Raw genomic sequence first — 72089 nt, 5'->3', positions numbered from 1 at the left:
TGCTGAAGGTGATAAACGAGAAATGTTATTTTGCATCCCTCACACAAGTAACTTGTGATCATAACTGATGTCTTCTGATGATGAAGCATACTTCCTCCAGGGCAACCTCAGATCACCCATAATTCAGATGTGTAACACAGGAGAGTGAGTGAGTGAGTGAGTGAGTGAGTGAGTGAGTGAGAAAGTTGCGTTTTACGCCTCACTCAGCAATATTACAGCTATATAGCGGCGGTCTGTAAACAATCGAGTCTGGACCAGACAATTCAGTGATCAGCAGCATCGATCTGCGAGATGGGAAAACGAAGATATGTGTCAACCAAGTCTGACAAACAGAAATTCCAATCAGATTGTCCTGCTGAAGTGACTTGGATACCCTTTCCGATGTAAAATCAACGCTGTCAATTCGAGAATAGGCGTCATTCAGTTCATCTGCAAAAAGATAGCTCATCGTTCCATTATCATTAAGGACATATCCAATCATCAACATTGCTGATAGAACAATAGTAGTACCAAGAACAAACGAATGCATCATTCCCACCATTGACATTTGATATTATTGTTGCGTGTCTGGAAATGAACAATCTTAGAAAATGCGTCCATTTCGGGAACAAAAGTCACGAAGAAGGTTAACTCGAAACTAAAAGTTAGCTTCTTTTGCATTGATCCTATAAATCAAAATTTTGCATATATCTATTTTACCTTGGTAATTTGAAAATTTCAAAAGAGTCATTTATCTGGTACGAAAATATTCATGATAACTAACAATGGCGGGATGAAAGAATATGTACTTGGTGAGGGAAGCGATCGCTATAACACCAAGTTGAGTGAACAGATGAAATAAAGAAACATCCTTTTGTCCTAAAAGTTTATTAAATGACAACTAAAACTCTCGTGAAAGCGAGTGAAAATTAACTGTGAGCCCCCTCTTTTTCAAAAGTGTTAACCCCACCAGTCTCAAAAAGCTGTACCCGCTGCTGACAAACGCTCGGTGTCCGTGTCGTTTTTTGTATATTGTTGTTGCTATGAAACAGAAAACGAATTACAGTTTGAATATGTAACATGTGGCCCACGGTCATCACATCCGGTTTAGCTGTCAAAACAAATCCCAGCGGACAATAAAATGACTGGATCACTGAAATTCATGATACAGGATGTAGAATATTCAGAATATTAGATGTTTTAACAACATTTCAAAATTTAAGGAATTAGACGCATATTGTAAACTTTCACTATTTTCTTGAAAGGCTCATGTACAGTGTGAAGACCCGGATGCTACCGTTGGTCTTCCAGCTTAACAGTGCAGATTGATGACTCCTCTGTGGCGGCCAGTGCTTCTACAGCTGCACGGATGCATGAGATTAGGTGGAATTTGGAACATGTTTTGCATTTTATTGCATCATGTACATTCTCCATGGACCAGACAAAGAGATATAGCACTGTAGATCACAATTACTGTAAGGAATGAGCCCACGGAGGCTGGATTGACATTTCCTAGTTTGCACAGCTTCAGGAAAGCTACATGGGTCGGTTGGTCTTATCTGGCAGCAGGATGTTTTTAAAAAGCTGCCATTTAGGGAATTATCAACTATGAAAAAGCATTTATCGTTATTTCTGTATCACCACTGGCCACGCTAAGCAGTGAAGTATCGCTATATATCACAGTTTTGTATTCTTTCCGAAAACATCTTATTCATTGTGAAAAACGGAGAGACGATTAATTATGTTCTGTCATTGTGCTGCATGAAAAAGAACCCTAATGGTGAAACTTTCAAAGGACAACACATATTTTCGACTCTTGCTTTACATCCGGACAACCAACAACAATACGTTATAGTAACTGTCTTTGATAGCTGCTAAATACTACTGTATTTTGTATTTATTTTGTTGGCCTTGATCTTTTAAGAATTTAATGTAATCTGATTATTTGTTATGTAGATATACATAGTCAAAGAAGAGACGGATGGATGATTATAAAATTTCAAACATTCTTCAAAATTAGTGTCTGATTCATGTAATTATAACAATGCCGGTTTGTGGACATGGGAAGAATGCACAACGCAAAAAAGCATCTTTGGAAAGTTAATACGCGCTTACTAAAGAAGGCGTCAACTTGCATCAAGACACGGAGAAAACGTTCTTTGCAATATTTGAGGAATTGTGAGCAGGGACTTTGCCTATATAGGGGGGAGGCGGGGTAGCGTAGTGGTTAAAGCGTTGGTTCGTCACGCCGAAGAACCGGGTTCGACTTCCTACATGGATACGATGTTCCTCGGCTTGATGCAGTTGGAATAAGGCTAAAGTCGGCGTAAAACCAAACTCAGTCAGTCAACCTATATATGGCTGTTTAGAATTCAGACTGTCAGTAGCATTTTCTCAACAAAATATGAAAATTGATGTGCCCCGAGTCGTTACTGTAAGCATTGCCTTGGAACGTCTGGAGGCTTGGGAGCCTCAATCTGCCGTTGCACGTCGCCTCAATGTTCACCAGAGTACCATCAACCGTTTATGGGTCAGATATCAACATCCTTGTAGACATCGGATTACCACTGAAGCGCCGGTTACATCCAGGTACGTCATCTGCCGAATGGTATTGTCACCGCACCTGCAACCGCAAGTGCAATGGGTGGTTGGAGGAAAGTGTCGGCGTAAACCATTTGTAACCATTTCCGAGAAGCTGGCTTTCGATCAAGATGACAGTAAACTGGCCCTGTGCTGTGACAACTACAAAAACGTCGACGGGTCCAGCGGTACAATGACGTTCAGTCGTAATGATTGTGTGGATGGAGGTCACGTCTCGTTCGTATTCCAGTAAGACATCCGCCTCACGCCAACAGCGAGACATGCTCATTCACAATGGACTAAGATATTTTGGAACTGTAGATCACAATTACTAAGACAGTGGCGAGTTAAGATAAAATGCAATCGATCGCGAATTAGAAGTTTGTTTAGACAAATTGGGACCTGATACCAACATGGATAACTATTTTTAGGTTCTTTCCAATAACATTAAATACTTCGATATTTTGGCAGCGTATCTGTTGTGTTTATGACTAATATAGTCGTAGTATTATTTCAATAAATCTGTTTGCCTTTGATTCCCGAAGCAGTATCGATCTCTCAGCATGCTCACAAGTAACTGTGGTCATTTGTGTTAAGATATATGGAAATACAAATATAACAACATTTACACGGAACTCGCAAAACGAAACATATTCCCATACATTCCCACCATTAAGCGTTGTGAGAAGCACATTTCCGTCTTCCTGTACAAAAACAACAAAGACTTTCAAATGGAAGAGGAGAACCTGACATGACATCGATAGGAATACATTGTGTGTTTTCGACCTAAGAATGAAAACAGATCACTGTGTCCTGTCTGGAGAAAAAACCCTAAACACCTCATTTGATTGAAACTTGCGTTTATGGCTTAGTCCATCACTAGCAGAGAGCCAATGTTATCAGCTACCCATGATGAAATAGCGACGTGAAAGACATTCATGCTGTTAAATGATTATTACGGAAGCTTACTCTCATATATGTGTCATTTTAGAGTGCCTCATTCATCACTTCTAAGTTTAGTGCTCCATCGGGTGACTGATATCTTCTGTAGGATTCGATCACTCCACAGACTAAAGTGCTAGTGATGTAACTGACATTGCAAGGGGGTTTTGAGTGTTGTTCATTAGTTATAATTCCATGTACGCAGCTATCCAACTTAGCAGTGTCAGGATTCCGACTGGTCATGAGTGATACACGCCCACGACAAGTTTCCCACCTATTGTTTGTGTTTAACATCGTTAAGAGCGGCGTGAAACCACAAAAAATAAAAAAAAATTGAGGAGACACAATTATCGTTTGGTCTAAATGTTCCATACAGAGTGGCATCTCTTGTGCCCTATCATCCAGTCAAGCTCATAAGTTTTTTTTAGCACTATATACTTTGAATTTATCAAAGTCTCAGCCTCCATCGCATCGGGCTTTTCTACCTCATCAAGGCGGAACGCACTGTATGGACGTTACATGTCAACGCCAGGGTCTATATAGTTCGAACATTCTATATATCTTCGATTTGTTCCAGATTCCATTGTTACAGTTTTCTGACGAATAACATACTTTCTATTCCGCAGATGGGAAAAGCGAATCCGTTGCCAAATATCACTAATATCTGCAGTGTCATCACGGCCAAATGTTGACGTCTGTTACTCGTCATATGTCTAAACAGATTACACGGAGGAAGAAGACCAGTGTGGTAACCATTCATCTCCTCGCTCTTTATACACCACGTCGGCCAATACAGCTGTTTCATTCACCGTCGGTGATGGTGTCTTGAAGCTCCACTGATGAGATTGAGAGAGACAAGTGCTCTAAGAAACGATTATAGGCAGTTCAATGATCGTGTCACGACCCAGGGGATTTGGTCCGAAAGCGTAGGTAACGTGCGTGGGAGCAGACGACATCAAGTGTGAGTTACTGAAGTGAGGGGTAGAAATATCATAATTCGATTATCAACCTCAACGCCAAATTAGAATTATCACAACGGCTCGAACGAGGCGTGGATGAAAGAGTCAAGGAGTTGCGATTTCTTCATCGAATTTCATTTACACTAAAAAAAGTGGATCTCTATTTTGCCCTTGGGAATAGGGGCCGGCATTCGTCTTTCTAGTGCTGTCAGAAGCGGTCGGTAAACTCATCGTGATTTGATTTGTCGTCCACATACCTGTCCTTTTGTCTCATCGAGATCCTGAGATTATCATGGACGCCAAGAGTGGGTGGTTATAGTGAACTTGGACTTAGAAACAATTAAATCTAACGTTAACGTTAGGTTACGTTGTGAAACTTAATACTCTATTTAAATGTTGTTACATATGCAGGTTGTCGAGGCAACCAAGGTTTTGAACGGTTTTCATTTTAACAAGTATGGGGTTCTGGTAACCCATTTACATGCTAATCTCACTCAGCGATGTTTTAATTGAACTAAAAAAATTATGAAAATCATACAGTAAATCATTTTACTTTGATTGATGAATAGTGAACAATATAATCACATTACTGCCATATAGCCCTCTATAAACTAAATGTAGAACTTGATTGAGTCGGACATACTTAAAAAAATTGGCCAGCATATTCTCCTGTACTGTCAACTGTCGACTCGGACATAATTAAAGAGATTGGCCAGCATGTTCTCCTGTAGTCTCAACTGTCGACTTCACGAAGCTGCCTTAACAAACTCAGCATCACTCACGTGACGTCATATTACACTTACATGTGGGTAATCTCGTCCAAGTTCGAGGGATGTTCGAGGAATCAATATGCGTCCCATTCTGCTTAATGATCATTTGTAATGAGATACTTTGAGTGGAAAACAATGTCAACAACATAGTCTATTTTCAGACTGAAAGGCCTTGGAATATTTTATTAGCTGACATGTCGTGTACTAAAGTTAGATCATCAAAATGGATGAGGAACCGTAGTGGCCACGTACATTACAGCATCTGTCAGACAGCGTTGCGCCCCATATGCTGTCAGGATCAGCTATTTTCAGTTTGAATCCCTCATTTGCCTATTTTGTCACCTGATGTTTATCACGACCTAACTCTCTGAGAAAATATATAACCATCAATCGAGCTGAAAGAACATGCCAGGAGTCTAATGTTTGACATTGATGCTACTGGTGCCTTACATTCTGGCATTCTGGCACAGAATAAATTCTCATAAATTTCAGTAAAGCCAATTTCTCTCTTGGAAGGAAGGTGGGTGTCAATATAATACTACTTACGATATTATTATCACTTCAACCACAATCTCTCTTCCGAGAAAGAAATGTTATGTTACAAGTTGTGCCATGCAAAATCCATTTGTTCTCCTACAGCTAGTAAGTATTTTTGATTTGTTGAAAACAAATCTAAATAGCATTTTCTACCTTCGAAGCGAGGTAGGGATCGCGCTTTGCTACTGGCGTCCACAACGTTCGCTACGTACACACAAACATAACCCATTTAGCACGAACTGCGGGTCCGGTTGAAATCTGTGTGTGCTGGCACCATCAGCCTTCCCCTGGGAGCAATTGATGGCAACGTAACGATTCGGGATGTCTTCCTTGAAGTCGGGAAATCAGCAAAATGACGAGCTTGTTAACACACTTTTAACGTCACATCCGGTTCGCTGCAGTGCTCTGGCGACAGAGTTACGTATCCTGTTTCGTTGGCGGGCGAGAGCGAAGCAGACGACTCTTTGCCAACATTTAATCGCTCAGTATAAATTAACAACGAGGTTTTTAAGATTGAATTTGGTGTTACGGTTTAGAGTAATCATAAGTCTTTCAGATGTAATGGCTAAAAAAATACAAATGTTTATTCACTGCTTCTCCAGCTAGCGCATATTGCACTCTGGGCCGGGATGAATATGATTCTAGCCAGTTACTATGAGGTCTTAGGCAGGATATGCTCAAAATGTCTTTTGGAGAGGTACCTAGAAGATGTATGTTATTGTATGCGGATCGACATACAATACGATACAAGTCAACATAACACACGCTGTTCAAAGTTCTCACTATTGTGAAACTGAGGGGAAAATAACAATGTATCTCATGTCTGCTTATTCTAATGTATCTTATTCAACATGCAGGGGCGGTTGGGTAGCCGAGTGGTTAGACCTTTCGCCCGTCACGCTGAGGTCGATTCCCCATATAGGTACAATGTGTAAAGCCTATTCCTGGTGTCACGCCGTGATATTCTGGAATATTGCTAAAAGTGGCGTTGAACTACCTCACAACATCGAACGGGTCCGACCATTTGTTGCATTCTTACATGTTGAGAAGTGCATAATGAACTGTCGGTTTTAGCTCCGATCAGCTTAGTTTCGCGGTATATCCGTCATGCTCTATCTATTTATACAACAAATTACCCTTGTAACGAACACACAGTTGTATGAATTCGATATAACTATAGGTAACTGTAGTCTTCTGTAGTCTACTGTACTACAGTTGAGCCTTTATTCTCGAAACGTTCGTAGTCCTCAGAAGTCTTAACTTTGATCGTAGCCAATGTGTTAAGAATGGGCTTAAGAAGTTCGTAGGGCTACGAACGTTTCGAGCATAGCTAGCCTCTTTCTTAAAACAACAATAATTCTAGTTCCGTATCCTGACATGATGTTTCGGCCATTCTTTCCTTCTTCTCATGTCCCCTGTCCGCGCGAACGTTACAAAGGGCCATTTTTATTCGCCATGTGTCAGACTAAGTACAGATTTAACTGTACAGAACTTTAGGAAATACGCATGGGTCGGTTGGTCTTCTCTGGCAGCAGAAGATAGCAAATGGGAAATGAAAATGGATAAGCCATTTAGGAAATTATAAGGCATGATAAAATAATGATTTTTATTTCCATATCACTATTGGCAATGATAAATATTACGCTGAGATATTACGCTGTAGCTCAGAATTACTTGTTATCAAAACGCATGTTTTATTCTGTGGCAACAACGCCCAGAGGATTGATTAAACAATCAATGTGTTGCATCAGGAACCACCGGAGTGAAATTTTCATATGTCAATACAGTTTGTCATAATTGTATACTAGCGAAGTCCTCGATTAACTAGTGTATTATTTTATCAATGTATATGATCTCGACCATGATAGTTACAGGATGGAGTGGCTTTTTAGCACCACGTCCTTCCAACGCAAACCGATCGCGAAGCTGAGACTGGGTCAAGGGTACTTATCATCATAATGGAACTAGAACATAATGGACAAGCCGAAGACCCGGGTTCGAGTAAAGACATGTGTGTGTGTGTGTGTGTGAATCCCATTTCTGGTGTACCCTGCAGTGATATTGCTGGAATATTGCTAAAAGCGGCGTAAAATTAAACTTACTCACTAACCCACTTTAACCTGGAGATCTATTCCAGACAGATTGGCCCCGTTGGTTGGTCGAAATATACGACCCTACACGTCTATCATTGACTACAGTCCGGGCATAAAGACGGGCCACATGTCCACGCGTATTGATCCACAAATGTGTGGTCAATATTTGAGAAACACCTGCCACTTTCTTTGTTTTACGGGATCTCATTCCTATGGATTGGTTGCATTCCAATCAACTCGCCGTTTTTCGAATGGCTACTGAAACTATTTTCTGTCTCTTTAAACTATCTGTGACTGACGCATTTCAACATAAGATGAAAATCTGTGATATATGAGGACTGGTATATATGACATGGGAACTGCAATCCCGAAATGCAGGGTACTGCAAGGATACTTCAGGGTACTGCAAGGATACTTCACGGTATTGCAAGCCAGGAAGTAAATCGAGATTGCTTTCCCTTCTATTTTATTTTTATGTTTGGATGTGAATGAATCGTTTACTCAAACATTTCTGAACACTTTGCCTTTAATATTTTGATATTTTGATAGTTGTATTTGAGGTCCTGCACGTTTACTTCAGGGTACTGCAAGGATACTTCAGGGTACTGCAAGGATACTTCACGGTATTGCAAGCCAGGAAGTAAATCGAGATTGCTTTCCCTTCTATTTTATTTTTATGTTTGGATGTGAATGAATCGGTTACTCAAACATTTGTCATATAATTGCTTTTAATATTTTGATATTTTGATAGTTGTATTAGAGGCCAGACTTGGGGAATTCTATGCCTTTGTGGTGTTATCTGCAGTATGAATAGATTCAAAGACAATCGTCATGTTTACGAGTAACTTCGTGTTCATTAATATTAACAATGCAAAAATATCAACATAACACTGATGTGCCTGTTGCCTTGACAACTGTTCAATGGGTAATGGGAAGTGAAATGTATTAACACGCTTGTTAGCATTGTGACAAACACATTTCCACCTCACTGTACAAAACGGAGTATTCTTTCTTATGAATTAGTCACATGGATCTTACTGGGAAAACATTGTGTATTTTCGAGACATGTTGGAAAACAGATTACTGCGTCCTCCATAATGTAACGCTTCTGTTGAAATAACGTAGGGAACATTAATCCTTTCAAGTGATTATTGACTCAAGAGACTGACTCGTGTCGATGTGCTATGACTCAGGCATTCATCACTTTCAACGTTTCTTTCCTCTTCCGTGGTGAGCATTTGCTCCACTGGTGTTCAACTACAGTGCAAACAGATCTAACTAACATCACAAGGTGTGTACTTCCTTCGTGACCTGATGTCACTTGTTGCTTTCGTTGTTTAGACGGGCCGTGGAGTAGTGTGTTGGTTAAGTCGTCGCTTGTCCTGCCGAAGGCCCGGGTTCGATTCCCCACATGGGCACAATGAGCGAAACTCACTTCTGGTGTCCCCTCCTTGATGTTGCTGGAATATTGCTGTAAGCGGCTTAAAACTTAACTCACTCGTTGTGTCGAAAGTTTCCTTTTCGTCCTGGAGAAGATGAACATTAGTGCGATGCGTCGCAGTTCCATGAGCTACGTCCCTTAGCTATATGATGATACTGATCATAATCCCTTGTCTTTCAGCGTCTGTGACTATAGTTGTTTCATCCGATTATAAACATCTTAAATACCAACCTATGTGAAGAGACACCTGAGGTAAACCAGAAATCTATGATCACTACGATTATATATTTAGCATTGTCAGCACTATGCATGGGTTTTACTAGTAATATACTTGCAGTGTCTTTTTAAAGAATAACGCACCTCTCGTTTTCACATTGTTAAAGCGATTCTTCTACCACATATGTCTCTACAGCGTTAGGTGCACTGAGGTCTGCTACTTGTCAAATCTCTCGGAAGACTGAGCCTGAGGCAGAAGATCACAGTGGCAACCATTCATTCACCTCTCGCTCTTTACCCACCAGGTCGGTCAATACAGCTATGTCTGCTTATTCACCACCGGTTACTCTGTATTAAAGTTCCTCTGATAAGATTGAGACAAACAAGAGCTCTCAGACCAGTACACACAGTTCAAATGATCGCTTCACAGAGGACTTGGCGCGAAAACGAAGGTTGCGTAGGGAGCAGATGACATCAGTTGTGAATGAAATATCATTACTTGATTTTCTCCTTCAGCGCCACATTAGGATATCACGACGGCCCGATTGGGCAGTGGCGAAGGTTTACCCTCAAAAAGTGGATATCTGTTTTGAATGGAAGTCGGCATCACTCTTTCTATTTCTACCAGAACCAGTTGCTAAATTCATCGTGATTTGATTTGTCCTCAGGGAAACTGCCCGTCGGTTAAAGGGAATAAAGTGATCCTGCTGTATAATACTGAGCGGATATATGCAGCATCTGTGGTGAAGGAACGTCCCCCACGAACAAAGAGTCACTCTCTCTCTCTCTCTCTCTTTGGTTTATAAAGAATTGGTGGATACAAACAAAGACATTCACGTTTGGAACTGCTTTTTTGATAAAATTGGGAATATTCGTCCGTTTTTTAAATCTGAATGACATTCATCACTGCACATTTTGATAAACCAGTCTGGACCAGACAATCTACTGACTGCAACCAAAGTATATTTAGGATCATTTCATCGTGGTAAAACGGCTAGTTCAAGACAAAACATTTTGATTAGACAACCTATTTTAGACTACTCGTAATTAAAAAACCCACCTATTTTGGATGATTCAATTTATACTATTTTAAGTGGCTGAGTATTTACAACCTGTTTCAGACGACCATTTCTGACAACTAAATTAGATTGCCAGTTTTAAAGAAACCTTGTAAGCCATTTCATAGCAGGTTACCCATTTTAGTCGGCGCAGTTTCAGACAAGTCATTCATAGAGTTCATTTTAGAAAAATAATTAAATGTGGAACTAATATGTCAGGGACATAATCAATTCCACTACTTCTTCAATAGTCTCCTGTGGTGGTAACAGCCATCGGTGAAGTAAAAAGAACACTCAGAAAGGAGCATGAAGATGTGATCACGCTTTTAAACAATTAGCATTAGTCAACATTGATGTCACATTAGCGGTGAGTAGTGTTGTCCGCTTTGGGTGCTTTGAAGCAGCAACGATGACGTGTTGTTGGGAGCAGAAGCACGTTTACAATCAAGGTATGGGGGTGGTCAAAATTTTAGGTTTAGGTTGACATACTGTTAAGAGCAGCATCAAACCCCAAGACATGATAAATAAGCAGTTTTGAAGGTATTTTGTTTGGTTTAAAGTTTCAGTGCAGATTTACGTTCTTATCTTACCCGGAAATGTATTGGTTCGAATTCCTGCTCACCTTGATTTTGGTTTGTCTTCTCCATAGTCATGTGGATGGGTTTTGTCAAAGAAGAAAAATGTCACATTGCACTTTAATCACACATTTGGCAGACATAACGAGATAAAACAAGAATTTCATGCGAGACCCGGTTGTGTTAGCATGGAACATCAGGTCCTTTATTGTACATTTGCTCCGGATTTGACATATTACTGAGAGTGTTTTAAGAATGAGGTACGATGTCGGTCTCACATGGTAAAAGCGATTCTACTGCCACTAGAATCGACACCGACACCAACGTCTGCAATGTCCCCATGACCAAAGGTCAACTAGTCTACTAGTTGTCAGATCTCTGGGTGGGATTCTGAAGAAGAGGGTCATCGTGGTAGCTATTCATCCCCTTCTCGCTCTTTACCCGTCATGTCAGTCAATACAGCTGCCTGCTTATTCATCACTGGTTACGGAGTCGGATCTTCCTCTGATGAGATTGAGAGAGACAAGGACCGTCAGAAACGTACATACACTGGTCACATGATAGCTTAACTTTCTGGACAATATGGCGCGAAAACGGATCTAACGAATGTGGGGGCAGACGACATCAATTTTGAGCTGTTGGATTGGATTGGAGCGGAGTGGAGTGGAGTGGAGTGGAGTGGAGCGGCGAGGAGTGGAGTGGAGTGGAGTGGAGTGGAGTGGAGTGGAGTGCTGGATAGAAAATGAACGGCATTTAGAAAATATTGTAGGACATTATATTTTGTGCTGAGTCATGCGTTTTGTTGTGTCGTGTTGTGTTGTGTCGTGTTGTGTTGTGTCGTGTCGTGTCGTGTTGTGTTGTGTGGGCGAGCTAATCCATCATTATACTATGTTATCTACTTCAACAACAAATTAGGATATGACGTTGGGAGCGGCGAAGGTTAACGAGTGCAGGAGAGTACATTTTCATCGAATTTCATTTACTCTGAAAAGCTTGATACCTAATTTTCAGTGGGGTGGGAGTCGGCGATGACTTTGTACTGCCTTCAGAACTGGTGGATAAGTTCTTCGTGATGTTATTTGATGAATGCAACTTCCTGAGATGCAATAGAATGAGGCTGAATTATCTTGGGCGTATATTTACAGAGTCTGTGGAGAAGATTACATAACCCCAGTAAATATATTCAGTCACCGACTCCGCCGACAATGCATGAGTCCACAGGAGGCTTAGAGTGAGTGAGTTGGGTATTACGCCACATTTAACAATATACCAGCATTATCATGGCGCGGGACACTAGAAAGGGGCTTCACAAACTGTGCACATGTGGGAATCGACTGACGTCATGACAACGGACATGTGACAATTCTTGTCGTACAATGACATTCAAACATGCACAAAGTTGGAAAGACCATTTCATTGCTGGCAAGTCCTTTTAGATGTCCTTTTCCGACAATCTATCTATCTTATTTAAGACGACTTATGATAGAAGATTCTTACAACACGTAATAGGGGATAGTGACATAATTAACGATGAAGGTGCAAGATTCAGCTCTGAAACGTCGTGTAAAGAGTAAAAAGAAGTTGTTATCCATAATATCTGTCAAGCATTCATATTCGTTCAACTTCAAAATGCCCTTAACGTCATTTGACATAATTATATTCTGATACGCAGAGATACGTGTAAGTTGACCTGAAATCATTATATGAGTCATGAAGTAATTCTTTGAATGTCATTTAGAAGTGAAAATACATAAGAATGAAGATTTTTATGGATATCAACTTCTTTATGTGAGAACACAACGTTTCGGAGTTAATGCTTACTCCTTCATCAGGTGATTGAGAAAGGGGATACAGAGGTGTATTTATATGTACAGGTAAAACAATAACAAAGTAACAAGTGGAATGAGTTAACGAAAGCTGGAAGCCAGTATGAACAAGCACTGATAGGAAGCCGATAGTTATGATAACAATGATGGAAGCCAATGGTAATGCATTACAGTTGATTGGATATGTTTGCATAACACAGATACGGGGTACGGACGATGTACATGATTGGGGATAAGGATGGAAGCCAATGGTGATACATTACGCATGATAGGATGAAGTACATAGCACACGATAGGGGGTGAGCATGTTTACATGAGGGTTGATGATGTACAAACACAAGTAGGTAAGGATGTACTCGGGTAGATGGGGAGGGTAACCGTTGAGTGTGGTGAATGTCTTTCTGAGGTGGTCCAGTTCATTGTTTAGGGCATCGGGGTGGCAGAGGGCTTTGGCACGTCTGGTAAGGGTGGCGATGATAGCTTGCTTGATCTGAGGATGGTGGCAGGAGTTGTAGTGGATGTACTGGTCGGTGTGCGTCGGTTTGCGGTATACTGAGGTTCTAAGTCCATCGTCTGTGGTGTGGAGGGATACATCGAGGAAGGGCAGGTGTTGGTTGGTCTCAGTCTCCATGGTGAACTTGATTCTTGGATGTTGGTCGTTGAGGTGGTTGAGGAGCTCATTGGGGTCGTTGTCATTGGCGATGGTGGTGAAGGTGTCGTCGACTTTGCCACCCCGATGCCCTAAACAATGAACTGGACCACCTCAGAAAGACATTCACCACACTCAACGGTTACCCTCCCCAGCTCGTCACAGCCACCATCAACAAGACCCTCAAAGACCGAGAACCCCGCCGCAAACCTTCTCCATCACCCATCAGAGTAACCATACCCTACCTTGGCCCCATCAGTCATCAAATATCACGCCTCATCAAGACCAAAGCCAGCATCGATGTCACCTTCTCCAGTGGCAAGACCATCAAGACCTACCTAAAAGCCAACGGTAAAGGACCCAGCTGTGAACACCCTAACCCAAGAGGATGCATCTACCAGATCCCTTGCAACTGTGGCGACCTATACATTGGAGAAACGCTGAGACCAATCAACACCAGAATGAAGGAACATCAGACCTCAGTCAGCAAACTCGACCAGAAATCGGCCATCTCTGAACACATTCTCAAGAACCCTCATTCGATGGGAGGACACTAGGATACTATCTACCAACAACAACAACTGGCGCCAAAGGAAACTGCAAGAGGCCATCGAGATCCGGAGACAGAAACCAGCCATCAACCGCGACCAAGGAGTGTACCTACCAAGTGCCTGGGACTTATTGATAAATTAATCTCATCTATCTGTGTACATTCTATCTATGTAATTCATGTATAGCCAGTCTACCCGAGTACATCCTTACCTACTTGTGTTTGTACATCATCAACCCTCATGTAAACATGCTCACCCTCTATCGTGTGCTATGTACTTCATCCTATCATGCGTAATGTATCACCATTGGCTTCCATCCTTATCCCCAATCATGTACATCGTCCGTACCCCGTATCTGTGTTATGTAAACATATCCAATCAACTGTAATGCATTACCATTGGCTTCCATCATTGTTATCATAACTATCGGCTTCCTATCAGTGCTTGTTCATACTGGCTTCCAGCTTTCGTTAACTCATTCCACTTGTTACTTTGTTATTGTTTTACCTGTACATATAAATACACCTCTGTATCCCCTTTCTCAATCACCTGATGAAGGAGTAAGCATTAACTCCGAAACGTTGTGTTCTCACATAAAGAAGTTGATATCCATAAAAATCTTCATTCTTAAGTCATGAAGTAAATCGAATTTCTTCCATTTTTCTTGAAGAAAGGGAAAAGAAGAAAAGTACATAATAACCATATATCCTTCTGAGAACAGCTACAAGAAGAACTACAATGTCGGGGGCATAATTTAAGTCATTGATCTGCATATTCTCCTGCGCTCTCAAGATGCTAAACGAAAGCGTCACTCAGCAGTCCAGAAAACGAAGGTGTCATCGCTCGCCAATCCCGTGACGTCATATTACACTTACAGGTGGGTAATGTCGCCCAAGGCCGTGGGCTGGCATGTTCTACTAGACATGACTGCTTCTTATTCGGCTTACCGAGTCTTTGTAATGAGATATAGCCATGTCAACAACATAGTCTATTTTCAGAGGGAAAGACCTTGGAATAAAATTAATAAATCACCAAGCAGTCAAAGTTGATGAGGGACCCTCTGAATCTCTGTCATAGTTCTATACGGAGTTGTGCCCCGTTCAACATCAGGAACAGCTGTTTTGAGTTTGAATCCCGCATTTGTCAGTTTCATCGCCTGAAGTTTATCACCTAACTATCGGTGAAAATAAATAGTTATCAAGCTAGCTGACAGAACAATAGGGCTACAAAGGATTTCATTTCAGAATATCACGAATGTCAGCTGCCTTGTGTTTGACATTCGATGTTATTGGTGCGTGTAGACACAGAACAGATGGATTTTGTCAATAAATGCTCCTATCCTCGTACATTTCAGTTATGTGTTTTAAGTTTCAGTCAAACACTATCATCTTACAAGCATGAGTGAGAAAACGTCAAAATACTTTCATTAGGCAACAAATGCACATAAGAAAATCGTTCAAATTAGCCACACAAAAATGGATGATAATCTTCCAATTGAACGTTTTCCATATAAATATTACACTGAGGTTAAAAAATGTATGCTTCAAATGTGTAATGTGTAAAAAATATAGAACAAACACTCCCGCTTTTCTAACGCATATACCATTGCAAATTACTGCGATAAAGAAGATGTGAAACATCATTCTAAGGAATGTGAGTATGCGCATGAATTCATAACAATATTTCAAATCTGACAACAATAAGCATATCGTACACTTTCACCAGTTTCACACAAAGACACGTGCTACTTTAGGTCTTCCAGACTTGCTGTGTAGGTCGATGACTTCCTTTAAGATATTCACCACTGCTTCTCGATCTAACACTTACAATGCATTCCAGTGATTATGATTTTATATATCTTTTGTATATGTATATACTACTACAAAGCGAACTTACGCGTTGCATACCTACTCATCAAAAGCATGACGCATACTAGTCAACCTTTAACCCGTGAAGGACAGGGGTAGAAGAGGCCTTCAGCAACCCATGCATTGCCAAAAAAGGCGACTATGCTTGTCGTAAGAGGCGACTAACGGGGTCGGGTGGTCAGGCTCGGTGACTTGGTCGACACATGTCATCGTTTCACATTTGTGCAGATCGATGCTTATGCTGGTGCTGGAATATTGCTGAGTGTGGCGTAAAACTAAACTCACTCACTGACTTTAAACCCTCTTTGGAAAATAATTTTTCGCAGTATTCAACACTGATGTACGCTACTTTCACAAAACTACAATCCAATATGCTGACATGTCTCTTATAGTTTCCGCCATGCCTTCTTCCTGTGCATGTTTCCTGGGTTGGTGAATACACAGCTTGTGTATGACCTTGATTGGTTGATTGGTTACTAAAAGAGATGCAACCAATTTCCATCTGCCATGTGTCAGACTAAGCACAGCAGTAATACGTGTGTGTCCTTTTAAGCCCAGATTGACTTTTCCTAACGCGCAGAAATTCAGGAAATATCCATGTGTCGGTTGATCTTGTCTGGCAGCAGAAAATGGGAAAAATAAGCCATATAGGAAATTATCAAGCATGATAAAAATATTGATCATTATTTCTATATCACCACTGGCCATGATACGCTGAGAGGTAACGCTATTCATCACAATTACCCGTTATCAGAGCACTTTTCATTCTCTGCTAACAGAGCTGGATCCTCGGCTGGAGGATTAGGCACATGTTACTTATGTTGCATTAGGAATCATAAAAGGTGACACTTTCATTTGTCACCAAAATTCATATTGTTCGTCTCTTGCTTTATATCAGAACAGCCCACAACAAGAGGTCATGTACTGGCGACGGTAATGTGCCATCTTAGACTCCCCAGAGTAATATTGACATATTCTGCTTTATCACACTAATACTCCATCAATCGCCATAGCTTCATATCGGAAGTGACGTCACCGCCTCCACCACTGGTATCCTAAACATATAACTGAATAACTCTCAGTTCAATCTAAGCTGTAGTGGAGAGTGGCTCAAGTGCCATGGTAATGAAACTGAAACATAAAAGACTGAATAAATGAGGATGAGCAATCGTACGTTGAGGAGGGCACGCTGATGTTCAGTCAGCTTTGAATACAATCAGCATGTGTGTTTCTGTTTCACTGGACAATACAGATGTTTTCCAGTAGGTTTCTATGGTAACGAAGCTAACACTCAATGTCGTACCACGCAAAGAATAGGCGTTGTGGAGATGCTCGTGTCATTGACCAACAATGGTGACATCCAATGCTAGTTATGGTGGCGAATGGGTCCAGGGTGTTTATCGTTATATAACAGACATATAATACACTAGATTATCGAGGATGGCATTTGTCAGAGTACATTGTCACCATTTAAGTAATTATTGTGTTTACAATGAAAAAGAGGCGTTTCCATAACCGGACATTGTGACACATAGCGTTACTTCTCTTTTGGTCATGGCCAGAGATGATATTGAGATACCAATCACTATTTATTTTCGTTTTTGACAATTTTCTAGATGACTTATGTTTCATTTTCTGCCGTCAGATACAATCAAACAAGAAATGTATGTTTCCTGAAGTTCTGAACAGTAGGCAATGCCGATCCGGGCTCCAAGGAGACACCCCTGTCGCTAGCTGTGGTCTGTATAGCTGCATATCTCTTCTTTACCTCCAGGTCTGTGAGGAGTGAACAGTGTGCTGCATATGTAACTTTTGGCGACGGTCAAATCGCTGAAGATCAGCTTAAGATACCGCATAGTGGCGTAGTTTGAGTTTGCACCCACAAAAGGTACATGTATTACACGAAGGAAATAAAACACCAACAATTACATTAGAGACGGATAAAATCTAAAACTGTTTGTGGTAAGACGTGTTGTCTTGTGAATAAAACGGTTTTCAAGTTCTATATTTGGAAAAGGTGCGTGATTATTTACAGACTGTCATCATACTTTAAACATATGCATTCAAGAGAATGGATTCGGTACAAGTTAATCCAACGTAGTGAAACCCTTTCCTATTTACAGTGCTGCAATGCAAAAGTGAATCAAACTATATGTACAGTGGATTTAATTTGAACATATTTTTTCCATCGGGCCATGAATCAATTATGTTTGAATATATTTAAAAAGTTCCATTACAGAACACTAATCAGAAAAACTGATATTCTGTGACAAAACAAACATTTATTAACCAATCGTTCAGTCAGAAACCAAAACAGACCAACAGAATAGAATGTGATGCACCAGACTGTGCACAAACCATTTATTTAAGGCTATTGTTCTTTCATTTCTAATGCTATATAATTGAAGTATATTCCACGATAGTTAGATTGTAATATTATCAAAGATAATCCGAGCTCTCAGAGACAATGCAGAGCCACTCTTGATTATCCATTATCGACACCTGCTTTCAATTATGAACAATATTCCAAACCATTGATGCTGTTTGATCACAACCCCTTTTCTCTGGAACCCATACATGCTGGGGAAAGCATTTAGTGATGTCGTTTGGATGAACCACGTGGTCGCGAGTATGATGCGTAAGGAATATTTGTAGAGCTGGTTAGTGAGTTTTGTTTTACGCCTCATTCAACAATATTTCAGATATGTGGAGGCGGTCTTTAAATAATCGAGTCTGGAACAGACAATGTAGTGATCAACAGCATGAGCATCGAATCCGTGCAATATCTTCACGAGTCAGATTTGTTGACTTTGTAACTGCTATTCATAGTATCAACTTGATTTTCACATGTCTAAACTAATATTTTGCCGTTATTCATCCTCTCTAACCCATTCTGTTATGAAAGATGTCACGAAGTGAGGATAATGCAAGGTTACCATCCCATTTTTTTAAAAACCTTAGTCATTTAGTCACATCACAGCTGTCACCTTCTTGTGAGTTGTCAACATCAGTGATAAATGGACAGTTACACTCTTCTTGTGCTTGATGATCAAGCTTAATAATTTTAACAACATTCGACGTACACATTATTCAAAGGCCTTTCAGTCTGAAAATAGACTAATTGTATGCTATTGACATTGCCGTTTTCCTCGTAAAATAACTCATTATGAAGACCCTGTCAGCTGAACGAGAGGCAGTTTTGAACATGAAGGTAATGGAATTGGCAACTGGCGCTTTATTCGTCGAGCATGTTAACACATTTTCGTTTTCACCACTTCCGTGCTTCCGTATGATAGCCTTATGGTAAAGACCCGGGGTCCCGGGGTAGAATAGGCCTTCAGCAAACCATGCTTGCCATAAAAGGCGACTACGCTTGTTGTAAGAGGCGACAAACGGGATCATAAAATACTCAGTGAAATAAGGATAATAATCTGCCCAACTCTGTGACTGATAACACACTGCCATTTAAAAAGTGGTCAAATGCAACATATGTCAATTTACGGATTTCACTTTCTTAGTAACATAAAAGGCAACTATGCTTGTCGTAAGAGGCGACAAACGGGATCGGGTGGTCATGCTCGCTGACTTGGTTGACTCATATCATCGGTTCCGAATTGCGCAGATCGATGCTCATGCTGTTGACCACTGGATTGTCTGGTCCCGATTATTTACGATTATTTACAGACCGCCGCTACACAGCTGGAATATTGCTGAGTGCGGCATAAAAATAAACTCACTCACTCACTCACAAAATGTTCTCTCATCACGCTGACGACCGACATGCATTTTGCCTCTTGTGTACAATGTGTAAAGCCAGTTATGGGATCCCCGCCTTGATATTGAGAAAAGATTGCTAGAGCGGCGTAAAATCATGGTTACTCCCTAATCCCGCACTCTTTGTAATTTAGATGCTTGTTATTTAATCACTGCGTTACGGTTAATGATTTGCCGTGACAAAAGGTATAAGAAATCCCCCATGAACCAGCAAAATGTAACACAGACAAGTGTAAATAATAGCATGTACTGATCAAAGAGCAAGACGCAGTGATTCATAGTAGAGGTTTCTAGTACAATGCAGCTGAGTCAAATCTAAAGTAATGGGTCACAAATATAATTGCAACTCACTAAAATCCTGTTTTTCAGTGAAACAGTTACACTAAATGTTACTCAGCGAGTGATGTAGGTATGCCAAAAGAGGCAGAAAGATGTAGCTAAGCCGAATGATGACACAACTCCAAGTGAAAGTCAGTGTGTGTTTGTCATTAACCAACACACTAACCAGCCTTATATATACACAGTCATAGATTCTTGAACATACGAGCACTGTGCCACCACATCTCCACTAGCTTAGAACTTACTCGTGGTTACCAACAGTCAAAACACATACTGAAGGTAGGCAACTCTAAAGCGCTACATTGAAGGCATGTCGCTAAAATACTATTACCGTAATACGAAATATGATCCATAATAATATCACTCAAAACTCTAAACATTGTGACCCAATAATAACTATCATTTAATCAACAATAATACAAAATCACAGAAAACACTTTCTCGTAACAACTGCAACTTGTAACGTGGAGACTCTACTGAAGAAGATCAATGGTACTTCATCATCAACTGAAGAGGGGCGGTGGGGTAGCCTAGTGGTTAAAGCGTTCGCCTGTCACGCCGGGGACTCGGGTTCGATTCCCCACATGGGTACAATGTGTGAAACCCATTTTCTGGTGTCCCCCGCCGTAATATTGCTGGAATATTGCTAAAAGCGGTGTAAAACTAAACTCACTCACTCACTCAACTGAAGAATTGCAAGGACAAAGGACAAATTCTTTCAGATTTTGGGATGGACAGTTTTCTACCTCTATTTACCATTAGGTCCAACAAACATATCCTGTATTTGGCAAATATGTTTCTATTACAGTTTAAAGTTAGGTTAGATAAATATAATTCAGGTTCTATTAGAGTTTTAAATGTTCTATAACGAGAGCTTCTTTCTTGAGTGAAATGCCATTCCTGATAAAACACATTTACCGCTCGTTCACAAAATTCTTTCAAAAACATAAAGACATCACTAACACCCTGGCTTATCCAAACCAGTCCATACCCATGAGAAGACAGAAGATTTCTTATATGCGATGCCCAAGATATTTTACCCATATTATCTAGACGAACCATCATACACTCTTCAAAAAAAGAAACGTAAAATCCAAATATCAATGAACATTTGGTGTTATTCTTGGACGTTTAGATCAGCGGAAAACAATGATATATGAATGAGATTCTGTGGAGCAATTCATTGCTATCTTGTCCATATTTCATGAGAATAACAATCATCACAGTCATTTCTGCTGTCCACCACGTGATGTTGAAGTCAGTACCTCGTACGATCGCCTTCAGCTGCTAACACTTCCCGACACGCCGGTGGGTACAGATCGAATCATTCGTTGGATGTTTTCTTGTGGAACACTTTTCCATTCCTCCTGCAGCATGTGGAACAACTCTAGAAGATTCTATGGTGGATTCTATGGTACCCGTCTATGGATCTGACCCCAAAGGTATTAGATTTGGTTTAGACCCGGGGATCGGAAGGTCCATGGGAGGGTATTGATGTTGTTATTGGCCAGGTAGTCCACGGTGGCACGTGCTGTGTGGGGACTGGCATTGTCCTGTTGGAAGAGCTGCCGCTGACGGTCAAGAAGGTGACGGACGTGCGGACAGAGAATCTGGTCGGTGTATCGATTGGCCGTGAGATTACCTTGGACAAGTACAAGTTCCGATCTGTGGGTGTATGAGATCGCTTCCACACCATAACACTCTCATCACCAAATCTGTCTGATACAGTTAGGAGCAAAAAGTTCATGACGTCGTCTGTAGGCACGGTTTCTACCGTGAAATCCCCACACACATATAATAAAATGGGTTGTTCCTGGACATCAAACGGTTTGAAAAACATATTTGGAGTAAAACTTCCACATTCCTGGGAGATAGATAAACTTGAAATCATAGCTTTCTTTGCACGTCAGAATAAGTCATGGACACAACATTTTAAATTCATTGTGTGCGAAAAGATTTCCCAATATTTATATCAATTAATAACAGCAAGAGGTTTTCCCTTAAAAAAAGTACCCCATCTCTCCTTGGATGTTACATCGCCACCGCTTCTAAATATGGCTAAATTAGTTTTATCTAAATTAACGGATAGTTTACAGTTCGCAGAATAACTTTCAAGAATATTTAGCTGATTTTGCAAACCAGTAATAGTTTCACATATCGAGATAACATCGTCTGCAAATAGAAGCGTAAATAGTTCTATCATATCTGAAAATATCTGCACACCACGTATGCCAGTTTGTATAACATCACAACAAAATTCGTAAATAAAAAACGAGAACAAAATCGGACTTACAATGCATCCTTGCCGTAGTCCTAATTGACAGTAACAATATTATCACTTGTGGAGTTTTGCTTGCGAATCCCAGCTTGATTCTCGGGAATCCTGTCCCTCATGTTTGCCCATTTAGTGAGTCGGCTATTTAGTATAGAAGTGAAGACTTTTCCGAGAATACTCATGAGATATTCCCCATATTTATCGGAATTATTAATCAACCTTTCTTGTGAATTGGGACAAAATTAGAAACCGACCAACTGCGAGGAAATACGCCATTTGTGAACAAACTATTAAAGCGTTATTGAGAAATGGAAGGATTTCTGTAACAGAATATTTAAGCATTTCAATAATGATACTATCAGGACCAGCTGCTTTTCCACATTTTAGTTGTGAAATTGCACTCGTGATCTCATCAGTCGATATAGGCGAATCTAGTACAAATTCATCTACTTCATCATAGCGCTCATTCAGTTCATCCGAAATTTCTAAAATTTCTTGGTCGGGGTCAGACTGATCGAGGTCTGAATCATTTGAGAGAACATTCCTGAAATGGATGAGTCACAAATTCAACTTCCAGTGGTGATGCTTCGTTACCTTCGAACAGAAAGTATTTTCGGTGGTGGGCCTTGTCAAAAGACTCTGCCGATATCTATCTGTTCAGTAAAATCCAGGGTAATTTTCTTGCCTCTCGGTCCATCCAAGGAAGGGAAATCAAATCACCATGAGTTTACCAACCACTTCTGACAACAAGAGAAAGACTATTGGAAACGTGTCGTATCACTCACGAACAAGGATTATAATCCAGATCCTGATACTGATAAGGGACGTAACTACATACTGGTACATGGAATCATGGCGCCGTAAACAACACTCAAATACTATTACCTCCTAAAGTCAGTTAGATCACTTGCTCTTTTGTCTGTGCGGTTATCGAACCGTACAGGAGAGAACTGTCACTTGATGGAGCGCTGAAATTGAAAGTGATGAATGCGACACTCTAACATGACACATATATGAGAGTCAATTTCCGTAATAATCATTTGAAAGGATGAATGTCTGTCACATCGGTTTTTCAGCATTTGAAGCTGATAACACTGGCTCCCTGCTAGTTATCGATTGGACCGCCTTGAACAATAAAGTTTCAATCAAATGATTTTTTGTTGAGACAGGACACAGTGATCTGTTTTCATTCCTGGATCGGAAACACACAATGTATTCCCGCTGATATCATGTAAGGCTCTACTATTCCATTTTAAAAAAACTTTGTTGCCCTTGTACACAGAGGCTGAAATGTAATTCCCACAACGCCTACAGACGGGATAAGAATTCATGGAATATAAATTATTTTGCGTTTCCGTAGCATTGGTGTTAGATTCGTATGTTTGTATATGTTAATGAACATTATGCAACGTTTGAAGATAGGATTAGACCGTTAATCTAGTCAGTCGGCAGAAGATTGCGAATCAATTTTGCTTAGCATATAACCCCGCGCCCTCACCCCCATTGTCCAAATAACAGGTCTATCTTTGACAGACACAAACAAAATATCAAAGTACTAAATGTCCTTAGAAACAGTTTGGGATCTGTTCGCAGGACATTTATTGTTCAAATCCAAGTAACACCATTAGAAGATGTACTATTAAGTGATTGAGTGAGTGATTGAGCGAGTGATACTTTCCACTGCTTTCACCAGCAACACTATTATGTACTGCATGGAGCTAAACTATCCTACGCAAGTTTCGTTGTTGGGAAGCCGGTGTTGGTGTTGGGTATATGAATTCAAAATGGTTTAACTACTTTGCTAGTATCCATGAAGTACTTGAGGCACTAGCAGATTTGTTTGGGGCAAATCCAGTTGTGTCAAGATTTTTGGAAAAAAACAGTAATTTCAGAATTAACATATAACTGGAACACAACTGAAAACACCGTTATACATACTTCACTGAGTGGCGTCTGAATTTGTAAATGATTTAAATGCAAATGGTTTGAATAGATAAAATAGTTTCCAAAGCCATATGTACAGTTGTGAGTTAATTCGACTGCAGCAGGTCCGCAAGAATAAGATCTCGTTGAACATGAGGGGCAGATACGTGTCAGATATTAAACAACTGTAGATCAGTGGACATTTTGCTTCAGTAATCAACATGTGTAGTACCGCCCGACGGAGCCAGTCAAGCATGTTGGGATTTGATTCCCAGATTAATGATTCCAAATATATTATGTGGGAAGACGTTCTGCAGCTTTCACAGAGTGAGAATTGAAGAAGTTCACAGTTGTGAATGATATTGCATAGAAATTTGGTGCTTCTCAAATCTAAATTCATCCACGAAATCACGCTTTATTAAAATGAGTTTGTCATGTATATTTCCTATTGACGAATCGCTGAGGACCATGCTGAATGTATCTACAAATATTTCCACGTAAGGACCACGTGACTCTGTTTGTATGTTTAGCATAATGCTGATCGAAAGGGTCAAGTTTACTTGTAGGACCATATTCATACATTTGGAAAAAGCAACTCATAGGAAGGGCGAACTTTACTTCTAAGATCATCTTCATGCAACCAGCAAACTGTGTCCTCAGTTAACCGAACACCCGCATTACCTCACGGTAGGACACCATCCCCGTTTATTCAGCATATTATGTATCAGTTCTTTCAGCGATAAATACCGTTGGTCACTTCTCTGCTATAGCTTCAGTTTGAACTCATTTGGGATGTCACGTTAAAGACGCCGTGCAATTATTTTGCACCCATGGTCGAGAGGAATATGGTGTTCCGGTGATGATGACGTCACTGCCGGACAAAGTTGTGGTGGCAAATGGGATCATGGTATTTATCATGACATAACATACACATCTTACACCACATGATCGATAATGGCATTTTACCGTCGCATGTACATGACCTGTTGTTGTTGGTTGTTTGCGTGTAATGCAAACAAAGCATCTGCGATATATGGCGTTATTACTCTGCGAATCGTTGCCAGTGGTGAAACAGAAACAACGATCAATGTTTTCACGCTTGGTGCTTTCCTAAATGGCAGCTTTTGTAAAACGTTCTGCTGCCAGATAAGATCAACCGACCCATGTACGTTTCCTGAAGCTGTGCACGTTAGGAAATGTCAATCCGTGGACTCATTCCTTACAGTAATTGTGATCCACAGTGCTAAATCTCTTTGTCTGATCAATAGGGAATGAACATGTCGCTCTGATTCCGTGATCGTATCAGCCGAGGTCTACCTGGAAAAAGAGTGGGCATGGTTTCATAGGAAACACACATAACAGGAGGGAAATCCCGAAATTAAGACTTTTCAGACATTTTCTGAAAACGGAACGTTGAATTTCTTAAATTGTCTTGCAATATTCCATCTTGAATAAATAGATTTCAATCTGAGCTTCACTATAATATCGACTATATGAGTTTGATACGTAAAGTAGTCGAGTGATGTAGGTTGTGACCTGCTTCACAATTCATAGCTAGAGGTGGGGTGATGGTGGTTTTAAGAGGGTACACCCATTTTGTCCATCGAAGGGGAGGTCACTTACGTTGTGCGTAAAATGTATATGCGTTTCATGAAAGTGGTGTAAGTCTAGGATATGCGTCTAGCTAGAGTAAAGTTTGGAATGTTGGTAATAATCTAATACTCTGAACATTCTGTCATGCTGTTATCACGATTTTCAGTGATCCAGTCACTTAATTGTTTATATCAGTTGGAATTCGTTTATATACAAAAACGACACGCACACTTCACATCTATTCATTCCTAACTGCGATTAATCCATCCACCAGGAATATATGTATTTTCTTTTCTCACTCCATTGTTCCCAATCCAAATAATATCATGATAATTTGAAACACCCCTGATGTAAAAAGAGTATAAAGAGCATTTGTGTTGCATTTATCAAAATACATTTCAAATGTATGTAAATTCTCATTAATTATCTTAACTTGGAAAATATCAACCTTTCTCCCTGTTCCGAAAATGCAGTAGCCACCTGTTCATATTGATCACCAACCTATAGCCTTAATCTGTATTGCCATGAGTGTTTGTCAAGAATTATTGAGTAGTTACGCTTACTTGATGCTGTAACGTGACACCACGGGGTTAGCAGGTCATGACAACCTCGGTTTCCTCATACCGATACAGCTTCATCAACGTGGACAGTTGAGAGCACAGGAGAATCTGCTGAAGCAATGGGTGAATTTGATTATGTTCCGAACATTGGAATTCCACATTTATTATTTTTAAAGGGTTATATGAGAGCTTTATGACTTTACATTGTTCCCTTCCTTTAGTAAATGGCTGAAAAAAGAATTATTACCAGAATTATCTGCAAAAATTATCCCTGTGCTATAATTCCCGAGTCCTTTATATGTGTTGTAAAAAATGTCCAAAATAGACAGTCTGAAATTAGTCCTCTAAAACGGATTGTCTGCATTGATCCGTCTAAAGGTCTTCTCTAAAACGGATTGTCTGCATTGATCCGTCTAAAGGTCTTCTCTAAAACGGATTGTCTGCATTGATCCGCCTAAAGATCCTCTCTAAAACGGACCGTCAAACAGTTTGCCTAAATCCAGCTGTCCAAAGAGTTGGCCGTCCAAATGAGCCGTCCAGATGGTTCTTCCGACTATGTGCCTGACTTTATGTCATTGTACCACGATGACTGTCTGGTCCAGAATATCTAACGGTTATCGTTCTGAATTTAGGGATAAATATCATTCAACTTCACTTCATGAAAAACATTGTATATAATATTAAAGATCACCATACGGCGATACTGATTTTAAAAGAAAATACTTTGCTGTTCATGTCCACACATTCTCTAGACATCTTCCTCGTTTCCTCGGTTCCTCGTTTCCTCGTTTCCTCTGTTCCTCGGTTCCTACTGCAACGCCCGTCATCTTCTCCATAGACACCGCCAATACCCATGCACTATAAACCACGATCATTCTGTTGCTTCACGGTCCGCCCAAAGGTGGACAGATCAAATCACGATCAGTTTACGAGACGGTTCTAACAGCAATAGACAGATTATTGCCGATTCCCACTCCCATGGGAAAAGCAGATGTCCACTTGTTAAAGGTAAATGAAATTCGAAGAAGAAAATCTTATCTCCCTCTCAGGTTAATCTTCCCAGACAGGCCGTCGTGATATCCTAATTTGTTGCTGAGGACGATCATCGAGTAAGGATATCTTTATTATTGGCGTCATCTCCCATCAATGCAACCTCCTTTTATGCGCCAAATTCTCTGGGAAGAGAAACAATCGTGTTACCAGTGTATGGTCAGTGTTGAGAGCTCTCGTCTGCCTCAATCTTATCTTTAAGACGCCGTAACCAATGGTGAATAAAGCAGACATAGAGGTATTGACATATATGATGACTAAGCAGGTAGAAAGGGTGAAAGTTTTCTTGGCCGTTGGCGTGTCTTTTTTAACGGTATTCCAGTTTAACGCGTCATGTCAAAATAAAATGATAAGTCGTCTTTTATAGCGCAGGGTCTCCAAACACCAAATGATTGCTCGCGGCGCCTATGTAGGGACAGCTATCCAAGGCATCAGGGTGATATTTTCGGAAGACTTTGACTTTGCCTGGAAGGTAGCTAAACAGTGTTTCAGTGTTTATAATGAAGAAGGCTAGATTATTCCAGAGAGAGGCGGATGTGAAAGAGAAGCATCTGTGGCCAAAGGTTTTCAGTTTGGCTGTGGGAATTGTGAGCAGTGAGTTGTTGGCTGATCTGAAACAGCATGGTGGAACATACTCTTTCACCAAACTGGTCAGGTAGGATTGAGCTGTACCATTGATACAGCGGTATCTGATGAAGAAGATTGTATTCGATCCTTGCTTTGATCGGCAGCCAGTGGAGTTTGACAAGGACTGGTGTCATGTGTGACCGCTTCCTGCTTCTTCTGATGTCTGCTAAGGGTAACCCGATGCTATGTAGGTCTCAGATTCGGGACTTGAGGAAAATCTGGTCCATTTGGAGCTTTCACGTTTAGCAGAAGAGTTGGGGGAAAGAGAAAATGTTGCTCGGGACTTTGCGTCAGACGACCATATACACATTTAACACTTTGTTGATATCCTCGAGATCGTTAGACCATCACGTAAACCACGACAGTGAGGTGAGTGCGTTTCGCCTGAAACCGGCGAGGGACTCCCACAAGGTCGATTATCGGCGAAGGTTTAGTCTGATATCAGTGGAGCGCATCTGGCTTCTTACGGCAATGATATCATGTCAACTTAAGTCAGACACCAGTGAAGCACACTTAAATACTTAAGCACTTTAGTCTGGCACCAGTGGAGCAATCATATCCAAGGGACAAGAACAGTGACATGATGGTGCACTAAACGTATAAGTGATGAATGTGGCACTGTAACATAACACATAGGTGAGAGTCAATTTTCGTAACAATAATATTTTTACCAGCATGAAGAACTGATAACACTACATCTTGTTGGTAATGTGTTGCCTTTGTCTGAACCACAAAGTTTTAATCTTAATACATTGGTTAATTCCAAGAGGAGGCAGTGATCTGTTTTCCTACATGGATAGAACACGATTTAATCCCAGTGCTGTCACGTTCCATTAATCCAAGAGAGAAAATATCCTGTTTTTGTACACGGAATCACGCGGAGGAAATGCACTTTACCACTGAATCAAGACTGCGTGGAATTTATCTTGTTTTGCGTAAATGCATTGAGCAGTTGTCAAGACAACACACAGATTGTTATGATATTGGTATGTATTCAGTTGTTCATACTAAATTAAATGAGACCCGTGAAGGTCCCGGGGTAGAATAGACCTTCAGCAACCCATGCTTGCCATAAAAGACGACTATGCTTGTCGTAAGAGGCGACTAACGGGATCGGGTGGTCAGGCTCGCTGACTTGGTTGACACATGTCATCGGTTCCCGATTGCGCAGATCAATGCTCATGTTGATGGATTATCTGGTCCAGATTCAATTATTTACAGATCGCCGCCATTTAGCTGGAATATTGCTGAGTGCGGCGTAAAACTAAACACACTCACTAAATCAAATGAACAAGAGTGAGTGAGTGAGCGAGTGAGCGAATATATTTGCTGCAAACGTTGAAATCGAATCCCGTATATATCGCCCCAGTGATTTATCTTTTTAGCGGAAACATTAGCCTCAAGAAAAAGTGTATTCTATGGAGATATTACCAGACGAGTGTCTGTGAGGTATCATTCATCTTATTTTTTTATCTTTGGAGACAAAAACTACCTTTCGGAACAACGTGTTGTAAGATAAATGATACCTTACCAACAGGGCTGCAGTAATGTGTTTCTTACAGTCTGTAAAATTGTTCCTTTTCTGTGTTGTCTGTTCACGTGATCACAATGGCGCAGTAATACAAGACCCAACGGTCATATGGAACGTCATGCGACCTAGTGCATGCGTACTACTCACACCAACTGTAACCATCCACACAAACGTATCCGTTGTACCAGAGTGAAGATTAACAGACCAAAGGACTCTTAAAATAACAGTGTTCGCCAAGACCTGAGCTCGTCCAAAGCACGACTTTAGGTTATGAAACAATTACAACCAGCGATTTAGATGGCTGACTTTGTAAGTAGTAGTAACAATTCACGATGGAGAAACCGATTCACTTGCTTGGATTTCGTTTTCAAATGAACGGATGTGTTTATGTAAGTCGACTGCAGCAGATCCTCAGGAATCGGGCCTAATTGAACACAGCAAGTGACAGGTTCTACTCAAATATTGAACACACATGTGTGGATCAATGAACAGGGGCATGTTGCCCGTCTTGATGCCATGGTTACTTCAGGGATTGTCTTCAGTAATAAACATGTATGCGTGCGAGGGATAGTTCCTCAAGAGTGCATCCAACGGTGCCAAACATGCATGTCGTGATTCCAAAAGTTTATCTGAGTAGAAGCTGTACTCTCAGGCGCTTTCACAGAACGAGTGGAAAGTGAAGAAGCTGTTATCTATGATTTTATGATATCAGATAACAGTTGAATGTTTATAAATTCTATATCATCCCTGTTAACAAAACTGACTGCTGTTTTCTCTCTGTTGTCCTGTACTATAGATATTCATATGTCTACATACTTTGTAAGTAATTTTTTTTGTTTCAGCTACTTAGTAAAGTAATGAGGAAGGTGACGTCACTTACATGGTGATGTAATAAATGGGTTTATTGGTAAATAATAGAAAAAGTTAATATAATCACAATAATCACAATAAACAATCGAGGATGGATGTCGGTTGGCTGGATGTACAACTGAAAACCAATGAAACAGAATGACCTGTGTGGTTCTTGATGCAGCACATTAATAGTATCGTAACGTATTATATTCCAATGTAAGAAGTAAACAAGAGGTGCACTCATAGCTTGTATCCCTGTAGCGCTGCGTCTGTGAATTATTGTGACCAGTGGTGATATAGTAACAATTTTCATGCTCGATAATTTCATGACTGGCTTGTTTTCCTCCTCTTCTTTCAGACTGGTTCTTGATGCTTATCACACTAGGAAATGTCAACCAAGGTACAAAGGACATAATTCTACCAATAATTGTGATCTACGATGTTAAAACTCTACTTGTCTGGTGCTTGATGACCCATGGCCTTGGTTTTCACCCACACAGGGAGCATTTATATCAGAATTGTATTGGAGACAGATAAAATGTCAGGATATTAAAAAGTGTTGGTGTTTTGTGGAAAAAATCTGAACCAAAATGTTAGTTCCGTTACATGGCAGTTTGAGCATCGTCCTGAGATAATGCAGCTCTTATAATGTGTGATCGATATCTACCTTCAACATGACCATGGCGATACCATAAAAGCTCTGAAAACATCATGTATCATTTCTTGCAAACCCAATTTCTGAGGTCTGTCATTTCGTTCAAGATATACTCAAAAGATATTTCTACACGCAACACTAATCTGTTTTCTCATTGGTTGAATAATTGCCCATAGAATAAACGCCATTAACCTAGAAATAATGTCAGCCTAGTCATTCTGTTAATATTAAATTCAGACCAGTTTATTACCTGGTAGTAGTTTCTGGGTTTAACCATTGTGTCGTGTGCTCGGTTTACAACACAGTTCTTCTAGAACGCAGATAAAAGGCGTATTAAATCACCAATAAAACGCACTGAGAGAATGAACACTGGACGTAATGACAGAGAAATTGATTTGTTTGGATTGTTGTCCTTTACAACCGACCATTCAGTGTTTTCCTGGGATGTTTTCTGTCCATCTGAAAGAATTCGTAAGCGGAAAATAAGACGGCGCGTGCCAAAATCAAACAAATCGAGGCTTATTATTTCGCCCATGTCAAAGTGGCGTCCCTGTTGGAATCACCGTCGACGACATCAACGTCCCCTTCGGCGTCATTTCCCTGACAGATTTAACGCCTGAATCTGGCTGCTCTATGTACAGGCACGCGCTGAAGACCATCGGGACCTCTTGGAATGACTGCTTTGTCTATTCATGTATTCCTCGTGGGTCTTACATATCAGTACAATCTTCTGTGTTGCCAAGATGAAAAATTATTTGTTTTCTGTGGTGTACAGGGCAGGGGATGGTTGGGGTAGCCTAAAGTGTTCGCTTGTCTTGTCAAAAGGTTCGATTAATGGAATAGGTAAAAAGTGAGAGGCCGTTTTCTTGCTTCTTAAATAATTCTAATCACGGTCACTCACTTAAGTCAACGAGTTTTGCAAAATATTTAGCTACTTTGTCTATATCAGGAAGTAGGTCTAACACTGCCATGGAAACATGTACCCGTAGTTGTAATTGGTGTTCTGGTTCCTTATTTATCCAAAGTTTTGTGTTACAAGGGTATTGGTTCACGTCTAAGAACACAACCAATATATTCGGTGATACAAAACATATCGCCTTACGTACACCGGCTGTTGGTGGTCGGTACGCTTGGATAGCCGTATCATAGTTAATGACGAAGTCACGAAATCTGGTCGCAGTTCTATCTCATATTCACAGATAGGATATTCACAAACAGGAGCAATATAAAAAGAAAATCAAATATATATTTAAACAGACAGACAGACAGACACTCATATATGTATACACATACACATACACACATACATACATACATACATACATACATACATACATACATACATACATACATACATACATACAAAACATACATACATACATTCCACTGAACAGTTAGAGCACATTTTGTTGTTTTTTTATATATAAGTATATAGGTGTATACGTATATACAAGTATGTTGATCACGTCGACTCAAGAGGGCATGTAAATCCATCTATTCCATACACCATTAGAGCCATTACTTGTTAGACTCTTACAATGTCAATGACAATCTATATTTTTCTCCAGCCAAATGAGCCGGCCGTCACGTACGGAGATGTATGACATTGATGAGAGACCTATAAATCTGTTGCAACAAATGTCATCTTAAAATTTATGACAGCGTAATGCTGCACTTTCAATCGCTGACTACGATGCACGGGTAGCCCTGTAATCTAAGAGCACAAAAGAAACGTTACCCTCCTATCCTTATGAGTAGCGTAAAAACTATCAAAGATATGGTAGTAGGTGTTAGTTTACAAGAAAGTTTAACAACACCGATTTATGCAAATCACAAAAAAAATTTCTCAGATGCATTCATATTTATGTCAAATGCATCTTTTTTAGAAGAAGTAATTTGTCCTATTTTCGATCATGCCGAAATAATGTGTGGATATTCCCGTCATGCTATATCGAGTTATACGGTAAACTACATTTATGACGACCATACGTCTTAGGAACTGACAGATATATCGAACTGTTCCGACTATTTGCCTTATTTGGTTGAAATTAACGAACCATCGTTTTACCGAAAATAGGTTAGTGGTGTGTTGGAGTTCGTTAAAACCTTAATTTGTTGACGCAGATTCGTTTGGTTAATGTCCCTGCTTTCTGTACAATGTTTCAGGAACGTAATCGGATAAAGTTCCGATGTTAGAGAGAGTGAGGATGGTTTCACGCCGCTTTTAGCAGCATTCAAGCAATATCACGGTGGGAACACCAGCATCTACACTAAACTAAAAGTAGTCTTGATAACTGTGAGAACGCTATATCTGTAAAGTAGTAATTGTATAATTCTGCATTTGTCATATTTATTGCAAATATATCTTCCTGCAGAGAAAGTCCGTCGATCTAAAAAATCTAATCTTATTGATAGGGGATTATATCAATTGGTAACATATCGCCTGTGTTCAGTTTACCAAAACCGATCTAAGATTTCGGTAATCAATAGTCTAATCTCCATCACCAGATTCCGCATCACCGGCAGATGCCATCACCGGCGGTACCGGACACCGCTTCTTGAACGATCAAATCAACGTAGAGATTGTCTTTTAAGCGTGTGTGCCGCCATTACACCAAATGTGCCGAGCATGATGTAATTACTTTAATGGAGAATCTCCTCTTCAATGTCCGTGATCAAACACTGAGAATGGGCTGGTGGATGCACGTCGTAAGTTGTTGATCTGTGATCACTGATGCTGTATGAAGGGTTAATGGGGAGGGGTGGTTTAGGGGAGGGGTGGTTTGGGTTTCGCACAGTATATGGAGGTGGTGATCACTGATGCTATATGAAGCATTATTGGGGATGGGTGGTTTAGGAGAGTATAGTATACAGGGCTGGGGGACACGATAACATGCAAAACCATTATTATGCAGATCACAGAGAATCTGTTCTTATGACAAACTGTGTAAGGTTCTGTAGTTAGGTTTGTCCTGAAACAGTTAAGCAGTATCCCATTTATACTGTGTGTGTGTGCTTAGTATGCGCGGAAGGAGCTGTGTATTGAGACGGTCACCCACTTTGGGTGAAACCCTCCTGTACGTGTGTGGTGCTGGCAAATTCTGCAAAGCAAACTGATTAATGAATTGAGTTCATTTTTACGCCGTACCTAGCAATATTCCATCAATATGGCCGCGGTCTGTCCATCATCGAGTCTGGAAAGTCCAGTGGTCGATAACATGAGCACTCGAGCAGCGATCTACACAACTGGGATATGATGACACGTGTCAGCCACGTCAGTGAGCCTGACGACCCAATCCCGTTATCCTCTTACGTCAAGCATGGGTTACTGAATGCATGTCTTTGGTGGTTATCACTTAACAAGAGGCTGTGCATGAGACCACATACTAGAGATGGGTAATATTTCTTGTAGTCAATCGCAGACCAACCGATGGCAAAATTATTAATTGCTAAACCCAGCTTCGCGAAATTGGTATTCCCAAGGAGACACTGCAGCATCATCGTACGTCCTAATCTGTTTATGTGAAGGTTATGTGAAGATAACAGACGAATCAACAGTCATCCGCTAACAACTAATGTTATGAGATCAAATACATGTGTTAGTCGACTCGACTGTTATGAGATCCAATGAATGTGTTAGTCGACTCGACTGTTATGAGATCCAGTGAATGTGTTAGACGACTCGACTGTTTTTGAGATCCAGTGAATGTGTTAGACGACTCGACTGTTATGAGATCCAGTGAACGTGTTAGTCGACTCCACTGTTATGAGATCCAGTGAATGTGTTAGTCGACTCGACTGTTATGAGATCCAGTGAATGTGTTAGACGACTCGACTGTTATAAGATCCAGTGAATGTGTTAGTCGACTCGACTGTTATGAGATCCAATGAACGTGTTAGTCGACTCGACTGTTATGAGATCCAGTGAATGTGTTGGTCGACTCCACTGTTATGAGATCCAGTGAATGTGTTAGTCGACTCGACTGTTATGAGATCCAGTGAATGTGTTAGACGACTCGACTGTTATGAGATCCAGTGAATGTGTTAGTCGACTCCACTCTTATGAGATCCAGTGAATGTGTTAGACGACTCGACTGTTATGAGATCCAGTGAATGTGTTGGTCGACTCGACTGTTATGAGATCCAGTGAATGTGTTAGTCGACTCGACTGTTATGAGATCCAGTGAATGTGTTAGTCGACTCCACTCTTATGAGATCCAGTGAATGTGTTAGTCGACGCCACTGTTATGTCTTCCTGTGAATGTATTGGACAATTCTAATGTCATGAGATCCAATAAATGCGATAATGCTGTCAGATGAGATTAACTGACTGAGGCTGTAATATTATGTTACGTATAACGACTTATTGCCCTAGAAAAAGCTCGCCACATTGCCTGCTTGTGTGCTGCTTGGTCGATGACCTTCACATAACCACTCTGTGAGAGACCAGTTCTGTGTTTATGCAGATGAAACCGTGTCTGGTCATTGACTTCAAAACAGCTAATCAAACTGCCTCACCTTGGATCTTCAGCCTCAACCGTGAATTTTCTGAACATACGTGGTGATCATTTTTAAAGTTCATCCTTTTAACACAAGTGCCTCCGTCTGAAGAAATACACAAGATTCAAGTTGATCAGGGATACAACCCCACTAAAAGGCGTCATAAATTTACATTGTTTTACGTCAGCTGAGAAAACGACATTCATATTCTAAATGACAGATTAAAATGATTCTGAACGATTGCCATGACTCTACGTGTGTTTGTGATAGGGGACGCCGATTTTGGGTATGCTCATCCCATCACTGACATTTGGTATCATCACTGCTCGATGGTGATCCATTAACACGAAACAGACGGAATAATGGACCTTTAGCATCGATCCCTTTATTGCTTTATTTTACACGGAGGACTACTACTTTCTCTTTTACAAAATTTGGCTCTGAAAGTTTCCAGCTGAAGAAGGTCGTTTTATGTTCAAATAAGTTGCTGATTTTGAACCAAGGCAACTCTGACAGTGTACACCCCGTAAATCCTTGCTTTCTGAAACAGTCAGTTATAGTCCACATCAATCTCCAATAATGGTTAACGGGGTTTTATAACAGTCTCGTCTCAAGTGAGACAGGAGTCGTCAGAAAAATGGTTGACTTAAGCCTTCGTGGTGTGGTAAGATTGTCACCGTGGGATGCGCAAGGCCGGTTGTTCGATCTTACCAAATAGCACCAAGAGCTGGCACTCGTTAACCTGTCTTGTGCTTTTCGTAAGGGGTAAATCGAGAAACTAGCCTCTTCGAAACCAACACCCCACCATCCCAATTTGGTGAGACTCAGTAGGCTGCCACAATAATAACTAACACTAAAGCTTCTCCCTCGACACGCACACCCTTAGAAAGCAGATAATATCAGATGAAATATTTTACGACTCCTCAATAACTACATTCGTCTCCCATCGAACTGTTCACGAATAAAGGTGTGTCAGTATAAGGGAGATAACTCGTCTCCGTGCTAACAATCACGGTCTCAAGATAGACCAAACCTGCCTAGTTCGAGTCTGGTCAATAATTTTGAGCTGTAGTTTAAGTATCGCAAACGATATTTGTATGTTTATCACAAAATTAAGTTGAACAAAACCCCATTTTGTCACATGACTATAATTGCTTTGCCATGCCATTGATGAATCATAGCTGTAAAAATGTTGCATGTTGTGTTTTTGAAACATGTTTACGTTGTCATTGTATAAAAATGGTATTTTGCGAAATACGTAAATTGTAAAACAATACCTTGTTAGTTACAAAGCCTGGTTTTAGATACCAGGGCAGACACTCACTACACCATAGAGGCGTTTGTAACAAACAATGGACTGTGTCAATACTTTTGTGATGGTTTGATAAACAACTCTTTTATTTTTAGGACATAAATCCTGTAAAACACTCACAGAGTTATTATTATCCTCGTTTAATTCAGTGTTGTATGTTTATTAGTTTTCGATTGCATTAAATTGGTCCACTTTTGAGCCTAACAGACTTTAGCCTTCATGGGAATCCTGACCCGTTTTATGGAAATCAACGGTATTCTGGATTGGATTGTTCTCTTCAGTCCAAATTCCATGGAACAATTTTGTTTAGGTAATCCTGGACTTTAGTATTTTAAAACATAATATAATAATTTACATTTTACGTATCTGGATATAATACTATTTCCACATAAATTCAGCTCTAAATACACACATATACACAATGTATTGCCCTCTTTGGTACATGTTGTAGAAGTTTACGCCCTTGAAGTAATGGCTCCGTGACACAGCCAGAGACAGCGGCTGAGCACTGGACGTTGATGAAGAACTTCTTCCAAAGATGCTTATTCTAATCCCTTTCGAAGCAGGACATGACATTCCGGAAGTTGACGAGTCCACCTACGACCTCAATCTCCCCAGTAGCGTATGACGTCAAGGCGGCCATCTTGCTGATGGTTATTTCACGCCATACTGTCTCGGTCGTCTTGACCTTGATTTGATATGATGTCAAGGTCCTGTCACCGATAAGAACGATTGAGTTTCGCACAGTTAAGGAAATAAATGTATTAGAGTCAGTAAATTCAAACAAAATAGTTGTGTTGGTATTTGGGCATGTTTCTGGCATAAACCGAACCCTCAACAGACTGAACAGCGTTGCCATGGGAGCGATTCTGATGAAGCCCTGTCTACGGTCGCCTTTTACCCTTGTATTTAGCTCTCCAAGAACTTCCAATGCTGACGTGAAATAGTAGTTACGGCCATTGGCGCTGACTTGCTGGCCACCAAGAGCCATCATACTAAGGGAGGCAATTCGGCGCGCATCTGTGTTCTGTTGGTCTACTCTAATGACATGGGAGGCCAAGGTCAAGGCCCATCTGTGATCTCCTTTATCAAGTGCTTCTTGTGCTGCAGCCACACATCTCTCAACACCGCCACCCAGATCTACATACCTATGGGCTAGTTCGTCTGGGGTCAAAGGTGAAAGGTCAACCGGGTCACCACTGAACCAACCAATGTATGTATTAAAGACGCCTTTAACGGACCACTCGACGGTGCCGTACAGTTCTATCAGATAGGGATGTGTTGCTAGATGTTCTGGTAGACGGACCTTTGTAGCAATTTCATCCGGCAGTAAGCCTTTGTTCATGAATCTAACAGTCTGATCATGAACAAATTGGATGGCGTCTCGATAACTGGTGAGCAGTGACAAGATGACATTAGCGCCCTCTAGCGGCCGTGTGTGACTCGGGACGAGGTAGTGAGGTTCAAGGTCAATAATCTTGTCCAGTGAGGATGTCCAATCTAGTAGACTGCGCGACTTCGTTCCCCTGATGGCGTAGAGGTTGGGAAAGGCTCGATAGACGTCATCGGCGCACAGGAACACCTTCTGGTCTGGCAGCCATACTCCGATCTGGTCCGGAGTCTCTCCGGGGATGTGGACAAGCTTCATGTTAACACCTACACAATAATTAATCAAATGTAAAATTACTTGTTTTTCAATGAAGTGCAATCACACTGCCATTATAATGTCCATTGCGGTTTTAGTACCAACCATATTTCCACGAGCCTACCAGTCTTGTGTCTCTAAACCAACCTGTTACAGAATAAGGGTGAAACGGTACACTCTCACCACGGTACGGTACGTATTGCGGTACATGGCCTTCTGTTCTGCCCTTTTCGGTTCGGTATATGACATATGATCATTATGCTTAAAACTGACAAGAGTGAGCGAGTGAGTGAGTTTAGCTTAATGCTGCACTCAGCAATATTCCAACTATGTGGGTAAGAGGCGACTATCGGGATCGGGTGGTCAGACTAGCTGACTTGGTTGACACATGTCATCGGTTCCCAATTGCGCAGATCGATGCTCATGTTGTTGATCACTGGATTGTCTGGTCCAGACTCGATTATTTACAGACCGTTGCCATATAGCTGGAATATTGCTAAGTGCGACGTAAAACTAATCTCACTCACTCACTCACTCACTCGCCTACTCCAACTATGTGGCGACGGTCTGCAAATAATCGAGTTAGGACCAGACAATCCAGTGATCGACAGCATGAGAAATTAACCGTAATCATTATTATTTTGAATAAACAAAACTGTCAATATATAAATTATATTAGATAAATTAACGCAACACATAAGGACTGGATAGCAAATGGCAAGTGATCCTTCGAGCAATCATCGGTACTGTTCGGAATAGCTCGCATCTCACGCGAGATCACTCAGGTTGACAGTATCGCTGAATGATCACATGTCTGTAAATAACACCTATTTTCAGGTCAAGTCGTCACATTCATAGCTGACCAGTTGTGGAAACATATCGAAGTGTAATATGACGTGTATCAATTATATTTTTTATATTGTACGAATTGTTGTCGCTGATAATGTTTTTAGGTGTTTGGGTTAAAAATGACACTGATGCAGCCAGAAAATAAACCACTGAATATTCAGTATATCGAATCGTAATTACATTTGCATTCGATCTCAATTCCAGTGAGCTTATCTGTTGAACATTAGTTCAATAAAAATGTATGAAATCTCAGAAATGTATAAATTTGGAATACTTCCAATACTAATTTCGAGATTCCAAGACAGGTTTACTGAGAACATATGAGAGGTAAGTTTTGCCACGTCCCGTGACAAAATGTACCTCTCGATATAACATGTTCTCAGTAAATCCAGTGTTTATATTCCATTTGAAACGTATTAATCAAAAAGTGTGGTTGTAAGAAATTTAGGCGATTAGATTTTTTATGTATCAGATAATTTTTTACATTTATTCTAAAGTCTAACGTCTTCTACCAGTCATATCTGGATAAACCCAGTGGGAATTTTATACCTAGGATGTGTAACAACTGGTCTTTAATGCAAATGTTTGCACACTTAAAATGTATATTTGTCGTTATCCCTATCATTGTTACCGTATGTTAAAGAAGCTCGATGATAATGGAAAACAGTGTTGGGCTTGAGATGTTCCACACCTTCTTTTCCTATGTGTTTTGTCTCATGTTTGGATGTTCCAGAGTGTTGTTGGTGATAATATGTTTTTGTCAATATTTAAACAAAGACATAAAGATGTATATATTCAAACTTGGCATGAATCTATCTGTACTTCCACCTATCTCACCCACTACAGTTCCATTAAATCAATATTTCAGACTGAAATGTACATACATAATCTTCAGGACAAATCAATTGTAAGAGCATTGTGTAAATTTAGAATATCATTGCACACTTTTAAAATTACCTCGTTCCGTCAGAGAAAATGCAATGAACTTAGAGATGCTGTTTGCACAAATTGTAATTCAGGTAATTTGGAAGATGAGTTACACATATTATTTAAGTGTGATAAATATGCACAGTTAAGGCTGAAATACCTTCCAGAATTAAAAACTATTACCTCTTGTAAGGAGTCAATGGCAAACATTTTAAGCTCACATTATGAATAGTTTGCGTTCTCTTGCGTTGTATTTAAAACTTGCATTTAAAATCCACGAAAGCTGTTCAAAAGAATAGTAACAATCAACCATAATTGTACTATAGGCCATGTGGCCAGTATTACTGAATAAGCTGTCTGTCTGTCTGTCTGTCATGTTTGCATAATGTATGCAGTTACAAAAGGTATAACGCGATTGGACAACTGTTTTATTTGAAAGAGCTGAGAAAGGAACCCGGGTATTGATGTCCTAGATCTAAGTAGAGGACATTCAAGGTAATTCCGAACTTACTTCCAGGAAAAATGGCGGCTTTCTAAGAATGCAAGTCAGTAAGACATTTTAGAAACGCTATAAAAAGTTTTTGAAATGACGGTACAACAACCGAAAATACTGATTTTTGGGATTCTATTACGGCATACAGAACCAAAGGCCAAATACCGCGGTTCTACATATACCGTGGTATATCGTTTCAACCCTACTACAGAAATATCTCTCTCTTCTACTGTTAACCTCGTACAGTGATATATACTAACCCGACGCAGTCATGTCTCTCCTTTAACCAGCCACAGTCATGTCTCTCCACTGACCTGCCACATCCATGTCTCTCCTCTAACCAGCCACAGTCATGTCTCTCCACTGACCTGCCACATCCATGTCTCTCCTCTAACCAGACACAGTCATGTCTCTCCACTGACCTGCTTCAGTCACGTCTCCCTCCATTAACCTGCCACAGTCATGTCTCTCCACTAATCTGTCACAATCATGTCTCTCCACTAATTTGTCACAGTCATGTCTCTCCTTTAACCTGAAACAGTCATGTTTCTCTACAAACCTGCCACAGTCATGTCTTTTTTTTAGCCTGCCACAGTCATGCTTCTCTCCAATAACCTGCCCCGGTCATATCTCTCTACTAACCTGCCACAGTAATATCCCTCTCTATCCCCACAAACAACTTGTTGGGGAAGATAAGACCAGGTTGTCCTTCGTCTGCCACTCTCAGCTTCATTCCTATACCGGAATTGATGTGATTGGGGATGAGCACCCCAAACTGTCTCATGGCTCGCTGATAACCTATCGGGGAGGTGTAGAAGAAGGTTTGGAACTCGGACAAGATACTACGATGTGCCCAGATCTCTGGTCTCGGTTGGTCCTGCTCAATAAACCCCTGTCGTGGAAACAAAGAATGATCTTGTTTAAAACATACGCACCGGTCTGGGGAATGTCATATATTGTATTATACTAAGCGGGCTGAATGAAGAGGTTGAGTGAACAATGAGCAACTTTTTCTGTCAGCTTTCAGGTATGGGACCAGATTTACGAAGCTCTCTTAGCACTAAGATTGTCGTAATTGCTATATAACATGACCTTACGACTACCTTAGCGCTTGGAGAGCTTCAACATCTAGGCATTGGAGTTCTCACGTTACCTTCGCCATGGTCCGTTCGTTCGTTCGTGCAACACCGTAACAAGCTATATTTCACCTTAATGACGGCGGTTTGAGGAACTGGCTTAATGAACATCGACCGTGTACCATACTTTGTGAATATCTTTGCAGTTTAAAGGAAAATAACAGAACACGTGCACGTGGGTGCATCGAAAAAATGCAAGCTGCATTTCACGCATTTAGTTATATGTAACAGCAGGTAAAGTGACAGAGAGAAGTCATACTAGTACTCGGGACTACTAGAGATGGACACAGAGAAAGACATTTCTTCCTGCGGATGTATATAATGAGACATTGTACTGTCACCTAAAACTGGGTAAGTCAAACGTAATATATTTATGTTTTCAATTTGATTTTTGGAAACTTGATTTCAATAATGTGCTACGTGACCTCTTTAGTCACAACGCGCATCCCCCACTTCATAAATGCCCGTTTCCTGGAACTCGAGGTGAAATGTCGGAATTGGGTGTAAAACGGAAATGGAGCTAACAAGTTTTTATTTTAATAAATACTTGCTTAATAGGTGATACTTTGCAGGCAAACGTTCAAGAAAAATATATATAAAGATCAGTTTCACTGACGTACCCGAGCTCCGTATGTGTGGTCGGCGTGGTTGTGAGTGTAGATGATGGCTTTGACTGGCTTGCTGGTGATGTTTCTGAAGGCGGCGAGAATCTCCCTCCCAGCAGCCACGCTCTCCGTGACATCAACAATGATGATGCCGTCGTCGCCGACGATCATGATGGAGTTGGCGATGGCAAAGCCGATGGCAGAGTATACGTTGGGTGTTACCTGTAACGCTCAGAAGAACCATATGTTCGTCAAACTTTACTAACGCTGCTAAGGTCTTAATAACTTTGATATTGCTTGTTTTGTCTGAGCATCGTGGGTATGTAATCTAGAATAGATTCCCAGCAGGTCAACTGGTCGAAGACAGCGACGAAACCTGTATGTAGTACATATTAAAATGTAAAAGTATGTGTAAGAAGCAATAATAAAGTCTTTGTTTGCCATTTAGGTGTCAGACAAAGATGCTATCGTCTTATTTTCTAGCACCATAAATGGTCTACAGAAACAAACTGATCAGGTGAGCAAGTAGCACGTGTGAAATTTAAATTTCACTACACACACTTGTTGATTACTTGGCTGCTCTACCATAGCGAAAAGTGAAAACTAATTACTGATCGATCGTTTCTTAAACAACTTATTCATTCGGATGTCCCAAATCATGCGATTAATCAGGACAGTTTGTCAATTTCATGTGATTGTGTAAAAGGTGTTTTTTGGTTTTGTTTGGCAGTTTTTAGATTTTGTTCTAGTGAGCAATTCATCAGTTTCAAGTGAAATCAAACTTACTGGAGACCACTCTAAGGCCCCTGAATGGTCCATGACACGATATATCAAGTCTAGTATTGAGCGTCAAATTATTACACCAAATGGATCTGAATGTCACCGGTCGAAAATTGAAAATGAATCTTTTGCATACTTGCCGGGAGGACCTCCCTCTGAAAGCAAGTATTCCAGACCTACAACACCGGGAACCACCCGGGGTGTTTAGGGGTGGTTAGAGTGTCGACCCGGAGAGCGGAAGGTTCGATCCCCGGCCGCGTCATACCAAAAGACGTAAATTAGGGTGCTGGCGCTCGGCATTAATAGATACAATACCGGATCGGAGTCAGTATACTGTGTCTGAGTGGGGCATTTATGCTTAACTGTGGCATGGTATCTCAGTGAGCCAGCACTATAAAACCAGCAAAAGTCTGGGATAGTAGAAGCAGCCACACATGCACGTCGTCGTACGAGCGAAATATTCATAAGTACGACGTTAAACCCCATTTCACCTCACCCTCACCTCACTTCACCTCACCTCACCTCACCTCGCCTCACCTCACTTCACCTCACTTAACCTCACCACGCTGGGCGGAGAGTTATAATGGGCCTTACACATGGTAGGCCATGCAGGATATAATCTGCATTTTTGCGTGCGAGTAAATGGGATCGCCCAAACGGTTCGCTCGTCACACTGAAGATCCGTGTTCGCTTACCCACATGTTTACAATGTGTGAAGCCCATTTCTGGTTTCCATCGCCGTGATATTGCTGGGATATTGTTAACTCACTCATTTGACCATAAGGCCACCATAAGACCACCATAAGGCAACCAGTGCTGATCCTTACTTGCAACCAACTGAGCTAATACCCTCACCTGGATGATCTCTTTCTTGTTGAAGACGTGCGAGTGTTGCTTCAGAAGGTCAGGAGCGCGGACACTGGTGACAAGTCTCTCAATCTGCTCCTTCTTGGTCTGTCTTGACCACAACCAGTTGCCTCCGAACGCCGCCGCCGCGAGGACGAGGGCGACAACAACGCCAGTGTTGGCCATGTGGTACTAAGTGCAGAAACGCAAGTGGTTTTAGCAGGGGTTTACATATCCGCCCACTCAAATATAGTTTGGTTTAACAGCAGACCCGCAGAAAGAAATTAATATTCTGAAAAATATTCCATTTTAATATCGTCTAGCCTGACAATAGAAAACACCTGTTGCCTTGTCTGACAAATGAAATATGGTCAGTGACTCGTAGTACCAACTCTAAACAAACAGCGTCAAAACACACCTTTAACGCTAGGTTTCATAAATCCTTGTATGTTCTTGTACATATGATCTGTGTCTTGTCAGCGCTTTGAACATTGACCTTAACTGGTGAAGTCGGCGTTGAATGAATATTATCATCATTAATAGTTCCATAGCTTAATCGATACACTTAACACTGAGTTGCTTAATTTCTTGCTCGTGTGAACGATATGAAGTAAAGCACCTCTTTGAACCCATTCATGGTGTCCACCGCCGTGATATTGCTGGAATATTGCTAAAGCGGAGTAAAACCATACTCACTCACTATTATTGTTTTGTTGCTGTTATTAATATTAAGATAAACAATTCAGACTTATTTACATTTAGCTAGAGGCATGCATCTATGTGACCTGTGGAGGACATCTACCTGTGTCAACAACTGTATCCAAGCTAGATATGAACGTAATCTTCTTACATGCACTTCAAAGAGCGCTGTTATTGCCTGTCAGCGTACAGGCAGGTAGGTCACTCTACCTTAGCAAGTTCACTCGCACCTGTCTCCAGTGTACAAGGACATCTACGACAACTACACCCCACCCCACCCCCATCCCCACACACCACCTTACCCTCCTAACACCACTCTCCATGCATTTTAACATCATGTAAACAAGGGGATATTGAGAGGCCGTGGCCGGTTCGCACAAGGCAGCTATCTGGGTCAATCTTTTACGCGCGTCCATACCACTGTTTATAAGGCTGTAACGATATTAACAAGCGCATACCTTGTGATTGTTTATGTCGTGCCTGACGTAGGTGGAGCTGCAGCAGTTTAAGGCTCAGTTCACATCGTCAATACTGACGCAGCGCCCATTTCAGGTCAAAGTCCTTTTTATGATAACAGTGAAATAGTCTCGGGGTAAACCTGATCTTCATGCTGCTGACTGCACACGTGCCACCCAAAACAACTGGCTCAAATCGCTCTGATGTTGTTTATATCTGACAACGGAAGCAGCTGAGCTGCGGCGAGACCGTCTTTTGTCTCGTCGAACCTGGGTCTGAGCATGAGAGATCTAGACTTACTCAGGCTCTTCCCAAAGTATAGAAATTGATATATACTCTTCTTATGTTTTTTAATTTTTTTCTATCAATTGTCACATTATTATATCAGGGTACATATAGCCTCGTCCATTCATATATTTTGTTTCGAATGATAGCTATACACTCTCGCCACATTTAGAAGTAAAGATGCTTCGATTTGTATGGAGAGTGAGTGAGTGAGTGAGGTATCACTTTTAGCAATATGCCAGAAATATCACGGTGGTTTCACTCATTGTACCTATGTGGGGGAATCGAACCCGGGCCATTTCGAGGGGACGAGTTCCAGTCTCCAGAATTCCAACTACATTTCGGCAGCCTGTAAATAATCGAGTCGAGACCAAACAATCCAGTGATCGACGGCATGTCAACCAAGTCACCGACCACCTGGTCGTGGAATCTGACAAGCATAGGTTGATAAAGATCAGTTCTAACCCGGATCTTCACGGGTTCATACCTTGATGATCTCTTTCATACAATGATGATTTTCATACAATGACATGTGTCAACCAAGTCAGCAAGCCTGACCTCCCAATCCTCTTTGAAATATCAGTCTTGAAGATACCATTGGCTTCCATCAAATCAAGACTTCTGTATTTACACACATTTATTGATATACATGATAATGGTTAGTGAAAAATATAATATCGACAATAATACATGTATGCTAATTAAAAATCGCGAATAAAAAAAATTTTACAACGGATATACAAGCCATATTTCATATTATCTTGTTAATGACAAAGGACGACGTTATACACGGTTTTGGTAAGATAGACGAACTTACATTGCATCTTTTTACTTTAGAAAACCCCACTGACATTCATATCTTATGCTTACACTAACGTGTAAGTTATACATAGCTTATATAACATAGTCTCCATCCCTGTGAGAGAGGATGGTTTAAGACATTTATATCCATGTACTAACACTATCACGACGGGTAACCCTAGAGCTGGGCTTAAAGATGGTGCACACCTATTTGAGGAATCGAAAGCAGACATTTTGTGTGACGGCGAAACGCGGTATCCACTAGGCTATTCATTGGATCAGTGTTATTAACGCTTTTGCCAATATCTAGAAAGAAATAATTTTTTTACGTCATTCAGCACATATATCTATGTAACCTTTGGCAAGATTGCAGTAATACTTTTAAGGGGATCATACGTGCATATTGTTCTATATCCATGGTAACTCGAACGTTGTGAATAAATGACGCTCTCAGTTTCCCTCAAAGCAGTCGAACAGGGCTTTAAGGATCTCCACGTCTCCTTCGACCTTTGCTTCGGTGAGAGACACTGCTGATTTTTCTACCAAACGAGAGATCAACACGTCTCGCCATTTGGCGTCATCAATATCCACTCTGACGTCGTACTTCTTGGGAGGCCGGTCCTTGATGATGACTACAGAGTTCCTCAGCTGCATTGAGACCATAGATTTAGGGTTCTGGAACTCGAACAAAACCGTGACATTAACCTGTCCGCACTTCTCTGCTGCGAAGCGGACCCCGAGGACTTTAAACAGTGTGAAAAGTGGCATCCCGCGGATGAATCGAGCCATTGTGAGAGGTCCTGGTCGGGCGTCAGCTGCACCGATGACCTCAAGGGCATATGTGTGGAAGTAGTTCCGGCCGTTGGAACTAATCTGCTGATTACCAATCTCCATCATGCACTGAGATGCAATGTCACGTGCGTCTTTATTCATATCATCAGCTCTAATGACGTGGGAAGATACAGTCAAACCCCATCTGTAATCCCCTTCGTTCAGAGCCTTTCTTGCCATCTTCACCATGTTGTCAATTCCTCCCCCAATGGCTACATAGCGATTGGCCAATTCGTCTGGGGTCAGAGGTGAAAGGTGCACCGGGTCGCCGTCGAACCATCCGAGGTAGGTATTAAATACACCCTTAACGGACCATTCCACTGTTCCGTAAAATTCAAGCAAGTATGGATGGGTAGCTAATTGTTCCGGCAGACGGACTTTTGCGGCAATCTCGTCTGGCATCAAACCTTTGTTCATAAACCTGATTGTCTGATCATGAACAAACTGGATGGCGTCTCGGTAGCTGGTCAGCAGTGACATGATGGAATCAGCGCCCTCTAACGGACGTGTGTGACTCGGGACGAGGTAGTGAGGTTCAAGGTCAATAATCTTGTCCAGTGAGGATGACCAGTCTAGTAGACTGCGAGACGGCGTTCCCCTGATGGCGTAGAGGTTGGGGAAGGCTCGGTAGACGTCGTCAGCGCACAGGAACACCTTCTGGTCTGGCAGCCATACTCCGATCTGGTCGTTTGTTTCTCCGGGGATGTGGACAAGCTTCATTGAAACACCTGAAATGATGAAACATAACACAATATGTATGCATTGTAGGACGCTTCACACAATACTACAGGCATGAAGAATAAGAACCTTTTTCACCTGTCCTCGGAAAGTGATGCCGTATTAAATGCTGGTCATTTGTAAAAAGTGCTCTCAGGTACTTTCGTAACCGGGTCTTGAGATTCTAGTCACCGATATTTCCATTGTGAAATGAGGTATAACCCTGTTACAAAGCACAATGCAAAATCTGCTCGTAGCACTCTACTCACGACAGTCGAACCCTCGCGATCAAAACAACGTTTCTTATCGGGTTTTGTCTTGAGGTTACAGTGTGAGAAGAGGCTCTGTGTGAAATGAGGCTCTGTTACCAAGCCAACGGTCACACGGAAGGTACCTAAAGGCGACATGCGGGTCAAGACGCCAAATGCATTTCAATTAGTTGTGCAGAATTATGATGTGAGTGAGTATTTTTGTACGCCGTTTATAGCAATATTCCAGAAATATCGCAGCAAAAGACACGAGATATGGGCTTCACAAATTGTACCCATGTAGGGAATCAAACCTGTGTCTCCAGTGTGATGACCGAACGCTTTGATCACTAGACCACTCATGTTAACGAACATTCCTCTTCCGGCACAAAGGTCAACAAGAACCATATACAAACCTGCATAGCTGATATCCCGCTCAGATCCTATAAACAGCTTGTTTGGCATGACAAGGCCGAAGTCCATCTTGTCTTTGTCAAGGGTCAGGGTGAACCCTATCCCTGAGTTGATCTGCGCAGGCGTGAGGGTACCAAACTGGCGCATACCGCGAGTCAGTATGATTTCATTACTGTGGAACAATCTCTGGAACTCTTTGAGGATAAGCTGGTGAGCCCAGACGTCGGGAGGGTGCGCGGGGTCCTCGATGAATGACTGCAAAATGAATTTAGTTGATCACATTATTCAATTAAATTATTTACCTACATCTATGTCATATAGTTCATATATGTTTAAGAAATATCGAGGTGGCTTGTAACCTTTTGAATGCGCAACATCCCACATCGATCTATGATAATAGGCAATAGTGAGTGAGTGAGTGTGATTTACGCCGATTTCACCAAATTTAAAGCAACTGTGGTGACACCAGAAATGGCCTTCACACATTGTACCCATCGAACCCGGGTCCTGGGCGTGACGAGTGAGTTCAACCAGAAAGCTATCCCATCGCTCCTATGATACCTCACCTTGCCTGACCAACCGACTAACGTACCCTAACGAAGACAGGCAATAGAGAGCTTGATGTCCAGTCAGTAATGTAGACGTAAACTCACACAGGCAGTCGCCAACATATTCTCACCTTGGCACCGAAAGTATGGTCGATGTGGTTGTGGGTGTAAATGATGGCGCGCACAGGCTTCTTGGTGATGGCCCGGAGATCTCGAAACACGTCATCGCCAGCTGAGACACTCTCGGTGACGTCGACAATGATGACGCCGTCATCGCCCTCGATCATGATGGTGTTGGCAAGGGCGTATCCGACAGCGCAGTAAACGTTGGGCGTCACCTGCAGTCCAGTGAGAACGTTAAGAATAAACGCAGTTCTCTGGATCAAGACTAGTTCGTTAAATGGATCTTTTGGGCGTGTTTGTTAATAATTAAAAAAAATATGTACGCACAAAATCTCGTCAACTGGACCCAACGTATTTAGTCTTTCATACTCTAAAACAAAAAGATCCGAATTTCAGCTGCCGTCAATATTTTCCATGCTAATGTTTTTATCCTGATTTTTATCATAACATACTTGGTCATCGAAAGCATACACTTTAAGACTAGATGTGGCCAAACGTTAAGGAAACGTTACTGGGGTGAAAACACTCCCTGACACACTGCAAGCTGGAGTGAGTATTATTTTACACCGGTTTTAGCAATATTCCACCAATATCACGGCGGGGGACATTAGAAATGGACTTCATCCGGGTCTTTGGCGTGACAAGCGGGCGTTTTAACCACTATTGAGTGAGTGAGTGAGTTTAGTTTCACGCCGCACTCAGCAATATTCCAGCTATATGGCGGCGGTCTGTAAATAATCGAGTCTGGACCAGACAATCCAGTGATCAACAACATGAGCATTGATCTGCGCAATTGGGAACCGATGACATGTGTCAACCAAGTCAGCGAGCCTGACCACCCGATCCCGTTAGTCGCCTCTTACGACAAGCTGAGTCGCCTTTTATGGCAAGCATGGGTTGCTGAAGGCCTATTCTACCCCGGGACCTTCACGGGTCTTTAACCACTATTGAAGTCAATGCATCATATCCGTATCATCTCAATTTCTTGTTTGTTTCATATTTAGTCATCGCGGTGCATGCCTTCTTTTGCACGGTAGTGTATTAATACATCATTTAATGAGACAGGTAATACTTCATGTCAGTGGCACCTGTCTATCCCCTTATCTGGATGATTGGTTGTTTGATTTGCTGTTTTACGCCGCACTATATGGCGGTAGTCTGTAGATTATCGGGTCTGGACAAGACAATCCAGTAATCAACGACATGCGCACCGATCTACGCAACTGGGATACGATAACATGTGTCAACCAAGCCAGAGAGCCTGACCACTCGATCCCGTTCGTCGAATCTGACATGCATAGTGTGATCAATCCTACTCGGATCTTCACGGGTTCTTACCTTGATGATCTCTTTCTTGTTGAAGACGTTCGAGTGTTGTTTCAGAAGGTCCGGAGCGCGGACACTGCTGTTCAGTCTCTCAATTTGCTCCTTCTTGGTCTGTCTTGACCACAACCAGTTGCCTCCGAACGCCGCCGCCGCGAGGACGAGGGCGACAACAACGCTAGTGTTGGCCATGTCGTACTAAGTGCAGAAACGCAAGTGGTTTTAGCAGGGGTTTACATATCTGCCCACTCAAATATAGTTTGGTTTAACAGCAGACCCACTAAAAGAAATTAATATTCTATCTGAAAAATATTCCACTGTAATATCATCTAGCCTGGCAGTAGAAAGCACCTGTTGTCCTGTCTGACAAATGAAACATGGTCATGTTACAAATGTTGGGAACACATCACAGCTACAAAGCGTGTTACGCTGTACATACAAATGACCTACATGTCATAAAGAAATTCATATATAAATACAAAGAAATACCGATCCAAGTTTTAAACTGTTTGATGGGAAAATTCAAACAGTTTTGCTGTATGGTTCTGAAATATGGGGCACTAGGATAAATTAGAATATTGAAAAGGTACATTCAAAGTTCTGTAAATTCCTGTTACTTGTTGGTTACAGAACCGCGAACAAGGTTATTTTAGCTGAATGTGGACGTTTTCCATTATTTATTAACGGCCGCTGTCGGGTTATATCATATTGGCTAAGATTGATGAGACAACCAATTTCACGATATTCACGATGATACAGGAGATACTAATTGGGTTTCCTTCGTCAGAGCTATTCTTTTTTAGTCATGCCTTTGGAAATGTATGGCTCGCTCAAAATGTCAGCAATGCAGAATATTTCATCGTATTCAGGTAGAGATGCAAAGATATTTATCAACAAGACTGGTACAATGTAATAACGTCATCTACGTCTGTAAATTTTTATACAGAACATAAATACTGTATTAATACAGAAATTTACTTTTCAAAGATTAAATCACCACAACTTAAGCGTCCGCTCACTAAATTTTGATGTAATTTTAATGTCCAAGCCGTACGATTTGCCAAAACTGTAAATACAATAGATACCCAGTGTCCATTCTGTAATCTATCGCAAGAGGATGAGTACCATGTGCTACTTATGTGCCTGCAATACTCAGAAATTAGAAAAAAATATCTGCCTAATTTCTTTCATAACCAACCCTCGAGACAAAAATTCTGTATGCTGCTCCGCACAGAAGATAACAGGTAGCGCATATATGCATTGTTAAGATTTCTCTCAGATGTACTATTGGCCTTAGGGCCACATATACAAATAAACTGACAGTGTCTGTCTGTCTGTCTGTCTGTCAAATGACCTTCACCAGTCGCTGAGTTTAAGGAGCGCGTGAATATGGGTTTGCTCCCCTTTTCAGCAATGTTTCAAGAACTTTGGGGGGGGGGGGGGGGGGGGGGGCTGAAATGGGCTTAACACATTTTACCTATACGGGAATTAATGCCGTTAACCTGGGTATGCGACGCGACGGGAGCCACCGGGCTATCCCGACTCTCCTCGTTTTTTGGAAAGGGCTCCGATACCTTATAATTCCGTTAGACGTTGACGAACTGATGTCTTGGTATCACACATATTCTGGACACAGATGTTATCAAACTGTACATGAAAAAACACTTTTGTAAATCTTTTTTTTTATATTCCATGCGACCTTCTATGTTTCTTCGACTCAATCAGTTTGATTTTTTAAAACTGTGAACAAACTTCTATCGCGTTAAGTGAGTGAGTGAATTTAGCTTTACACCGCTTTTAACAATATTCAGGCAATGTTGCTGCGAGGGACACCAGAATTGGGCTTCGCCCATGAGGGGAATCGAACGCTTTGACAATTAGGTTACCCCACCAGCTCCTATTGCTTCAAAGTGGAAAATAACATATGTGATTCAGCAAACACAATTCCCTTATAATGGAAAACGATTATGAGAACTTCTCTGATATACTTTCATGTAAACAGTCAGTCTAACTGCAGAATGGCTCCAGCGTGTTTCTGTTCACGTTACACAGTTTGTACAATTTAAACCTGCCTTGCTGTCTTTTCTATGTACCTTTCCAGTTGAACGTGTTGTTGGACGGAATTTCTACATTGAAAAAAATGGCCGTTGCTTCTTGCGGTGAATCAATAGCCAAAGAATCCAAATTCTATTGCTTACAAAAGTATAATAATCAGAGTTCAACGATTCTGTATCAAACGCGGGGCGGTGGTGTAGCCTACTGGTTGAAGCGTTCGCTCGTCACGGCAACAGTCCGGGTTCGATTTCCCACAATGGCACATTGTGTGAAGCCGTGATATTGTTGGAATATTCTTAAAAGTAGGGTATAAATCACACTCAGTCACTCATTCACTGTATCAAACGAATTGTACCTACTTACCTACAGCTGCCACTACCTTTCTTTGCAGCACATACACCCGACACCCTGTGAAACCAGCTGCCACACGAATATATAGACATCAGCTGTGGTTACCCAACCTCACTTGCCCCTTTGACCCCCGAACAAGATTCAGTGACCACCAACGCCTGAATGGGTCCGTATAAAGGATAATGTCGTTGACCCCCTGCAGCGGTCAGGGTGAAGGTGACGGTCAATCTTGTTTACAAACCACCGGCCATTTGCCTAGTTCTTAGCTCGGGATCAACACCTTACTTTTTTTTCTTGCATTCGTTTAGATACACGGACCATTAACATAACGTCAATGCATGCATGCATAAATACGTTGGTAAAACACAAAAAATGCCTCATAGCCTCTGACCTGCATTATTTTCCCTGCAGCACTGCTCAAGCTCTAAATGAAGCCAGTCTAGATTTTCCACAGGTTTTATTTCTCACTGGGCCTCCTCCTTAAATGGAATCGTTTGTTTCCATCAAAATTATATACTATCAGAGACTAAGCGTTAGACTGTTCTATAGTTTATGAGTTAGAAGTTCTTGTTGACAGAAACAGTGGAAACACCTGCATATTCTTAACTGTAATGGATAGTAATATCCTTGATTTTTCAAGTTGTATTTGTTAAACGACTCAGGGTATATAACTAACAAATACCTTGCATTTGATGGATTTGACTTAAATTGTTTAGGCAATCAGTCTAACTAGATATCAATTTTAGTGATTTGGACAAGTGACTGATCGCTTTTGTAATTTGACCCAATGTTACAATCAGCGTGTCAAACCAGTCACTGAGTCCAGTTCTTCATGCAAAAATGCAAAAACGTTTTTGTATCCGCATGAAATCTTTTGAGGTTGAACTGAAATCACCCATTTCATTATATTGAGAGTTTTTGGGCTTGGTGAGTCCAGAATTAACTTGTGCACGAACGCATGCACGCACGCACGCACGCATGCACGCATGCACGCACACATACATACACAAACAAACAAGTTTGTTTACATGCAAGGTAGAGAACCCAACCGGGGGCATCCAACATCGCGACTTACCCTTGCCAAGCCAGCTCAGTGTCTGTGGCCTTCTTCAACAACTGTTGTTGTCCAAAGCTATGAGCCGTGCGCACAAAGTTGTCGACCAAACAATGAGAGTCGGAACTGCATTCAGGTCCACTCGGCATATTCCGTTAGTAGAGACAGCGTAGTGATATTGTACTGGGTGGGTGCCCTGTGCTGACAGATCTCTCCACGTATATAAAAGCAGTTCGTATGACCTGATGGTTGATAGTGAGCAAAGTCGGTTTCATACTGAATAGAAATTAGTTTTTCAGTTTGATGTTGAGCAGGGTGTTTCTGAAAGTGAATCCCTCAGAGATACGAGATATCGAATGGGGTGAACCGAATGTCAGTGGTTAACAAGAATGAAAACTGGACAGTTGACAGTCAGTAGAGTGAAAACAAATAGCTCCGATCAAACAGGAGGAAATATCTTCGTCTTCCCAAACTGTTTACTTGAAGATCTGTCAATCCGAATATTATTCGAATAATATAATTGAACTGAGTCGACAATGATGGGATTAATTGTATAGACGGAACGGACGAGGTGATTGCTCGTTAAACTAAACATACCTCAATTAGTATTGTGTTCACATCATTCGTTGCTTGCACGCACACACACACACACACACACACACACACACGCACACACACAATAATTTACCGGACTCGAACCAGGCAGGCATGGTCCTTCTCGAGGCCTTGATTATCACCACAGAGACGAGTAATCTCCCGTGTACTGATACATTTTTATTCGGGAACTTTTCGAAACAAGCCGTGTTTGTGGGGGACGAATGTATTTATTGAGGAGTCGTAAAATATATGCATTATGCCATATGACCCACCTACTAAGGGTTACATGTGCGTGTCGAGGGAGAGGCTTTAGTGTTAGACATTATTGCGATAGCCCACTGTGCCTGGTACTGATACTGATTTGTGCGTTTTAATCCTTGTTATAGGCGTTAGGCACTAAATATTTCTAAACATTCTTTATTAAATATCGCAAATTCACCAAATCGACAACAAAACGAACCCTCACCTGTAAATCTGAATCAACGTCACTATCAGTCACAGGTGATGAAGTGCGATAGGTACACTACTGGACAAAACGTTCGTTCGTCATGCCAAAGACATCGGTTCCTTTCATCTCATGGGTATAATGTGTGAATCCCATTTTTGAGATGACCCCTGGTGATATTGCTGAAAAATAGATACCATCAGTCAGTCACTGTAGATTATATATTCTATGTACCATCGTCTTTGTTCCAGGGCACAAGTGCTTTCCTCCTCCGTTCATTTGCATTAAACTTTGGTCGTTGCTAACTCTTGATGTACCATTTCCCCTTCTTCAAAATACTCCTGTTCTCAGACAAACACCCAGGGACAATATTCCCATATGTAACACTGATGTGATGGTTTTTAGGGCTTTAAGCTGGCCAAGAGACGTCCATCTTATCATAAAGTCGTCTGTGTCTACCCTTTCAGTCCCAGCACCGGTGTTCGTGAATTCACTTTCCCCAACGATCATGGTTAGTACATGTCTTTGCTTATCTGAATAAAATTTGAACCCGCAATGTCATGCTCATGTCATCGATCTCTGCACTGGGTGATGTGTTCGTGACTGTATCTGTGATGTCATCTCCCTCGTGTCACAACACCATTGGAGGATGGGAGGAGCTTTCACTTACGGACAGGCTTGTTTAGGAAAGCGGGCAGTCGAGACGAATTATGAGAATAATTGTTCTGTTTAGCCAAATTTACATTAATTAAACCACTTATGTTAGGGACTTTAAGATAGAATTAAAGTTGAATCCTCGATATGTATTTTAACAGATATCATTACAAAATGCCATTTAGAAAGTGGTCAGTTGAAACATATGTCATATTTGGGATTTCACTTTCTCCGTAAAATACAAATTCTAGTACTTCTTTGGTTGAGTCCCATCCGGGATTCGAACCCGCACCCGCTCAGAGCCAGGCATCTAATGACTCAACCAAAAACGTACTTTACTATGAAAGTGAAATCCCAAATATGATATATGTTGTATTTTAACCATAATGTATTTCATTTCAAGTCTCTAGATCTGGATATAATACTGTTTCCATATAAATTCAGTTCTAAATACACACATGCAACACACATATGCACATATATATATTTCTTTCTTTGGAACATGTTGCAGACGTTTACGCCCTTGAAGCAATAGCATGTCGACAGGAACATGTGCTGAACACCGGATGTCGATGAAGGACTTCGTCCAATGATGTTTATTCTAATCCTTTTCGAAGCAGGACATGACATTTTGGAAGTTGACCAGTCCACCTTCGACCGCCATCTGCCCAGTGGCGTATGACTTCAAGGCGGCCATCTTGCTGATGGCTATTTCACGCCACACTGTCTCGGTCGTCTTGACCTTGATTTGATATGACGTTAACGGTCTGTCACCGATAAGAACGATGGAGTTTCGCACGGTTAAGGAAATAAACATTTTAGAGTCAGTAAATTCAAACAAAACAGTTGTGTTGGTATTTGGGCATGTTTCTGGTATAAACCGAACCCGCATCAGACTGAACAGCGTTGTCATAGGAACGATTCTGATCAAGCCTACTCTACGGTTGCCGTCTATCTTTGTATTCACTTCTCCAAGAACTTCCAATGCTGACGTGAAATAATAGTTACGACCATTTGAGCTGATTTGCTGATTACCAAGAGCTGTCATGCAAAGGGAGGCAATTCGTCGCGCAGCCGTGTTCTGTTGGTCTACTCTAATGACATGGGAGGCCAAGGTCAAGGCCCATCTGTGATCTCCTTTATCAAGTGCTTCTTGTGCTGCAGCCACACATCTCTCAACACCGCCACCCAGATCTACATACCTATTGGCTAGTTCGTCTGGGGTCAAAGGTGAAAGGTCAACCGGGTCACCACTGAACCAACCCATGTATGTATTAAAGACGCCTTTAACGGACCACTCGACGGTGCCGTACAGTTCTATCAGATAGGGATGTGTTGCTAGATGTTCTGGTAGACGGACCTTTGTAGCAATTTCATCCGGCAGTAAGCCTTTGTTCATGAATCTAACAGTCTGATCATGAACAAACTGGATGGCGTCTCGATAACAGGTCAGCAGTGACAAGATGACATTAGCGCCCTCTAGCGGCCGTGTGTGACTCGGGACGAGGTAGTGAGGTTCAAGGTCAATAATCTTGTCCAGTGAGGATGTCCAATCTAGTAGACTGCGCGACTTCGTACCCCTGATGGCGTAGAGGTTGGGAAAGGCTCGGTATACGTCGTCAGCGCACAGGAACACCTTCTGGTCTGGCAGCCATACCCCTATCTGGTCCGGAGTCTCTCCGGGAATGTGGACAAGCTTCATGTTAACACCTACAAAATAAAGAAGTAAATGTAGAATAACTAGTCTTTCAACACTAAAATGACTACAATTTACAGAACATTGTCAAAAATAGGAAGCGTTAAGGAATTGCCGTTTAAGGTATTAAAGATACTAAGATACTAAACAACCAATCATATTTCAACGAGCCTTACAGTCATGTCTCTCTCAACCAACCTGCCATGTCTCTCCCGTATAATCTACTATACTGATACACATGTCTCTTTAACCTGTCACACTGATTTCTCTCTTCAAGCATCTGCCATAGTGATACACATGTATCTCAGTATATACCTGACCCCTATACCCTCCTGCCCCCGAAATGCCTGTCTACACCAACCTGGCCCAAAGATGTGTCTCTACACTATCCTGCCATGGAGATGTGTCTCTATACCAACCTGCCCCAGGAAATGTCTTTCTATACCAGTCTGCCCTAAAGGTGTCTATCTATATCAACCGTCCACGGTGACGATGTCCCCTTTTACCTGCCACAGTAATGTCTCTCTCTGTCCCTACAAACATCTTAGTTGGGAAGATGAGGCCAGATTCTTGTCCTTTCTCTGTCACTCTCATTTTCATTCCTATACCGGAATTGATGTGGTTCGGGGTGAGCACCCCAAACTGTCTCAAGGCTCGCTGATACCCTATCGGGGAGGTGTAGAAGAAGGCTTGGAACTCGGGCAAGATGCTACGATGTGCCCAGATTTCTGGTCTCGGTTGGTCCTTCTCAACAAACCCCTGATGTTGCAACAAAGAATGGCCTTCTTTAAAACATACCCACTGGTCTGGGGCATGAACTACGCCGTATTATATTTGGTGGGCTGAATGAGGAAGTGAACACTGAACTTTGAACAAACTTTTCAGTCAGCCTCCAGATCCGGGCCTCTTTTTACAAAGCACTACGGTGATCGTGAGTCACTAAAGTAACCTTAGTGCAATGTTAAAGAATGGGAGTAAAGGTTGCTTTGTGAAAGGAGGCCCCGAACTTCTCATGTGACCCTCGACATGGTCCGTGCGTCCGTTCGTTCTTTCGTGTAACACTGTAACAAGCTTATGTTTCACCTTAATGACGGCGGTTTGAGTAACAGGCATCATGAACATTGAGTGAGTTTAGTTTTACGCCGCACCCAGCAATATTCCAGCTATTGCAGCGGTCTGTAAAAATCGAGTCTGGGCCAGACAATCCAGTGATCAACAACATGAGCATCGATCTGCGCAACTGGGAACCGATGACACGTGTCAACCAAGTCAGCGAGCCTGACCTCCCGATCCCGTTAGTCGCCTCTTACGAAAAGCATAGTCACCTTCTATGGCAAGCATGTGTTGCTGAATCATGACCATCGGCCATGTGTTATAGGTTGCACATATGTATTTACAGCTGAAAGTGCAAAAAAGAACAAATGGATGCACCGAAGCCGTGTATGCTGCATTTCAAGCATTATGTTCCATCCAACTATAGGTAAAGTAATTGAGCGAAGTCGCAATAGTACTCCGAACTTGTAGATCTAGAGATGGGTACACACTATGCTATTTCTACCAGCGGATGCACATAGTGAGACATTTATTACCACCCGTGTTATACCTGGGATAAGTTAAGCAAATATGTTTATGCTCCTTAGCTGACTTTTGGAAACTTTACTTCAATAATGACGTCTTTTATCATAACTCCGATCCCCGACTACAAACTTATCCACCCCCCAACGACCCCTTCCTGGAACTAGAGGTGAAAAGTAGGAATTCGGTGCATAACAAAATTGGGATTCAAAAGTTTATTCTTAAATGAGTAAGTCTTTGCTTAAAATGGGGCATTTTACAGGTAAAGTTGCGAGACAAAAATGTAGTAAAAATATCAAGCCTTGCATACAAAGATCTGTTTCATTCTGTTTCACCCCTTCCTGAAACTCGAGATGAAATGTCGGAATTGGGTGCAAAACGGAACGGAAATGGAGCTGACAAGTTTTAATTTAAATAAGTCATAATAGCGGACATTTTGTAGGCAAAGGTGCAAGAAAAAAGTAGTGTGAATAACAGGTCTGGTACACAAAGATCTGTTTCATTGACGTACCCGAGCTCCGTATGTGTGGTCGGGGTAGTTGTGAGTGTAGATGATGGCTTTGACTGGCTTGCTGGTGATGTTTCTGAAGGCGGCGAGAATCTCCCTCCCAGCAGCCACGCTCTCCGTGACATCAACAATGATGATGCAGTCGTCGCCGACGATCATGATGGAGTTGGCGATGGCAAAGCCGATGGCAGAGTATACGTTGGGTGTTACCTGTACACGTACAGGAGAACCAATTATCCGTCCGGAGGTACTAACGCTACAGAAGACTAAATATAGTCTACTTTGATATTGCTCCTCGTTTCGTCTGAGCACCTTCGACACATTGGCTTAGAATAGGTTCTGAGCAGACCAACTTGTCGAAAACAGCGAAGAAATTGATCACGTGATCAAGAAAGTTGTTGATGTTATAATAGTAATAATGATAATGATACAGTAGTTTGAAATAAAGATTTACCTGTAATATCATATCTCTCATATAACATGTCCACCAGTGAGAGCTGTGAGTCATTATATATGTTAACTGACTGATCTATTTCTTATTATTCCCTTTATTATCATTTAGAGATCTGAAAATAAGTAGCAAATTAGAGATTTATACCAGCGGATGTATAATAAAGTTTAGATACAATTATTAAATGATAGATACATCTTCTTGGTTTGACCACATTATGTTGGGAACATATTGTCCCTTATAGACCATTTACTATCTAGCTTTAGGTTTATATCTTGATTTAAATTCAAAAGTGTTGAAAGCATTTGTTGGGAAGCGATATGCCACAGAGTGGGTGAGTGAAGCGTTCAAAATTTTGTCATATTATCTCCCTTGATCGGGTAAGTGACAGTAGTCATTTCGAGACCGTCTCAAAATCAAAGACTTCAGTAAATTTGGACACTTTCAGTTTTTTTTATCAGAGAAACCACCATTTCTTGAAATGTCAAGAAAACTGAAATAAATTCTTGAAGATGAACCTGGACACTGCATTTCCAGATTTACAGTAAGTAGATTATTAGTGAAAATGGGATTTCGTTAAAAAGAAACTTTAATGGTGTATGTACCTTTTTCCCAAGCGATCAACAAAGTTTAAACGTTTTTTAATGTATTACCTGAAAGGTGATCTTTCAGATATACCATAATGCCATGTGGCCAGTTGGTGTTATTTGCAAGATATTTGACAAAAAGTTGTGCCCGAGACTATAAAACAGCACAGCTTCGTCTGTGTCTGAAAAAAAAGTAGAATTTCCATCTGCTCCAAATATGTCACAATTTAGCGTAGTCCAAAGCAGTCATTGTAGAAATTTGGAAGAAATGACAATTCATCCATACGGTTATTTTATACATAATAATACTTATTATTTGGCTTTACATGGCGCCTGGTATCTAGCTAGAGACTGTTCAACGGCGTATCACAAAGTCTAGGGGTGATTAATACCCCGGATGACACTGTGGGGCGCTAGAAGAAAATTATCACTTTAACTATCCCACCTTATATCTATTTTCTGCAGCTTGAATAGAGACAGTTTTGAACAAACTCACTGCCTAAGGTGTGACCACATGTATCACATATGTATCGTTGTGAGGCAGGACTGAAGTCCTAGAAACCACTCTCCACCATTAACCCCCTGGATGCCGAGTTTTTTCCAGGTGGACATTTTCGTAAGGTTTGAAAAGTGAACGCTGTGCGAGATTTGCGCTCGCGTGGTCCTGGATCTGCGTACGGCTATAAAATTGCACAGAAATGTAGAATATTTAATTTCCTATCCGTTGGTATGAATATAACTGCGGCCACCCCAGGAGGTTTGAGAAATAGAAACTGCTAAAAGTTGTCCAAAACTTTTGTGTGTGTTGAAAAACAGTAATTTTCTCCGTTTTTTATCGTGCACCAATAAAAGCACTCTGCTGCGATTTTTTTTAATTTGGCATCTTTACGGAAAGTGTGAGCGGAGAAAATACAGCTTGATATCTGAATGACATAAGTGTATATGAAATGGATGCATGTGCTAATGCATAACGTCATACTCACAAAATCAAAAATGACCCGCAAAAAATGTCAAAAATCGATTTTCCTCTATGACGTCAAACGTAGACAGAGAGGCCATTAAAGATAAGCGGGCATAACTCCGGTCCGCTATGGTTTACATTAGGTCAGTGTAACTCAGATCACATGGAGAGAATTTGCTGTGGATACGGACAGTATATTGTCGTTATGTTTTGTTCAGAGTGAACCAAATTATTCCAATACAAAGTTCCCCAATGTGAGAGGATACCTTTTGATACTTTCACAATTTGTAAAAAAAAACATGTCAGTGTACTACATCAAAAAGCAGGTAATAGCGATTTGGATGTCCCTATCAGATACATAATTTAGTTCTTAGATTCCCATATTCTCCTGTTTGTGTAGATGTATTTTGATTAATTTTGCATCATTATTAACGGAGTAACAGCCATATTTTCAAATGTAATGAAATAACTGAAAATAATGCGACATTTTAGTTGACGTCACGGCATTTTTTGTGCATTTTGTGACGTCGAAAAAAGACGACTCTGGTTGCTGATTAGTATATATCTAAACTAATTTCCATTCAATGTGTAAAAGATCTCGGCTTCTGTGTCAGAATTCAACACTGTTTAGCCAAAATATGAAATGAATGGATTTACCACTCAGATAGTGTCCATAATATATCAACAATTACACGGTTTTACTACATATCTTATTGTGAGCAACACGCGCAGCTGCCTGGCATCTACTTAGCGTAAATGAAAATTTCGCAACACCTGAATATTCATTGAATATTCATTTAGGAAATAGACTTTTCTTCTGATGATTATGTAATTCTTTCACTTCATAAGTATGCAATGAAAGGTACAAAGAGATCGCTTGTTCATTAATGTTTTGAAACGGTAGTTTCAAATTCTCTTCCTTTTTGTGTGGAGGTGCGTCCATTCCCGTGACGGTATTGTTGATGATAAAGCCGACGGGTCAAACATCGTCCAGGTTTTAAATTGCTGTCGATACCTTGTGAATTTACGCCGCACATAGCGATATTCCAGTCATCATGGTGGGAGATACCAGAAATGTCCTTCGTTCCCACATAGTTATGTTCGGAATCGAAACAGGGTCTTGAGCGTGACCTGCGAATGTTCGACTACAAAACCACTCCAACGCCCTTCGGAGTGAGAGGTCCACCATACAGAAACATACAGAAAGTCAGTGATCGATTTAAAATGACAACTTACCGGAAGGATCTCACTCTCATAACCATTAATTCCAAACATGGGGAGGACAGTCTTAATGGGTCTCATACATTCTACCAGTATGGTCTACCATCCAGGTTATACCAACAAAAGCTTTGCCCATAAAGCCAACAATCTGGATCCTTACTCACAACCAGGTGCAGTGGGGAAGCCTAATGGTTAAAATGTCCTCTCATCACCAAAATCAGGCTTACCCATACAGTTACAGTGCGTGAAGCCCATTTCTGGTGTCCCTTACCGTGTAACTGCTGGAAAATTGTTAAAAGTGGCGCAAAGGTAAACTCACTCACTCACTCATTTGACCACATAAGGCCACCGATCTGCATCCGTACTCTCAACCAACTGAGCCAAGTCATTTAACTGGAGGATCTCTTTCTTGTTGAAGACATTCGATTGTTCCTTCAGAAGGTCCGGAGCGCGAGCACCGCTCACCAGTCTCTCTGTCTGCTCCTTCCTGCTCTGTCTTGACCACAGCCAGTTGCCCCCGAACGCCACCACCAAGAGGATGAGGGCGACAACAACACCAGTGTTCGCCATGTCGTACTACCTGGAGGAACGCAAGTGTATTTTTATCACTTTATTTCTTTTTGATTTGGATTGAACATTTCATACAAGTTTATCAAGTCAGCATGTTTGCTTTATTGTGTAACAGTTCAAAATACAAGGTGACAAGCTCTGTACATAGACTGTGGCAAGACGATCAAAATGTATGACAATGCAGTATTGGTAGTGAGAGTATGCAGTAAATCTACATCATTGGTTATGTAATTCAATTGTGGTTTCAGACCAGCGAGAGAAGCCACAATGTTTGCTACTTTTCCAGAATATATGTATTTTTCAGTTAATATGAAAAATGAAATTCAGTACATCATTTCTTCTCTCCTTGAATCCGAGAATAATGGTTTCTGCGTTTAATTTCAAATGATGTCGGCATTATTTTCCATCCATTCTAGTAGATGTAGCCAAAGCTTTTTTTTTACATATTTGCATTCATATAATAAATGTATGATCGATTCTATTTCAACACCCCGAAATGTAGAAAGTGGTGATTCTATCAGTTTGTATTTGTATAAGTCTATATTTCGTGCGAGGATCCTATGGAGAATATAGTTTGGAAACCACCTGTGCCTGGTATAAAATTATGTGTTTTCAATAGAGTAAGTGTAATAAGTATATCCAATTCTTTCTCCCAATTACTTTGATAAAACCGTTTTGGGTTAACAGCTTCCTTGTTGTAAAATATACAACATCATAGTGTATTTTAGCACAGCCTTACGTAGACTTACAAAAGAGTCTGTGGAAAGACTGAGTGAGAGAGTTGAGTTTTACGCCACACCCAGCAATATTCCAGCTATGTGGCGGCGGTCTGTAAATAATCGAGTCTGGACCAGATAATCCAGTGATCAACAACATGAGCATCGATGTGCGCAATTTCTAAACCGATGACATGTGTCAACCAAGTCAGCGAGCCTGACCACCCGATCCCGTTAGTCGCCTCTTACGACAAGCATAGTTGCCTTTTATGGCAAGCATGGGCTGCTGAAAGCCTATTCTACCCCGGGACCTTCACGGGTCTCAAATGTATGAAAATGTCGTATTTGTAGTGAGAATATGCAGTAAATTTATGTAACTCATTGTAATATTCAATTTTGGTTTCAGACCAGCTACTTTTCTAGAATAAATGTATTCTTTAGTTAATATGAAAACATTTCCTCTTCCCTCGAATCCGAGAATAATGGTTTCTGCGTTTAATTTCAAATGGGTGTCTGTTTCATTTTCCATCCATTCTAGAAGACCTAGATTTGTATTCATGTAATAAATGAATGATCGATTCTATTTCAACATCACAAAAGGAGAAAGTGGTGAGTTTGCATGCGATTGTCTCTCACCTTGTTTTTAATTTTTCACCTCAGTTTGGGCTCAACGAGTACACCCAAAGGCTAATTCTACCCCTTGACTATGTCTACCGGAGCAGGGTCCGAAAACAAAGGTAGAAAGAACAAGAAACGGAAAACGAAATCAGTGAACGAATCGGACGACTCCCCCAAGCCCCCGTTGAAAACAATCATGGCGGAAGCTCCAAGGTCAACCCCAAACATGCAAAATACAGGCGCAGTTGTACGTGAGTCGCTGGATACGCTGGATACGGATGCTAGTATGCAACTAGTCGCCTATGGTTTCACCACCCCAACTGGTCACTATACGGTACCGTACTCTCGATGTAACCCATCCCCAATTAATGGAGGCACGAATTCAAATCAGGATCAGCTGAATAGAATTGAACAAAAACTTTCACAATTGGATTTGATTGAAAGCAACCTTAACGAAATTAAATCAAGAGTTGCAGGCCTGGAATTAAAAGTTCAAGGTTTTGAGTATCTCAAGCAACAAGTGGGTGTACTTGAATCAACTACTGCATTTTTGGATGAGGGCTTTGATGAAATAAAGAAGTCAAGAACTGAGATGGAATATGACATACAGATTCTTATGGAACGTAGGGAGCGCGTTGATGAAATCACACGTGAACATCTGCGATTAAAAGAAAATTTTATGGACTTGAGATGTAGGACATTGAGAGACAACCTAATTTTTACAGGTATCCCAGAGCTCTAAACGAGGGGGAGGACGGAGCAGAAAAAGCTTTTGAAGACCGGAAGTTCTCAAGTTATTTATCAGAAATGAGCTAAAATGGAGAGTAACAATATTCATTTCAAAAGAGCGCACAGAATTGGCCGAAATCGCTCACCAACATACCCTCCTGATGTAGTAAGACCACGTCCAATTGTCGCAAAGTGCCTGTACACAAAGGGGCGAGACGCGGTTAAGAGGGGTGGTCGGGACCTGAAGGGTAAACCTCATGGTATCAGTGAGCAATTTCCTGAGGAAGTTAGCGATTACAGATGTGAATTACTATTCCCTGAGCAGCCAAGGCAAACGTGCAAATATTGTTGTTGACAAACTTTATGTTGACAATGTCCTGCAAAATGTTCAGGACTCATATGAGAGTAAAGTAAATTCGACCGAGGACTCAGATGTAGTGAGTAGCTCTAATTCGAACAGCAAAATTAACTCAACTCCATCTATTGTCCATAACGTCAGTGAACATACACATGAAGTGTCTGTACGTGACAGAGTCGCGAGACAGGTCGGTGACGTGTGCACATCGGGTCTGGGATTTGCGCGCGAACAGCCAACTCGTAAGACAACATGACGCTGATCGCATCGACGAACTTCATTCTTCCCGCTGTATACATGTAGATAATAGTACTGTTCCCAATGTAACTTATACCGAGATTATTTCCTCTTATTCTACTGTTTGTACTCTGAATACAGAATGTGATGTTGACGACGTAAATAATGTTACTAACAATATTCAGGTAGACTCAACTGATACAGTACACAGTAAATCCGCAACTATTAAATTCCTAAGCGTAGATGTATGTGGCTTGAGACATAGACTACAATATCCAGAATTCAGTAACTTGCTAACTTCGTACGACGTTGCAGGTTTTCAAGAGCCAAAAACGGAAATATCTGAGTTGGATATCCCTGATTACTCTTTATATATTCAGTACAGATCGAAGTCCAGTAGAAAATCAGGTGGTATTGGAGTAGCTGTTAAAAACGAATTTAATGATCTGGTAACTGTGCATAAAGATCTCAGTAATGAATATGTCCTCTGGATAGAACTATCCAGTATTCTTATTCCTAGTGAAGGTGTCATGTATGTTGGTTTTGTGTATCTTCCCCCAGATGGATGGAAATAATTTAATGGCGATGCATTTTATGAAATTGAAGAATCCGTATTACACTTCCAAACTCTCTCTGAAAGTGTCTGGTAGGAGATTTCATTGCGAAGACTAGCATATCGTGTGACTATTGTTGTATAGATAAACATATCACTGATGCTCTGGACATTGACTTGTCAGATACTGGAAATGATTTCGACCCAGAAAGTATTTTAGCATCTTTGAATTTGCCACTTCAAAGAACCTCACAAGAACTTAGCAGAATAAACAGTCATGGATATAAATCACTTCAAATGTGTAAATGCCTGAACATGTTTATCTGTAATGGTCGAATACAATTGGATAACGTGGAGGGCAAGCTCACGTGTAAAGATAAAACGGTCATTGACTATCTGATTGCTTCACCACCAGTACTAAGAATAATATCAAATTTTAGTATTGGCGAGTTTTTGCCGTTTTATTGGGATGTACACTGTCCTGTGATCTTTTCCATTCAAGCACTGACTTGTTCAGTAGCCGAACAGTCTTTTAGTAATGATAGTGGTACACACATTCAGGCAAATCAGCCTAATCGTTTTGATGATAAACTTGCTGCCCAGTTTCAGGACAATATTGATGTGAAGAAGCTTGGCATCATACTCGATCGGCTCCAAAATATGTCCAGTGAAATAGTCGACAAACAGTTTGTGAGTAACATCGTTACTGATATCTCTTATGTACTCGACCCGTGAAGGTCCCGGGGTAGAATAGGCCTTCAGCAACCCATGCTTGCCATAAAGGGCGACTATGCTTGTCGTAAGAGGCGACTAACGGGATCGGGTGGTCAGGCTCGCTGACTTTGTTGATACATGTCATCGGTTTAGAAATTGCGCAGATCGATGCTCATGTTGTTGATCAGCTTCCGATGTAATGATTGAACCAATTTTGTTATATGGATGTTGGGGGGTTTGAACACATCAACTTAATTGAAAGAATACATATAAAATTTGTGAAGTTTGCTGCAGGTCTTCGAAATTCAACTCCAGATTATATGATATACGCAGAATCTGGTCCATACCCGATGTATATTAAATTAAGCAAAAGACTTTTACGTTTTTGGCACAAAATGGTAACAAACACCCACCAGGCTAAACTATCATATATATAATCATTTATGCTACAAGCTCGTTCTGAAATCAGTTTATTTCCCTGGATTGAGTTTGTAAGAAAGACTCTTAATGACTGTGGTTTATCTGAAATATTTGATAATCCATTTCTCTATACAACTAAGTTTCTCTCCTTTAATATTGAACATATCCTCAAAGACCAATTTTTACAGATATGGCATACCTCCATGATAAAGAGTTCAAAATCGTCTTTTTATCGTAAGTTAAAAAACAATAAAGAATTTGAGAGATATCGCTCTCTGCCAAGGCATATTTATATCCCGATTAATCATCACCTCCCTATAGAAATGGGCCGTTGGGCAAATGTTCCTAGAGAAAATCGTCTGTGCTCTTTATGTAATTCTCATGCAGTGGGAGATGAATTTCATTAAGTGTGATGCTTTATTACAGTATAGAGAAAACCATTTACCTTCGTACCTGAATTCTGTATCCCAGTGGAAAGTTGTCAAACTGTTCTCTAAAAAAACGCGCAATCTTAAAAATCTTGCTGTGTTCATTAATGTAACATTTAAATCTACAAAGATACCTTAACATTTGGCTCTTGTTCGCTGTTTATCTGCCATCTTGTCATATATATATTTATATTTATTTGTATTCTCATGTTCCACCGTTGGTGGTGTTGAGTAATAAACTGAATTGACAGCAGAATGCTCAAAACTTCTAGTGGATATCCGCCTCAACCTCTTTCCTCTTCCCGATGGAAACTTTTCTGGTAGAGGGCCAATTGGCCCCCAAATTTAGGACCCTCACTCTTTATCTTCTCCGGTTTCTGATCTTTCTGAAAATCCTGTGTATATTTTGGTTCATTCAATTTATAATGACGTATCTGCTATACCTTCAGAAAAAGGGCAATCAAACAAACAATGGTCTTTTTCCAAAATATGAATTTAAATTATTAAATGACAATATTTCTATGAAACTTTCTGCGGACTGTTCATTACATAAAGTTAATTGCTCGAACCTTGGAGAAACTTCACACAGTTTACAAAAGAAAATAACCTCTAATACTAAGAAAACCGGTTTCAAGTAAAAGCTCCTGGATAGGGCTGTGCCTAAAGTTTAGATCATCAGGGAGTCGAATGTTGAAATGGCAAAGGGCAATTAGGAGAAAATTGAAATTACAATATACACCAAAAGAAAATGTACTTCTGCAAGTTGCCAATTCCCTTAAGACAAAACTAAAATTATGGAATGAAAGAAAGAAAAAGTGGGAAAGGAAAAACAAATAGAAGAAACTTTGTAGAAATAAGGAAAAGCACTACAGGTAAATTAAAATAAATAATGATGGTGAGTATGATAAACTGCCATCATGGAAACAGTTGGTCTGTACCCAGCGACTGTACATAACCTTGAGGTACCATGGATCTGTGATTAAGACCATGAAATGCATGAGAAAATAGGTCTGTTACATCTCACCACATTGCCTGAAAAGTGTCCAAATCTAATAGAGTTCCGGGTCCTGATGGCATTCGAAACTGGAAACTTTTTACCTGTGTTCAAACACCATTACTTCACTGTTTCAGTTCTCTAGTGGACAAAGGTAATGTTCCTCCATGGTTCTGCAAAGATCGCACAATACTTCCTCCCAGAAAAGGAGACAAAACGTCCACCCTAAAATAGGGTTTGTCATCTTACTGTCTTCCACAGATATAATGTACAGAGAGCAGAAAGAGGCATGAAAGGGAGTTTCGGATCACGTCCTTGCACAAAAATGATTTTGAAAGAGGCTAAGACATACCACCGCAATCTCTCCATGTGATGGATTGACTACAACCCACCCCAAACCCCCCAATACATATGTCATTGACCTCACCAATGGATTCTGATGTCTCTTCAGTGCATTGGTCTAGCTGCGCGACTACTTGATGTCTTTAATGAGTTGCTAGTCGACTCATCTTGAGAATTACTCGCAAGCACAGGTGCAGACTTCGGAATCTATTCCAATTGGAACGGGCATGCTTCACGGAAACTCCTTCAGTCCTTTGCTTTTTTTTGTCTGTCTTTAACTCCTTTGAGTTTTCGGCTCAGTAGGGAAAAAGATCACCACCATGGACCTCCTCAGCACAACAAAACTTGCCAATCTCCTTTCGATGACATCGAGCTCCTTGTCAAAGGGAATACCAATTTGAAAGAACGGGTTTTCCTTGTCGAGTCCTTTTCTGATGATATTGGCATGACATTTTGACTCGGCAAATGTAATACTTTTCATCTGAAACGTGTCAAGGCAACTAATGACGGATCGGTCAAGTTATAAGGGGAGGAGTTATTGAACATCTTGTGGAAGATCAGGCCTACACATGTCTTGGAATGCAAGTTCGAGACAAGCTCCAGTATGTAAAGATTCGAGACAAACGTCGGGCCGAGTATAAATTCCGCCTAATGAAACGCTGGAGCTTAGAGCTAAATGCTCGAAACAAGGCCAAAGCCACCAATATATTTAATGTACCAGTCCTCTCCTATTCCTTTTGAGTAGTTTACTGGACAGACAGGTCATCCAGAGACTTCACCGCCTGACCAGAAGGGTCATAACAGAGCACATACCCTCACTCCTCTCTTAATCGTTTATATGTGCCATTCAATTTTGGAGGTCAGGGTTTGATTAATATGGAGGCTCTCCGTGATAGAATTTTACTGTGTACTTTTTATTTATCTATCGGGTGTTCCTCTGGTGATGCATGTTAAAACTCATGTTGAAAGCGAGGAATTCCATGGCTAATTCAAGCGTGCCAAGGTTGTTGGACACTGAAATTTGAGGTTGATTTTGTTGATGGCAATGTACTGCTGTACACTGATGGTAAAACGATGGGAGTAAACCAGGTGAAGTTATGCTCAGAGTCGGACCTTTGTGGTGAAGCTTCCTGAGAAGTGTGTTGTGTGGAACAGAGTAGGAATCCGACCCAACCCGACCCTGGATGAAGTCGGCTGGTCTTAAGGGTGAAACTGGGGGCTTCCATTTTGTAGCTCAGAACCAGTCACTTCTCCCTGGCAATCCCCGAAAATGTAATTCTAAAAGAAAATATTTCCATGCAATGTCGATTATGCTATGAATTTTACAGAGAATGCCAAACATCCTGTCAGTGGATGCCCTTCCTTGGCACAAACAGCATAGTTTAAAAGACATTATGGTTTGGCTCCCTGCTTCTATTACCGCTACTGCCATCACTCTGGCTTTCATTCCGAGGTCCATCCATGGTACGACCCTGAATCTGTGCAGGGCCTCATGGAAAATGATGCTTTCAGACTTCTACTGAATAAGCCCATGTAGCCAACAAACTTGATCTTGCCCTTTTTGATCAAGTCAATGGATTTATTTATATCATTGAATTTTCTATCCCTTTTGACAGCAACGGGATTGGCAAGATTCAGGAAAAGCCTTAAAATTTTGCGGACCTCGCTTTTGAAAGGACTCGCTTGCATCCCAAGTGCACTGTCTTCAGGCTTCCCGTTGTTCTCGGTGCCCTTGGTTTGGTACCTCCTGATCTCTTGGCGTAGATCAGGGGAGAGCCTGCGTTCTGCACCGGGAGCACGGCCCTTCTGACACTCTGGGTAATGTGGAAGGCTGCAGTGTTGAGGAGCCTTCATATGCTCCGGAGGTTCTTGGTAGATTCGCCTAGGCAGCGGTTCCTTGGACATGCCCATTTCGCTGTCTGGGCTGCGTGTAGAGGAGGCGAGGGTCCAGAGCTGGTGACAAGCCTTGCCGGCCTGACTTTGCCAGGATCACCCAAACCTTCTCTGCTGCATTTCTATCTTAATCTGTATAACAGAATTAAACACAAAACAAAACAAAAAACCAAAGAAAAAAAAATATATAAAAACCCCAAAACACACATAAAAAAAAAACCCCAAAAAAACCCCCCCAAAAAAACCCAAAAAGCAAAAAAAAAAAAAAAAAAACAACAAAAAAACACACAAAAAACAAAAAAAACAAAACAAAAAAAACAAAAAAAAACAAAACAACAAAAAAACAACAAAAAAACAACAAAAACGTAAAACGAAAAAAAACAATAGAGTGGTTGCTCTTTATATCAACCATCGGTTTAAACATTAAGCAAACAATCAAACCATGGCTTGGTACGATACTGCGGTTGTTACCACATCCACTTCTGTCTTTAAAGATTGACAGTTACAGCAAAACATAAACTTTAAATTTGGCCAAGTCACTGACAGATCAACAACGTTGTTTTGGTTGTTATTGTTTTGTGGGTGGTGGGGTAGCCGAAGAGGG

At 41.0% G+C, this 72089-nt stretch overlaps 3 protein-coding genes across 3 annotated transcripts; all 3 read right to left on the bottom strand.

Annotated features, from left to right (window-relative positions):
• Positions 1 to 37092: 37092 nt before the first annotated feature.
• On the bottom strand, positions 37093 to 45723 carry LOC137258056 (linear primary-alkylsulfatase-like). Its single transcript, XM_067795605.1, has 5 exons — positions 45474 to 45723; positions 44326 to 44508; positions 42706 to 42912; positions 41592 to 41841; positions 37093 to 38691 (listed from the first exon to the last, which is right to left on the bottom strand). Exons 2-5 carry the CDS (start codon positions 44500 to 44502, stop codon positions 37583 to 37585), a joined length of 1743 nt encoding a protein of 580 aa, XP_067651706.1. The 5' UTR covers positions 44503 to 44508; positions 45474 to 45723; the 3' UTR covers positions 37093 to 37582.
• Positions 45724 to 47007: 1284 nt separating this feature from the next.
• Positions 47008 to 50957, bottom strand: LOC137258057 (linear primary-alkylsulfatase-like). The gene is made up of 4 exons (XM_067795606.1): positions 50777 to 50957; positions 49447 to 49653; positions 48770 to 49022; positions 47008 to 48116 (listed from the first exon to the last, which is right to left on the bottom strand). Exons 1-4 carry the CDS (start codon positions 50951 to 50953, stop codon positions 47008 to 47010), a joined length of 1746 nt encoding a protein of 581 aa, XP_067651707.1. The 5' UTR covers positions 50954 to 50957.
• Positions 50958 to 56518: 5561 nt separating this feature from the next.
• On the bottom strand, positions 56519 to 63486 carry LOC137257515 (linear primary-alkylsulfatase-like). Its single transcript, XM_067794842.1, has 4 exons — positions 63253 to 63486; positions 59705 to 59906; positions 58120 to 58377; positions 56519 to 57627 (listed from the first exon to the last, which is right to left on the bottom strand). The coding sequence occupies exons 1-4, from the start codon at positions 63484 to 63486 to the stop codon at positions 56519 to 56521; spliced, it is 1803 nt and encodes a 600-aa protein (XP_067650943.1).
• Between the last annotated feature and the right edge of the window lie 8603 nt (positions 63487 to 72089).

The sequence above is a fragment of the Haliotis asinina genome, chromosome 12, assembly GCF_037392515.1.
Source record: "Haliotis asinina isolate JCU_RB_2024 chromosome 12, JCU_Hal_asi_v2, whole genome shotgun sequence".
NCBI classification, from domain to species: Eukaryota; Metazoa; Mollusca; class Gastropoda; order Lepetellida; family Haliotidae; genus Haliotis; species Haliotis asinina.
The sequence above is the reverse complement of the archived record's forward strand: the minus strand, read 5'-3'. Positions and strand labels throughout refer to the sequence as shown.

What these genes read in the sequence shown, in the direction of transcription:
- LOC137257515 (XM_067794842.1), bottom strand. Translation starts at nt 63,486, where the DNA reads ATGGCGAACACTGGTGTTGTTGTCGCCCTCATCCTCTTGGTGGTGGCG. An exon ending in CAGATCGGTGGCCTTATGTG is followed by an intron (nt 59,907 to 63,252) that starts GTCAAATGAGTG and finishes GTACGTGTACAG; the next exon opens with GTAACACCCAACGTATACTC. An exon ending in CCCCGACCACACATACGGAG is followed by an intron (nt 58,378 to 59,704) that starts CTCGGGTACGTC and finishes CTTTGTTGCAAC; the next exon opens with ATCAGGGGTTTGTTGAGAAG.
- LOC137258057 (XM_067795606.1), bottom strand. Translation starts at nt 50,953, where the DNA reads ATGGCCAACACTAGCGTTGTTGTCGCCCTCGTCCTCGCGGCGGCGGCG. An exon ending in ACCATACTTTCGGTGCCAAG is followed by an intron (nt 49,023 to 49,446) that starts GTGAGAATATGT and finishes TTCATTTTGCAG; the next exon opens with TCATTCATCGAGGACCCCGC. An exon ending in GCGGGATATCAGCTATGCAG is followed by an intron (nt 48,117 to 48,769) that starts GTTTGTATATGG and finishes TCATCATTTCAG; the next exon opens with GTGTTTCAATGAAGCTTGTC.
- LOC137258056 (XM_067795605.1), bottom strand. Translation starts at nt 44,502, where the DNA reads ATGGCCAACACTGGCGTTGTTGTCGCCCTCGTCCTCGCGGCGGCGGCG. An exon ending in ACAAGAAAGAGATCATCCAG is followed by an intron (nt 42,913 to 44,325) that starts GTGAGGGTATTA and finishes TGAGCGTTACAG; the next exon opens with GTAACACCCAACGTATACTC. An exon ending in GAGGGATATTACTGTGGCAG is followed by an intron (nt 38,692 to 41,591) that starts GTTAGTAGAGAG and finishes ATTATTGTGTAG; the next exon opens with GTGTTAACATGAAGCTTGTC.